Below are 72,089 nucleotides of genomic sequence, written 5' to 3'. Positions count from 1 at the left end.
TTCTGGTCACCTCACTATAAGAAGGATGTGGAAGCATTGGAGAGAGTGCAGAGGAGATTTACCGGGATGCTGCCTGGTTTGGAGGGTAGGTCTTATGAGGAAAGGTTGAGGGAGCTAGGGCTGTTCTCTCTGGAGCGGAGGAGGCTGAGGGGAGACTTAATAGAGGTTTATAAAATGATGAAGGAGATAGATAGAGTGAACGTTCAAAGACTATTTCCTCGGGTGGATGGAGCTATTACAAGGGGGCATAACTATAGGGTTCATGGTGGGAGATATAGGAAGGATATCAGAGGCAGGTTCTTTACGCAGAGAGTGGTTGGGGTGTGGAATGGACTGCCTGCAGTGATAGTGGAGTCAGACACTTTAGGAACATTTAAGCGGTTATTGGATAGGCACATGGGGCACACCGGGATGATAGGGAGTGGGATAGCTTGATCTTGGTTTCAGATAAAGCTCGGCACAACATCGTGGGCTGAAGGGCCTGTTCTGTGCTGTACTGTTCTATGTTCTATGCCTATGAGGCATACCACGATGGGCGGGAGGACACGGTCTCTATCCGGGACCTGGCGCCTCCTGGTGCCCCGGAGCCTACTATGACCCCCCACCCCACATCCCTAAACCCCTCTGTTCAGGTAGCACCAGGTCCGCTTACATCTTTGCCTATTGTATGCAGCTCGCCTGAGCCCCTGGAGTCACCACGCAGGACCAGACCAGAAGGGACGACGGCGGATTCGAGCGGCTCCACCCTGCCACCGGCAGCAACCCCCCAAGCGGTACTGCGGCGGTCACAACAACTGGTCAAGCCGCCCGACAGGCTGAACCTGTGAACATAGAACATAGAACATTACAGCGCAGAACAGGCCCTTCGGCCCACGATGTTGCACCGACCAGTTAAAAAAAAACTGTGACCCTCCAACCTAAACCAATTTCTTTTCGTCCATGAACCTATCTACGGATCTCTTAAACGCCCCCAAACTAGGCGCATTTACAACTGATGCTGGCAGGGCATTCCAATCCCTCACCACCCTCTGGGTAAAGAACCTACCCCTGACATCGGTTCTATAACTACCCCCCCTCAATTTAAAGCCATGCCCCCTCGTGCTGGATTTCTCCATCAGAGGAAAAAGGCTATCACTATCCACCCTATCTAAACCTCTAATCATCTTATATGTTTCAATAAGATCCCCTCTTAGCCGCCGCCTTTCCAGCGAAAACAATCCCAAATCCCTCAGCCTCTCCTCATAGGATCTCCCCTCCATACCAGGCAACATCCTGGTAAACCTCCTCTGCACCCTCTCCAAAGCCTCCACATCCTTCCTGTAATGTGGGGACCAGAACTGCACACAGTACTCCAAGTGCGGCCGCACCAGAGTTGTGTACAGTTGCAACATAACGCTACGACTCCTAAATTCAATCCCCCTACCAATAAACGCCAAGACACCATATGCCTTCTTAACAACCTTATCTACTTGATTCCCAACTTTCAGGGATCTATGCACACATACACCTAGATCCCTCCGCTCCTCCACACTATTCAAAGTCCTCCCGTTAGCCCTATACTCAACACATCTGTTATTCCTACCAAAGTGAATTACCTCACACTTCTCCGCATTAAACTCCATCCGCCACCTCTCGGCCCAACTTTGCAACCTGTCTAAGTCTTCCTGCAAACTACGACACCCTTCCTCACTGTCTACCACACCACCGACTTTGGTGTCATCAGCAAATTTGCTAATCCACCCAACTATACCCTCATCCAGATCATTAATAAATATTACAAACAGCAGTGGCCCCAAAACAGATCCCTGAGGTACACCACTTGTAACCGCACTCCATGATGAATATTTACTATCAACCACCACCCTCTGTTTCCTATCCGCTAGCCAATTCCTGATCCAATTTCCTAGATCACCCCCAATCCCATACATCTGCATTTTCTGCAGAAGCCTACCATGGTGAACCTTATCAAACGCCTTACTAAAATCCATATATACCACGTCCACTGCCTTGCCCCCATCCACCTCCTTGGTCACTTTCTCAAAAAACTCAATAAGGTTAGTAAGGCACGACCTACCTGCCACAAAACCATGCTGACTATCACCTATCAATTCATTACTCTCCAAATAACTATAAATCCTATCCCTTATAATTTTTTCCAACATCTTGCCGACAACAGAAGTGAGACTCACCGGTCTATAATTCCCGGGGAAGTCTCTGTTCCCCTTCTTAAACAATGGGACACCATTCGCTAACCTCCAATCTTCTGGTACTATACCAGAGGCCAACGACGACCTGAAGATCAGAGCCAGAGGCTCTGCAATCACTTCTCTTGCCTCCCAGAGAATCCTTGGATAAATCCCATCCGGACCAGGGGATTTATCTATTTTCAGACCCTCCAGAATATCCTGCACATCCTCCTTATCAACTGTAATACTGTCTATTCTACTCCCCTGCAACCCAGTGTCCTCCTCAGCTATATTCATGTCCCCTTGCGTGAACACCGAAGAGAAATATTGGTTCAATGCTTCACCAATCTCCTCCGGTTCCACACATAACTTCCCTCTGCCATCTATAACTGGCCCTAAACTTGCCCTAACCAACCTTCTGTTCTTGACATACCTATAGAACGCCTTAGGATTCTCTTTAACCCTATCCGCCAAAGTCTTCTCATGTCCCCTTTTAGCCCTTCTAAGCTCGCTCTTCAACTCCCTCTTAGCCAATCTAAAGCTTTCTAGTGCACTACCCGAGTGCTCACGTCTCATCCGAACATAAGCCTCCTTTTTCTTTTTAACCAACAAAGAAACTTTTTTGGTGCACCACGGTTCCCTAGCCCTACCAATTCCTCCTTGCCTGACAGGGACATACCTATCACAGACTCGCAGTAGCTGCTCCTTGAAAAAACTCCACATGTCGGACGTTCCCAGTCCCTGTAATCTCCTAGTCCAACCTATGTTTCCTAATTCTCTCCTAATAGCCTCATAATTACCCTTCCCCCAGCTAAAACCACTGGCCCGAGGTTCATGCCTATCCCTTTCCATCACTAAGGTGAACGTAACCGAATTGTGGTCACTATCACCAAAATGCACACCAACTTCCAAGTCTAGCACCTGGTCTGGCTCATTTCCCAGCACCAGATCCAATATAGCCTCACCTCTAGTTGGCCTGTCTACATACTGAGTCAAAAAACCTTCCTGCACGCTTTGAACAAAAACTGACCCCTCTAACGAGCTAGAGCTATAACAATTCCAGTCAATATTAGTCAAGTTAAAATCCCCATAACAATTGCCCTATTACTTTCACTCCTAAGAAGGGACGACACCTCACCTCAGCTTGTGATTTTTCTATGTATATATAATCCTGTACATATGGTTCCACCCAGCCCGCCGGACTCTTTTTTTAAAGGAGGGGTGAATGTGGTGAACCACTGTTACTACATGTATGTGCCTGGACACACTTGGCCCGAGACTCCTCCCTTTCCACCTGAGACCCCTCCCTTTCCACCCAGAGTGGGGTATAAAGGTGATGGTCTCTCCTCCTTGCCTCAGTCCAGACCAGGTCAGCTACAAGGGTGTGCTCCTGTTCTATGTGAATAAAAGCCTATTAGTTTTCCCTCACTCTCAGAAGTCTTCGTATCATAATTAATAGTGCATCAGCTTGTTACAGGTTCCAGTACTCAGTGCTCGGGCCTGTACAGGTTCCAGTACTCAGTGCTCAGACCTGTTACAATGTCCAGTACTCAGTGCTCAGGCCTGTTACAGGTTCCAGTACTCAGTGCTCAGGCCTGTTACAGGTTCCAGTACTCAGTGCTCAGGCCTGTTACAATGTCCAGTGCTCAGTGCTCAGGCCTGTTACAGGTTCCAGTGCTCAGTGCTCGGGCCTGTACAGGTTCCAGTAATCAGTACTCAGGCCTGTTACAGGTTCCAGTGCTTGGGCCTGTACAGGTTCCAGTACTCAGTACTCAGGTTTGTACAGGTTCCAGTACTCAGTGCTCAGGCCTGTACAGGTTCCTGTACTCAGTGCTCAGGCCTGTTACAGGTTCCAGTGCTTGGGCCTGTACAGGTTCCAGTACTCAGTGCTCAGGCCTGTACAGGTTCCAATACTCAGTGCTCAGGCCTGTTACAGGTTCCAGTACTCAGTGCTCGGGCCTGTTACAGGTTCCAGTGCTCGGGCCTGTACAGGTTCCAGTACTCAGTGCTCAGGCCTGTTACAGGTTCCAGTGCTCAGGCCTGTTACAGGTTCCAGTGCTCAGTGCTCGGGCCTGTTACAGGTTCCAGTACTCAGTGCTCGGGCCTGTACAGGTTCCAGTACTCAGTGCTCAGGCCTGTTACAGGTTCCAGTGCTCAGGCCTGTTACAGGTTCCAGTGCTCAGTGCTCGGGCCTGTACAGGTTCCAGTAATCAGTACTCAGGCCTGTTACACGTTCCAGTGCTTGGGCCTGTACAGGTTCCAGTACTCAGTACTCAGGTTTGTACAGGTTCCAGTACTCAGTGCTCAGGCCTGTACAGGTTCCTGTACTCAGGCTTGTTACAGGTTCCAGTACTCAGTGCTCAGGCTTGTTACAGGTTCCAGTACTCAGTGCTCAGGCCTGTTACAGCTTCCAGTACTCAGTGCTCAGGCCTGTTACAGCTTCCAGTACTCAGTGCTCAGGCCTGTTACAGCTTCCAGTACTCAGTGCTCAGGCTTGTTACAGGTTCCAGTACTCAGTGCTCAGGCTTGTTACAGGTTCCAGTACTCAGTGCTCAGGCCTGTTACAGGTTCCAGTACTCAGGCCTGTTACAGCTTCCAGTACTCAGGCCTGTTACAGCTTCCAGTACTCAGGCCTGTTACAGCTTCCAGTACTCAGTGCTCAGGCTTGTTACAGGTTCCAGTACTCAGTGCTCAGGCTTGTTACAGGTTCCAGTACTCAGTGCTCAGGCCTGTTACAGGTTCCAGTACTCAGGCCTGTTACAGCTTCCAGTACTCAGTGCTCAGGCTTGTTACAGGTTCCAGTACTCCGTGCTCAGGCCTGTTACAGGATCCAGTACTCAGTGCTCAGGCTTGTAAAGGTTCCAGTACTCCGTCAGACTTTAATGTTTTTCCGTTGTCTGAGCCAATGTTCCAGTTTTGCTGCAAGCTCTAGCAGTTTACCTATTTTACAGAATTTCCAGTCTGCACTGAACTATTTATCACTGCTTAGCCTTGTCCCCAGCCAGCCTGACTGTGAATTATGATGGGAATTGGATGTGGGCCATACTGACTGGATTTGACATCTCAGCAAACTGCTTATCCTGTTCAAACATGTGACCAGAGTTGATATTCTTCAGCTGCCACCATTTAACTATTTCCTTTGTTTTGAGGTGGGGTGAATCTTGTTCCTTTTTTCAATGATCTCTCTTTCTTCCTCAGTGTTTTCCTCCTGGGCCTTACTGCAGTCAGCTTCACACACTGTTCTGCTTCTGCAGTGGAGAGTGTGCAATATATTGAGGACTGCGTTTAGCTGCCAAGATCCAAAACTCCGGAACCTTCTCCATGAAACATTCAAGTTCCTTAAATTCCTTGAGACTTTCGCTGAAAAATTCCTTCTTAACCAAGTTTCAGTCAACTTCCCAAATATTTGCTTGGTGTCTTGATGTTACATTCTGTCAGATAAAGTTTATGTGAAGCACCTTGGGATGGTTTTGTACTTTAAAGGTGCTATATAAATGCAGGTTGTTGCTGCAGTCCAGGGGTTTATCATTGATTTGTCTGTGGAGATTGAAGTAGTATTATGAAGGGGGTACGACAGGAACTTCTGGCCAATATCAAGCCCTGTACTAGCAGCACAGTGAGATCCAGTGAACCCTTGCACCTCATTCCATTGCCTAAGTTTCCAGCATTTTAACTGAGGCTGCATTGATCTCATTAATCACCAGCTCCGTCAATGATGCCGGCTGTACTAACCCGTGGTGTAACGTTGTTGGATTGGATAGAAATGGTGACAAGGGATTAACGGTTTACTGAGGAGTTCCTCAGCAACTGGAACACACTGAGCGTGTGGCCATCCCATACTACCGCCATGTCACTTCCTGTATCCAGCTCATCTCACTGCACACGTGTACACACAGTCTACATCTTCCCACATGTATATGACAACGCTGGATGGTGGCAACAGGACATCCACTATTTACAGTGCACAGACCACAAAACCTGTTGCACAGCCCAACCTGTCTATCCCTATTTAAATGGCCCATACATATACACAAAAAGTCAATACCTAGTCCTTGAGCTTGGCGTTTGGTCTGCTTAGTCACCCCAAGTTTGTAATGACAACAGCTGGAATGAACCTGGATTATTATCCACATGTTGAATGGTATCAGGCATATTTGGGGTGTGTACAGTGGCTGCAGGGCTCGCTGCATTGGTAGCAGGAAGGCTCTCCATCTCCACTGGTACAGGAGACGAAGGTTGTCAATCTCTGTCGCAGCTGATGGCACGGGTTTGGGTACCTGTAACAGATGACACCAGTTACTGACACACAGGCCACCATCTGAGGCCAACAGGTAACTGTCTGGTTGGGGGTCATGGCTATAGACCACGTCCAGTTTGTTATAGCCGTGTGTGGGGTTTGCATTCTGACTGGCCCTGCTCCAGAGGGGAGTGTTGGGGAGCACTTCAGCGGTCACGGGCATTCAGCCTCTGATCTCCGGGTAAGCGTTCTCCAAGGCGGCCTTCACCACACATGACAGCACAGAGTCGCTGAGCAGAGACTGATAGCCAGGTTCCGCACACATGAGGATGGCCTCAACCGGGATCTTGGGTTCATGTCACACTATCTGTAACCCCCACGACTTGCTTGGATGTGCAAAATCTCACTAGCTATCCTGTCTGGAGACAATACACATCTCTTCAACCTGTGCTTAATGCTCCCTCCACTCACATTGTCTGTACCTTTAAGACTTGATTAGCTGTAAAGACTCCCATTCCAATCATTATTCATGTAAATTAATTTTGTGTCTTTGTGCCCTGTTTGTGATCAGAACTCCCACCCACCTGATGAAGGAACAGCCTGTTCCGAAAGCTAGTGGCTTTTGCTCCCAAATAAACCTGTTGGACTTTAACCTGGTGTTGTTAGACTTCTTACTGTGTTTACCCCAGTCCAACGCCGGCATCTCCACATCATGCCTGCTCCAGAGCACACAGACTGCAGGCGGATTGGTCATAGTACCTTTTCCGTCTTTGTCGCCATTTTGTGAGGGTTTCCCTATGTTCATTTCCACTTTGGGTTGCAAGAGGATCTTGGGGATAAGGCTTGTGGTTCGGGTGCATCTGTCTGTGGAAAGGGCAGACATTCTCTTGGCAGGTTACTTAGATTACGTAGCGCGACGTACAAATCTGTATTCTCACGGAGGAATTTTGCAAAGAAATACTTTGCTCAATGTATTGCTCGCTCCACCAAGCCATTTGATTGTGGCTATAGGGGGCTGCTTGTAATATGTTCAAAGCCCCATGTGTGTGTAAAGTCCATGAACTCTCTGGAGACAACTGCTGGGCATTTTCCGCCATGATATTCTGGGAAATGACATGGGTAGCAAAGCGTCTCTTCAGCTTTCCAATTACTGTGATGCTCTTCTGGTCGGACAAGTAATCAGATTTATAACCCCCGAGAATGAATCAACAAGGATTAGATATTGTCTCCCTTTCAACTCAAATATATCTGCTCTGAGAACCCTTGACCTCATTGAGGTGCAGTGCTTCTGATGAGTTTGATGAGGCTTCAGAGCATGTTGCCTGATGCACATCTGGATACTTCCCTCTCCATATCACCATACATTGAGGGTCAGTACATAGTTTCTTTTGCCCTGTTCTTGGTTGCTTCCATTCCCAAGTATACTTGGTGGAGTTGCTGGGTGAAGTACTTCTGCAGAGAGCTGGGGATGGTGAACCTCTGGCCATGCAGCATCACAACACCTTGCACAGTTAACTCCTCTCTCATGGTATAAAAAATGCGGCAGTTATGAGGAAATTCTTTTGATGTCACGGGCCATCCTTTCATGATGATATCATGGAGCTGCCTGCATGTGTGATCGCTTGTAGGACAGCTTTGAGTTCCTCAATTCTTTGGGATAACATTGTCATAATATCAATGTCCTCCTCAAAATCTGCATGCTCAGCGGTGGGTAAGTAACCCGAGAGAGGGCATGGTGAGGGATAGCTCCTTACCACACTTAAGAACATAAGAACATAAGAAATCAGAGCAGGAGTAGGCCATCTAGCCCCTCGAGCCTGCCCCGCCATTCAATAAGATCATGGCTGATCTTATAGTGGTTTAGTTCCACTTACCCACCTGCTCCCCATAACCCTTAATTCCCTTATTGATCAGAAATCTATCTACCTGTGACTTAAACATATTTAACGAAGTAGTCTCCACTGCTTCAATGGGCAGAGAATTCCAGAGATTCACTACCCTCTGAGAGAAGAAGTTCCTCCTCAACTCTGTCCTAAACTGACTCCCCCTTATTTTGAGGCTGTGTCACACTATGTGTTGATCACACTAAGGTTGTGAAGTTAAAGTTTATTTATTAGTCACAAGTAAGGCTTACATTAACACTGCAATTAAGTTACTGTGAAATTCCCCTGGTACCGTTGGAGCTTGAGCATCATTTGCTGTAGGCATGGTGATGCAGTATGGAAGGGCTTTTTAAGGATGGTGATGGTGACGTTGGCAGGGCAGATATAGATGAAATCATGGAATTCCTGAAATGTGAAGACTAGAGCAAGGAGTTTGGTGGCACAGTGGTTAGCACTGCTGCCTCACAGTGCCAGGGTCCCGGGTTCGATTCCCAGCCTGGGTCACTGTCTGTGTGGAGTTTGCACATTCTCCCCGTGTCTGCGTGGGTTTCCTCCGGGTGCGCTGGTTTTCTTCCACAGTCCAAAGATGCGTGGTTTAGGTTGATTGGCCATGATAAATTGACCCTTAGTGTCGGGGGATTAGTGGGGTAAGTAAATGGGGTTATGGGGATAGGGCCTGGGAGGGACTGTGAACAGTGTTGACTGGGGAAGCCAAATGGTCTCCTTCTGCATTGTAAGGATTCTGAGTTCCTTCTCGATCTGGGCGTAATGAAATTGGACACAGAGCCCTTGATGTGATAGCCACTGGTCTGCCATTCAGGATGCACAATGCTCCAAGGCCGTGATGAGAAACATCTACTGGTAAGGGTTCAGGTGTTCGAATGTCGAAGTATTGGGGCTGACTGCAGATTCCTTGAATTTATTGAATGTAGCATTGTAGAGCTCCTGACAACAGCAATCTACATCCTGGTGGGGAAGTTGACAGGGGCAGAGTGGGGAGTTACCTCAATGTAACAGTGAACAATCATTGATAGATAATTCATCATGCTGGGGAAACACAGCAGGGCATGCTTGTCCTCAGGAGTGGACATTTATGTACAACACAAAGATTGCTGGAGTTGCGGATAGTGATGAACATTGTCAGAGAATACAGCAGGATATAGATAGGCTGGAACATTGGGCGGAGAAATGGCAGATGGAATTTAATCCAGATATATGCGAAGTGATGCATTTTGGTAGATCTCATGCAGGGGGGAGCTATACACTAAATGGCAGAGCCATCAGGAGTATAGACACACAGAGGGATCTGGGTGTGCAAGTCCACAGATCCTTAAAGGTGGCAGCACAGGTGGAAAAGGTGGTGAAGAAGGCAGATGGCATGCTTGCCTTTATTGGATGGGGCATAGAGTATAAAAGTTGGCATATGATGTTGCAATTATATAGAACATTGGTTAGGCCACATCTGGAATATTGCGTCCAGTTCTGGTCGCCATACTACCAGAAGGACGTGGAGGCTTTGGAGAGAGTGCAGAAAAGGTTGTTGTCCCTGGAAAGACGGAGGTTGAGGGGTGACCGAATAGAAGTTTATAAAATTATGAAGGGCATAGATAGGGTGAACAGTTGGAAGCTTTTTCCTAGGTCAGAAATGACAAACACAAGGGGTCACAAGTTCAAGGTAAGGGGGGCAAGGTTCAATACGGATATGCGGGGACGTATTTTGCACAGGGGGTGGTGGGGGCCTGGAATGCACTACCAAGCAAGGTGGTTGAGGCAGACACGCTAGGATCATTTAAGACTTATCTAGATAACCACATGAACAGACTGGGAATAGAGGGATACAAATGGATGGTCTAGTTAGGAACACATGATCGGTGCAGGCTTGGAGGGCCGAAGGGTTTGTTCCTGTGCTGTATTGTTCTTTGTTCTTTGTAAAGCTGTTGTTTTACGTGAGTCTGGCTTTATAAGTATAATGGTGCTTAATGAATATTTTCCCTCGGTTTTCACAGAGGAGAAGGACCTGGGTGGATGTACTGCGGGCTTTCGGTGGACTGAAAAGCTTGAGTATGTGGACTTTAAGAGGTTGTGCTGGAATCTTTGAATGGTATCAAGATAGATAAGTCACCGGGTCCGGATGTGATGTACCCCAGGTTACTGTGGGAGGCGAGGGAAGAGATTGCAGAGCCTCTGGCGATGATCTTTGTGTCGTCGATGGAGACGGGAGAGGTGCCGGAGGATTGGAGGATTGCGGATGTGGTTCCTATTTTCAAGAAGGGGAAGAAGGATAGCCCAGGAAATTACTGACCGGTGAGTCTAACCTCAGTGACTGGTAAGCTGATGGAGAAGATCCTGAGGGACAAGATTTATGAGCATTTAGAGAGGTTTAGTATGCTCAAGAATACTCAGCATGGTTTTGTCAAAGGCAGATCATGCCTTACGAGCTTGGTGGAGTTCTTCGAAAATGTGACTAAACACATTGCCGAAGGGAAAGCGGTAGATGTGGTTTATATGGATTTTAGCAAGACGTTCGATAAGGTCCCCCATGCAAGGCTTCTAGAAAAAGGGAGAGGGCATGGGATCCAAGGGGCTGCTGCCCTGTGGACCCAGAACTGGCTTGCCCAAAGCAGGCAGAGGGTGTGTACAGATGGGTCTTTTTCTAAATGGAGGTCGGTCACCAGTGGTGTGCCCCAGGGATCTGTTCTGGGACCCTTGCTGTTTGTCATTTTCATAAATGACCTGGATGAGGAAGTGGAGGGATGGGTTGGTAAGTTTGCCGACGACACGAAGGTTGGTGGGGTTGTGGATAGTCTGGAGGGATGTCAGAAGTTACAGAGGGACATAGATAGGATGCAAGACTGGGCGGAGAAGTGGCAGATGGACTTCAACCCAGATAAATGCATAGTGGTCCATTTTGACAGGTCAAATGGGATGAAGGAGTACAATATTAAGGGAAAGACTCTTAGTACTGTAGAGGATCAGAAGGACCTTGAGGTCCGGATCCATAGGACTCTAAAATCGGTCCCGCAGGTGGAGGAGGTGATTAAGAAGGCGTACGGTGTGCTGGCCTTTATCAATCAAGGGATTGAGTTTACGAGTCCGGGGATTATGATGCAGCTATATAAGACCCTCGTCAGACCCCATTTGGAGTACTGTGCTCAGTTCTGGTCGCCTCATTACAGGAAGGATGTGGAAAAGATTGAAAGGGTGCAGAGGAGATTTACAAGGATGTTGCCTGGATTGAGTGGCATGCCTTATGAGGATAGGCTGAGGGAGCTTGATCTTTTCTCCTTGGAGAGACGTAGGATGAGAGGAGACCTAATAGAGGTATCTAAGATGTTGAGAGGCATAGATCGGGTGGACTCCCAGAGGCTTTTTCCCAGGGTGGAAATGGCTGCTACGAGAGGACACAGGTTTAAGGTGCTGGGGGGTAGGTACAGGGGAAATGTTAGGGGTAAGTTTTTCACACAGAGGGTGGTGGGCGAGTGGAATCGGCTGCCGTCAGTGGTGGTGGAGGCAAACTCAATAGGGTCTTTAAAGAGATTCCTGGATGAGTACATGGGACTTAATAGGATGGAGGGTTATAGGTAGGCCGAGAAGGTAGGGATATGTTTGTACTCGTTGGAATTTAGAAGGCTGAGGGGGATCTTATAGAGACCTATAAGATAATGAAGGGGCTGGATAGGGTAGAGGTGGAGAGATTCTTTCCACTTAGAAAGGAAGCTAGAACTAGAGGGCACAGCCTCAAAATAAAGGGGGGTCAGTTTAGGACAGAGTTGAGGAGGAACTTCTTCTCTTGGAGGGTGGTGAATCTCTGGAATTCTCTGCCCACTGAAGTGGTGGAGGCTACCTCGTTGAATATGTTTAAATCACGGATAGATGGATTCCTGATCGGTAAGGGAATTAGAGGTTATAGGGATCAGGCGGGTAAGTGGAACTGATCCACTTCAGATCAGCCATGATCTTATTGAATGGCGGGGCAGGCTCGAGGGGCCAGATGGCCTACTCCTGCTCCTATTTCTTATGTTCTTATGTTCGGCACAACTTGTGGGGCCGAAAGGCCTGTTTTGTGCTGTAGTTTTTCTATGTTTCTTATACCATCAGAGGTGAGCAGGTGGCCCACGCAGGGGAGCTGGCTGATGCTGAATCTGCATTTCGCAGGGTTGAGCTTCAACTCTACGGTACTGAATTTGCTGAGGGGCAAACACAGACATGCATCATGTTCTTGTATTTCGCCCAACTAGGACGGTGATTTCATAAGGTTATCCTGCAAAGAGCTGATCCATAGACCAATGGAGGACCTCACTATTGGTGGAAATACCATAGAGCATGTGGATGAACCTGTATCTGCCCAGAATGCTAGTATACATGCCATTCCTTTCAAGAACATAAGAACTAGGAGCAGGAGTAGGCCATCTGGCCCCTCGAGCCTGCTCCGCCATTCAATAAGATCATGGCAGATCTTTTCATGGACTCAGCTCCACTTACCCACCTGCTCACCATAATCCTTAATTCCTTTACTGTTCAAAAATGTATCAATCCTTGCTTTAAAAACATTCAATGAGGTAGCCTCAACTGCTTCACTGGGCAGGGAATTCTACAGATTCACAACCCTTTATGTGAATAAGTTCCTGCTCAACCCAGTCCTAAATCTGCTTCCCCTTATTTTGAGGCTATGCCCCCTAGTTTTAGTTTTATCCTCCAGTGGAAACAACTTCCCTGCTTCTATCTTATCTATTCCCTTCACAATCTTATATGCTTCTATAAGATCTCCCCTCATTCTTCTGAATTCCAATGAGTATAGCCCCAGTCTACTCAGTCTCTCCTCATAAGCCAACCCTCTCAACTCCGGAATCAACCGAATGAATCTCCTCTGCACCCCTTCCAGTGCCAGTATATCCTTTCTCAAGTAAGGAGACCAAAACTGTACACAGTACTCCAGGTGTGGCCTCATCAGCACCTTATACAGCTGCAACATAATCTCGCTGTTTTTAAACTCCATCCTTCTAGCAATAAAGGACAAAATTCCATTTGCCTTCTTAATTACCTGCTGCACCTGCAAACCAACGCCTTGAGATTCCTGCACAAGGACACCCAGGTCCCTCTGCACAGCAGCATGCTGCAATTTTTTACCATTTAAATAATAGTCCATTTTGCTGTTATTCCTACCAAAATGGATGATCTCACATTTACCAACATTGTACTCCATCTGCCAGACCCTTGCCCACTCACTTAGATTATCTATATCCCTTTGCAGACTTTCAGCATCCTCTGCACACTTTGCTCTGCCACTCATAGAATCCCTACAGTGCAGAAGGAGGCCATTCGGCCCATCGAGTCTGCACCGACCACAATCCCACCCAGGCCCTACCCCCACATCTTAGTGTCACCTGCAAATTTTGACACACTGCACTTGGTCCCCAACTCCAAATCATCTATGTATTTTGTAAACAATTGCGGTCCCAACACTGATCCCTGAGGCACACCACTAGTCACTGAAAGCCAACTAGAAAAACACCCGTTTACCCCCACTCTTTGCTTTCTGTTCGTTATCCAATCCTCTATCCTGTAATACCGTGCACCTTTATCTTATTTGGCGGTTTTTGATGCGGCACCTTGTCAAATTTTCCAATTGTCAGCAATGTTCTCATTGAAGATGAGTCAATGCACCTAAACCCTTGACTATGGAAGGCATTGTCACCCAGTCTAATGCTGCTCCTGCATGACATTGCCACACACAGTTTCAGGGGTCGCGGCTTATAATCTGGAGTAGAAAGGCTGACAATAGCAACGGCAATTTCATAACTCAGCTCGGCGCAGGATGGAGGTACTGGTGCAACTACAATAATCTCTCCCTCAATGTCAGCAAAAGGAAGGAGATTGTCATCGACTTCAGGAACGTAGTGGAGGACATGCCCCTGTCTACATCAATGAGGATGAAGTAGAAATGGTCGAGAGCTTCAAGTTTTTAGGTGTCCAGAACACCAACAACCTGTCCTGGTCCCCCCATGCCGACACTATAGTTAAGAAAGCCCACCAACGCCTCTACTTTCTCAGAAGATAAGGAAATTTGGCACGTCAGTTGTGACTCTCACCAACTTTTACAGATGCACCATAGAAAGCATTCTTTCTGGTTGTATCACAGCTTGGTATGGCTCCTGCTCTGCCCTAGAAACTACAAAGGGTCGTGAACGAAGCCCAGTCCATCATGCAAACCAACCTCCCATCCATTGACTCTGTCAACACTTTCCGCTGCCTTGGAAAAGCAGCCAGCATAATTAAGGACCCCACGCGCCCCGGATATTCTTCCATCAGGAAAAAGATACAAAAGTCTGAGGTCACGTACCAACCGACTCAAGAACAGCTTCTTCCCTGCTGCTGTCAGACTTCTGAATGGACCTACCTCGCATTAAGTTGATCTTTCTCTACACCCTAGCTATGACTGTAGCACTACATTCTGCACTCTCTTGTTTCCTTCTCTACGAATGGTATGCTTTGTCTGTATAGCACGCAAGAAACAATACTTTTCACTGTCCGCTAATACGTGTGACAATAATAAATCAAATCAAAGTCTACACATGAGATAGAAAATGATAAGGCAAAAAGATCAATTGGACATGAATACTGGACAAGGCCTATTTACCTGGCCAATACAGTGCCACAATTTTAAAATCCTTTTTGTTTTCAAATCTCTCATGGCCTTTCTTCTCACTATCTCTGTCCTCCCCTTCAGCCCTGAGATCTGTGTGCTTCTCTCCATTCTGGACTCGCAGTTTGAATTACTCCATCATCGGCCCGGCCTTCACTTCTCACAGGGCCTAACCTCTGGAATTCCCTCCTGAAACATCTGTGTTTCTCTCCTTTGTCCTCCTTTAAGATGTTCCTCTGGGCTCTCTCTTTGTGGTTTGGGTCAAATTCTAATTGCTTACATTCTGGGAAGTGAGTTACTAGATTCAAGGTGCTATATAAATGCCCATGTGTAACATCCATGAGGCCATTAGCACGAGAGCAAGGACAGTCTGTCTGAAGTGTGTGTAGTGGAGGCAGATCACACTGTCCATCAGTATACGATTCTGATCTAATGCCAGCGCTATTATTGGTGATCAATGTTCTAGAAAACATTGTCTTAACTTTCACATATGTTCAGCAGGAGGGTTTACCAGCCCATCCCCCACATCATTAACCAACGACAGGTTCATTGCTGATTCACTCTTGCTGAATTCAGCGGGACATGTATGGCATGTGCTGTGGGACTATTCTGCACAAGTCACTTTCTCCCAGATATGGCTGTAGTAGAAAGTACATCCCTTGCACTACAGCAGCCTGGGAGAATGAGAAGAGGTGACAGAGAGCAGGACAAGCTGCTGGAGGTGGAGGAGGGGAGAGTGGCTCTCAGCAGGAGGTGGAGAAGGAGAAAAGGAGGAAGGAGCCAGCAACAGTCCCTTTCTGCCTGGGCTGAGAGTCCGGAACCCCAAGGGAGAAGGAACATAGAACATAGCGCAGTACAGGCCCTTCGGCCCTCGATGTTGCACCGACCAGTGAAACCAATCTAAAGCCCATCTAACCTACATTATTCCAATATCATCCATATATTTATCCAATGACCATTTAAATGCCCATAATGTTGGCGAGTCCATTATTGTTGCAGGCAGGGCATTCCACGCCCTTACTACTCTCTGAGTAAAGAACCTACCTCTGACATCTGTCCTATATCTATCACCCCTCAATTTAAAGCTATGTCCCCTCGTGCTCGCTATCACCATCCGAGGAAAAAGGCTCTCACTATCCACCCTATCTAAACATCTGATCATCTTGTATGCTTCTATTAAGTCACCTCTTAACCTTCTTCTCTCTAACGAGAACAACCTCAAGTCCCTCAGTCTTTCCCCATAAGACCTTCCCACCATACTAGGCAACATCCTAGTAAATCTCCTCTGCACCCTTTCCAATGCATCGACGCCCTTCATATAATGCGGTGACCAGAACTGTACGCAATACTCCAAGTGCGGCCACAACAGAGTTTTGTACAGCTGCAACATGACCTCCTGGCTCCGAAACTCAATCCCTCTACCAATAAAAGCTAACACTCCGTACGCCTTCTTAACAACTGTATCAACCTGGGTGCCAACTTTTAGGGATCTATGCACATGGACACCGAGATCTCTCTGTTCATCCACACTACCAAGTATCTTACCATTAGCCCAGTACTCTGTAATCCTGTTACTCCTTCCAAAGTGAATCACCTCACACTTTTCCACATTGAACTCCATTTGCCATCTCTCAGCCCAGCACTGCAGCTTATCTATGTCCCTCTGTAACCTGCAACAACCTTCCGCACTGTCTACAACTCCACCGACCTTAGTGTCGTCCGCAAATTTACTAACCCATCCTTCTACGCCCTCATCCAGGTCATTTATAAAAATGACAAACAGCAGTGGCCCCAAAACAGATCCTTGCAGTACACCACTAGTAACTGAACTCCAGGATGAACATTTCCCATCAACCATCACCCTCTGTCTTCTTATAGCTAGCCAACTCCTGATCCAAACCGCTAAATCACCCTCAATCCCATGCCTCTGTATCTTCTGCAATAGCTTACCGTGGGGAACCTTATCAAATGCTTTACTGAAATCCATATAAACCACATCAACTGCTTTACCCTCATCCACCTCTTTGGTCACCTTCTCAAATAACTCAATAAGGTTTGTGAGGCACGACCTACCCTTCACAAAACCGTGTTGACTATCCCTACTCAAATTATTCCTTTCTAGGTGATTATAAATCCTATCTCTTATAATCCTTTCCAAAACTTTGGCCACAACAGAAGTAAGGCTCACTGGTCTATACTTACCAGGGTTGTCTCTACTTCCCTTCTTGAACAAAGGGACAACATTTGCTATCCTCCAGTCTTCTGGCACTATTCCTGTAGACAATGATGACCTAAAGATCAAAACCAAAGGCTCTGCAATCTCCTCCCTAGCCTCCCAGAGAATCCTAGGATAAATCCCATCTGGCCCAGAGGACTTATCTATTTTCACACTTTCCAGAATTGCTAACACCTCCTCCTTATTAACCTCAATCCCGTCTAGTCCAATAGCCTGTATCTCAGTATTCTCCTCGACAACATTGTCTTTTTCCTGCGTGAATACTGACGAAAAATATTCATTTAGCGCCTCTCCTATCTCTTCAGGCTCCATGCACAACTTCCCACTACTGTCCTTGACAGGCCCTAATCTTACCCGAGTCGTTCTTTTATTCCTGACATACCTATAGAAAGCTTTAGGGTTTTCCTTGATCCTTCCTGCCAAAGACTTCTCATGTCCCCTCCTGGCTCTTCTTAACTCTCTCTTTAGGTCCTTCCTGGCTAACTTGTAACTCTCAAGCGCCCAAACTGAGCTTTCACATCTCATCTTTACATAAGTCTCCTTTCTCCTCTTCACAAGAGATTCAACTTCTTTAGTAAACCACGGTTCCCTCACTTGACCATTTCCTCCCTGCCTGACAGGTACATACTTATCAAAGACATCCAGTAGCTGTTCCTTGAACAAGCTCCACATTTCAATTGTGTCCATCCCCTGCAGTTTCCTTCCCCAACCTATGCATCCTAAATCTCTCCTAATCGCATCATAATTTCCTTTCCCCCAGCTTTAACTCTTGCCCTTCGGTATGTACCGATTCCTTTCCATCGCTAAAATAAACGTAACCAAATTGTGGTCGCTATCACCAAAGTGCTCCCCTATCTCCAAATCTAACATCTGGTCTGGTTCATTACCCAGTACTCAATCCAATGTGGCCTCGCCTCTTGTTGGCCTCTCTACATACTGTGTCAGGAAACCCTCCTGCACACATTGGACAAAAACTGACACATCTAAAGTACTCAAACTATAGCTTTTCCAGTCAATATTTGCAAAGTTAAAGTCCCCCATAACAACTACCCTGTTACTTTCGCTCCTATCGAGAATCATCTTTGCAATCCTTTCCTCTACATCTCTGGAACTTTTCGGAGACCTATAGAAAACTCCCAACAGGGTGGCCTCTCCTTTCCTGTTTCTAACCTCAGCCCAAACTACCTCAGTAGACGAGTCCTCATCAAATGTCCTTTCTGCCACTGTAATACTGTCCTTGACTAACAATGCCACACCTCCCCCTCTTTTACCACCTTCCCTGCACTTACTGAAACATCTAAACCCTGGAACCTGCAACAACCATTCCTGTCCCTGCTCTATCCATGTCTCCGAGATGGCCACAACATCGAAATCCCAGGTACCCCAACCCATGCTGCAGGTTCACCCACCTGATTCCGGATGCTCCTGGCATTGAAGTATACACACTTCAAACCACCTTCCTGCCTGCCAGTACACTCCTGCGACGCTGAAACGTTATCCATGACCTCACTACTCTCAACCTCCTGTACACTGGACCTACAATTCAGGTTCCCATCCTCCTGCTGAATTAGTTTAAACCCTCCCGAAGAGCATTAGCAAATTTCCCCCCCAGGATATTGGTACCCCTCTGGTTCAGGTGCAGACCATCCCATTTGTAGAGGTCCCACCTACCCCAGAATGAGCCCCAATTGTCCAGGTATCTGAATCCCTCCCTCCTGCACCATCTCTGTAACCACGTGTTCAATTGCTCTCTCTCCCTATTCCTCTCCTCGCTAGCACGTGGCACGGGTAACAAACCAGAGATAACAACTTTGTTTGTTCTAGCCCTAAGCTTCCACCCTAACTCCCTGAATTTCTGCCTTACATCCCTTTTCCTACCTATGTCTTGGGTGCCTATGTGAACCATGACTTGGGGTTGGTCCCCCTCCTCCTTAAGGATCCCGAAAACACGATCCGTGACATCATGGACTCTGGCACCTGGGAGGCAACACACCAGCCGCGGGTCCCTCTCGTTCCCACAGAATCTCCTATCTATCCCCCTAACTATGGAGTCCCCAATGACTAATGCTCTACTCCTCTCCCCCCTTCCCTTCTGAGCAACAAGGACAGACTCTGTCCCAGAGACCTGTACCCCATGGCTTACCCCTGTTAAGTCCCCCCCACCCCCGCAACAGTATCTAAAACGGAATACTTGTTATACAGAGGAACAGGGGATCACCGCTCTGACTGCTTCTTACCCCTTCTAGCCGTCACCCACGTATCATCATTTCTAGGAGTAGCTACCTCCCTGTAGCTTCTATCAATAGCTGCCTCTGCCTCCCGAATGATCCTGAGTTGATCCAGTGGCGGCTCCAGATCCCTAACACGGTCTTCAAGGAGCTGGAATTGGCTGCACTTCCTGCAGGTGTACTCAGCCGGGACAGTGGTGTCCCTCACCTCAAACATCCCACAGGAGGAACATTGCACTGCCTGCACTGACATCCCTGCTAACATCCCGAACTAAGAAATGAAAGAGAGAGAAAAAAAGCTTACCTGCTCTCACTCCGAGTCTTTTTTTTTACGTTAGAGGAGGGGGGAGGGTGGGAGACTCTACCCGTGTAGAGTCTCGGGTTACCTCCCCGTTCAAATTTATTGGGCAAAAAAAAACCTTCCCAGGCCTCCCCGCGCCAGTTCCGGTTTCCTGTTTAACTGAAAATAAAACCTCTGCTAAAAAGTAAGGTAAAAAAAAAATCACTCTTACCCTCAGCCACTACTGACACGAATCGCTCCCTCTCTACTTTGCTTCGGTGGAACAATGAGTTAGCACGGGTGAAGGACTGCGCTAGTTAGAAAGATATTTAAGCACCTTAATGTTTTCTGTTCACAAGTTTTTATGTTAGAATGTCCTATTTAAACGCCTTTATTGCAATTAAATGCTTTCACCACCGACCTGTGACTGATTTGTCCCGAATAGGAATCCTCTTCCATTGATGATCATCAGTGGGATGCTTCATGTTGATGTCAGTTTGGGAGACCCCTCAATGCTGTGTCATTGAGAAAAGAGAGGCATTGGTTCCCCAGACCCCGTGAGCGATCCTCACCCAGCGCATTGTATAGGGGTTTCAGGTCCCTTACCCACTACACAGACGTGGGCCCAGATGCCAGCCTGCATGCGGGGCTCAGGTAGGATTCAGACTAGTTTGCACCAGGGCATCATCATATTGGTGCTTAGCGAGTTGTCATCACCCTCCTGCCTGCCAAAAAACTCATTAACACAGAGTACCCAGGCCCACCACTCTGGTGTGACAATGTTGCAGGACATAGAAGGAATTTTGGGAGGGTTGGTGGATGGAACCCACAGACACAAACCCCTAGCGAGTGAACCGCCTGGTGCTCAGGGCCTCCCTTGCCGCCCTCGCATGCCTCATTTGGGCTGCCAACCCTCCAGCCTGATTGGTGGTGTTCCTCGGCATGCTCTGCCTCTTCTTCCTCCTCCTCCTCTTCCTCCTCCTCCTGCTGGTCATCCTCCTCAGCGACATCTGACTGGTCAGCCTCCACGCCCTCCTCCTCCTCCAAGAGATCGCCTCTTTGTCGAGCCAGGTTGTGTAAGGCACAGCGTACAATCACTACACGGGAAGAGATCACTGGGCTGTATTGGAGGGCCCCGGGTCCAGGCACAGGAATCGCATTTTAAGGAGCCCAATGCACCTCTCCACTCGTGTGCGGGTGGCTACATGGGCCTCATCATAGTGGGTCTCCGCCTCAGACACAGGCCTCTGCACAGGCATCATCAGTCATGTCCAAAGCGGGTAACCCATATCACCCAGGAGCCACCCCCGCAGTCTGGGTTCCTCCTCAAATGCCTCCAGGATGTCAGAGTGCCTGACAATGAAGCTGTCGTGCACACTACCTGGATGTCTTGCGCAGACATGCATAATGGTCATGTTATAGTCACACACGAGTTGAACATTCAGGGAGTCAAAACCCTTTCTGTTGATGAGTCTCCGTGGATTCTGTAGGGGGGCCTTGAGGGCGACGCATGTGCAGTCGATGGTCTCCTGAAAGTTAGGTATCCCCACAATGGCTGCGAATCCTGCAGCCCGGGCTTCCTGATGGGCCTGGTCCAGGTTAAATTTGATGTACTGCCCAGCCCGGGCATACAGGGCTTCGATGACCTGCTTGACACAGGTGTGCACGGCTGATTGGGAGATGCCACAGATATCTCTGCTAGGGGTCTGGAAGGAGCCAGTAGCATAAAAGTTCAGAGCGGCCGTCAATTTGACAGCCACCGAGAGTGGGTGCCCCCCTCACCCCCCTCACACCCCCCGCCTCTTGGTGCCATGTCCAGCAACAGGTCGCACAGGTGTTGCACTGTCTCCTTTCAGAGGTGGAGATGTCAGCAGCACACGGTGTCCGATATCTGTTCAAATGATACTCGTGCATGGAACTGCCGGGGTCTCTGCTTCCTCCTTCTCCTGCAACCTCCCTCTGGGTAAATGGAGGCCACCTCCTGCCTCTGGTGGCGTCTCCCTCTATTCCTGGAAGTGGTAAGGTCCAGGCCTCCTGTGCCCGCAATTCTTCCTCCAGCTCCTCCTTCTCAGGTCTAGCAGCGACCAGAAAAACAGCAAGATCGATTGGTTTCTTTGCAAAAGCCATCTCGTCACTCTGAGATGGAGAGGAACACGTGCAGAGGTTAAGGAATGCTGCTTGCCCCTAGGACATCAACAGTCACAGCCCCCCCAAATTCCCCCAGCCTCATGCTCCCCACCAATTCCCCCAGCCACATGCTCCCCACAATCACAGCCCCCTCAATTCCCCCAGCCACATGCTACCACAATCACAGCTCCCCCAATTCCCCCAGCCTCATGCTCCCCACCAATTCCCCCAGCCACATGCTCCCCACAATCACATTTCCCCAGCCACATGCTCCCCACAATCACAGGTCCTTGCAAAGCTGGGAGGCTGCAGCAGTGCAATTTGCAGGAGCTTTGTGCACATCCTTCAGCTGGAAGTGAGCTGAGTGCACTAGGACCCAGCAGCAACACAAGATCTGAGGTCAGTGCTGAGACCCGGGTCCGTGCTGCAAGTTGGACATCGGAGACCCTGCTGAGCAACAGCCCCCCATCCCCCCACAGAGTCGCCACTGACCTGAGACAGAAAATGGCCACAACAAAAGGACACCCATGAGCAGCAGAGAGCCGTCAGACACTATACACTTACCTCCTCACTAACCCTCACTGATGGAGTGCCCGAATCAGACTTTTATGGAGCATGTCTGTTTCGCGCTGATTCCAGATTGGCGAATGCGGTGGTAAAGGGGGAAGTGACGGTAAAGTTGGGTTGAATGGCCCATGTCACCAATATCCATTTTCCATTGCAGGTATCAGAGCAGCTTTCTCGAAGGTCAACCCACAGAAAGCGACTGGCCTGGATGGGGTACCCAGACAAGCATTCAGATCCTGCACAGATCAGCTGGTGGCGGTATTTGCAGACACCTTCAACCTTTTTACAACAATCTGAGGTCCCTATCTGATTCAAGAAGACGACCATTATCCCAGTACCGAAGAAAAGTCAAGCAGCGTGCCTTAATGACTATCGGCCGGTGGCTCTGACATCCATCATTATGAAGTGATTAGAAGGTTAGTCATGGCACAAATCAATCCCAGCCTCCTGGATTACCTGGATCCACTACAGTTCGCCTACCGCTGCAACAGGTTCACAGCAGACACCATTTCCCTGGCCCTGCACTCAATTCTGGAATACCTAGATAACAAGGACAGCTATGTCAGAGTTACAAGTCAGGTCGGATACTTCAAGGAGTTCTATGACGCTTGCCTGACCTGTAACATTTTACGTTGGATTTGGCTAGGATGAGCATGAGAGATGTGATTCAACTGACCCACGACGAGCTTTTATCAAATACAAAGTTTAATTAATATTGTTGACATGTATAGTAAGACAATTAGCAAGAACTTTTAACAATTACAAACAAACACAACAACCACGATAATGTATAACTCTTAGAGGGAAATTTGGCGATAATGTATGAATACACATTGATTGTAGACATAACAATTGTTTGGTGTAGGCATGTGAGATGTTTAGTTTAAAGGATTTAATAAGATAAATGTCTCTGTCGTGTAGTGGTTATCACGTTCGCCTAACGTGAAAGGTTCCCGGTTCAAAACGGGGCGAGGCATTCATTATATGTATTCAAGAGGCGGCTCGGTAAAGCACTTGGGGTGAATGGGATCAAAGGTTATTGGGGGGGGGAAAGCAGGATGTGGCTATTGAGTTGGATGATCCGCCATGATCGTAATGAATGGGGGAGCAGGCTCGAAGGGCCGAATGGCCTCCTCCTGCTCCTATCTTCGATGTTTCTAAATGTTTCTTGAGGAATATCTCTAATGTGTTCCAACCAAAGCCAACATCCAATACACAAAACCCTCCAAATAAGCACAATACAGCATAGGTTAATGCCCACTTGTTACAGGAATCCAGCCTCCTGGGTTGAATGCTGAAAATCCCTTAAAAGAAACTCAAAAGAGGTTGTAGTCAAATCTGTTTCCCAAAACACAGCTTATTTAGGGCATATGGCAATAACCCTCTTCTTCAGCGAACTGATAATAGTTTCAGAACCAAACAAAAAGAACAGGGAAAAAGAGAGACTGCTTCTTAGCTTGCTGGTAAACTGCTTCCAACAATCCCCAAAATGAAACTGAAAGCCCAAAGAAAAAACCCCTATCACCTGACTGCCCCATCTTAGCTCCACCCCCCAATGACAACGCTGAAGCGGTAAGCTGCATGATTTTAAAAAAACTTTCTTAAAGGTACACTCATGACTGTCAGACTCCTATTTATTGACTACAGCTCAGCCTTCAACACCATTATTCTTGCAAAACTCATCTATAAACTCCATGGCCTGGGGCTCAGCTCCTCCCTCCATGACTGGATCCTGAACCACACACCACAATCAGTAAAGATAGGCAACAACATCTCCTCCATGATCATCCTCAACACCAGTGCCCCACAAGGCTGTATCCTTAGCCCCCACTATACTCCTTATACACCTATAATTGTGTGGCCAAATTTCCCTCTAACTCGATTTTCAAGTTTGCTGGTGACACGACCATTGTGGGTCAGATCCAAACAATTACAAGACAGAACATAGACATAGAACAGTACAGCACAGAACAGGCCCTTCGGCCCACAATGTTGTGCCGAGCTTTATCTGAAACCAAGATCAAGCTATCCCACTCCCTATCATCCTGGTGTGCTCCATGTGCCTATCCAATAACCGCTTAAATGTTCCTAAAGTGTCTGATTCCACTATCACTGCAGGCAGTCCATTCCACACCCCAACCACGCTGCGTAAAGAACCTACCTCTGATATCCTTCCTATATCTCCCACCATGAACCCTATAGTTATGCCCCCTTGTAATAGCTCCATCCACCCAAGGAAATAGTCTTTGAACATTCACTCTATCTATCCCCGTCATCATTTTATAAACCTCTATTAAGTCTCCCCTCAGCCTCCTCCGCTCCAGAGAGAACAGCCCTTGCTTCCTCAACCTTTCCTCATAAGACTTACCCTCCAAACCAGGCAGCATCCTGGTAAATCTCCTCTGCACTCTTTCCAGCGCTTCCACATCCTTCTTATAGTGAGGTGACCAGAACTGCACACAACATTCCAAATGTGGTCTCACCAAGGTCCTGTACAGTTGCAGCATAATCCCACAGCTCTTAAACTCCAACCCCCTGTTAATAAAAGCTAACACACTATAGGCCTTCTTCACAGCTCTATCCACTTGAGTGGCAACCTTTAGAGATCTGTGGATATGGACCCCAAGATCTCTCTGTTCCTCCACAGTCCTCAGAACCCTACCTTTGACCCTGTAATCCACATTTAAATTAGTCCTACCAAAATGAATCACCTCACATTTATCAGGGTTAAACTCCATTTGCCATTTTTCAGCCCAGCTTTGAATCCTATCTATGTCTCTTTGCAGTCTACAACAGCCCTCCACCTCATCCGCTACTCCACCAATCTTGGTATCATCAGCAAATTTACTGATCCACCCTTCAGCCCCCTTCACTAAGTCATTAATAAAAATCACAAAGAGCAGAGGACCAGGCACTGATCCCCGTGGCACTCCGCTAGCAACCTGCCTCCAGTATTTTCCATCCACCACCACCCTCTGTCTTCGATCAGATACAGTAAGAAGTCTCACAACACCAGGTTAAAGTCCAACAGGTTTATTTGGTAGCAAATACCTTAAGCTTTCGGAGCACTGCTCCTTCGTCAGATGGAGTGGAAATCAGATAGCCAGTTACCTATCCAATCGGCCAACTTTCCCTCTATCCCACACCTCCTTACTTTCATCATAAGCCGACCATGGGGGACCTTATCAAACGCCTTACTAAAATCCACGTATATGACATCAACTGCCCTACCTTCATCAACATACTTAGTTACCTCCTCAAAAAATTCAATCAAATTTGTGAGGCACGACTTGCCCTTCACGAATCCGTGCTGACTATCCCGGATTAATCTGCATCTTTCTAAATGGTCGTAAATCCCATCCCTAAGGACCTTTTCCATCAATTTACCAACCATCGAAGTAAGACTAACCGGTCTATAATATAGAGTACAGGAATGAGATGGAGAATCTGGTGAACTGGTGCGGCGACAATAATTTCTCCCTCAATGTCAACAAAACGAAGGAGATTATCATAGACTTCAGGAAGCGTAGTGGAAAACATGCCCCTGTCTACATCAACGAAGACAAAATAGAAATGGTCAAGAGCTTCAAGTTTTCAGGTGTCCAGATCACCAACAACCTGTCCTGGTCCCCCCATGCTGACACTATAGTTACGAAAACCCACCAACGCCTCTACTTTCTCGGAAGACTTTGACTTCTCAGAAGTAAATTTGGCATGTCAGCAACGACTCTCACCAACTTTTACAGATGCACCATAGAAAGCATTCTTTCTGGTTGTATCACAGCTTGGTATGGCTCCTGCTCTGCTCAAGTTCGCAAGGAACTACAAAGGGTAGGACATACTTTATTCCACCTTCTTCCGTCGGGAAAAGATACAAAAGTCTGAGGTCACGTACCACCCGACTCAAGAACAGCTTCTTTCCTGCTGCCATCAGACTTTTGAATGGACCTACCTCGCATTAAGTTGATTTTTCTCTACACCCTAGCTATAACTAACACATTCTGCACTCTCTCCTTTCCTTCTCTATGAACGGTGTGCTTTGTCTGTATAGCTTGCAAGGAACAATACTTTTCACTGTATAATAATACATGAGAATAATAAATCAAATCACCTTCCTCTCTCTCTCACTTTTAACAAAGGTTCATGGTGTTAATTAGGAGCTTCCTAAGTAGCTCTCACTCTGTACTACAGCATTCCACTTGTCCAAGCTGCTGCCACGAGGTGTTTAGGATTGATGCTGCTAACTATGCAGTTGTATGTCAGATGCCGAGAACCGCAGGGGTCTGGTCCTTGCCAGAACCTCGCCTCCAATTCCATTTTCAGTTCCTTGCTGCCAAAGGGTGTGTGATTTCAGTGCGTAGGAATGTGTCAGTGTGTGTGGACACTGAAGAGGAAGGCTGAAGGATCAGAGTGCTGGGACAGTGACAGGTTTCAGTCCAGTGTCAATGCCGATGATGTGGATGGCAGTGAGAGTGGCTTGGTGCCTGTTGACATGCCTCTCATTCAGTGTGACTCCGTGCACGGCACACAGGCTGAGGAATGGTGAAGGTGAGTACGCTGATACTCAGCTCTGAGTTTTATCCGGTTACTGTTCACTCCTTTTGTCACCTTTCCTTCTCTTTTCAATGTTATTCCCTTGAAAAGGGCTCTCCTGTCACCTCTTATGTTCCTCCTCACTTGGTTTCTCTTCTGTTTTAGTGGGATGACTGCCAGTCTCCTGGGCTCAGGAAATTCCTGACTCTGCACTCCAGCTGGTGCCTGGAAGTAGATGTGAAGTGGTTCAGGATGGTGCTCAAACACTGCCAGATTGCAGTTCAGAGAGAGAGTCCCCCACATACATGGCAAATACTGCCAAGCTTTAATGATAGAACTTACCATTGAATTGGGATGTGGGAGCTGTGTTTGCAGGGTGGGTTTGGATGAGGGAGCTGTGTTTGCAGGGTGAATTGGGATGTGGGAGCTGTGTTTGCAGGGTGTATTGGGATGTGAGAGCTGTGTTTGCAGGGTGGGTTTGGATGAGGGAGCTGTGTTTGCAGGGTGTATTGGGATGTGGGAGCTGTGTTTGCAGGGTGTATTGGGATGTGGGAGCTGTGTTTGCAGGGTGTATTGGGATGTGGGAGCTGTGTTTGCAGGGTGTATTGGGATGTGGGAGCTGTGTTTGCAGGGTGGGTTTGGATGAGGGAGCTGTGTTTGCAGGGTGTGTTGGGATGAGGGAGCTGTGTTTGCAGGGTGTATTGGGATGTGGGAGCTGTGTTTGCAGGGTGAATTGGGATGTGAGAGCTGTTTGCAGGGTGTATTGGATGTGGGAGCTGTGTTTGCAGGGTGGGTTTGGATGAGGGAGCTGTTTGCAGGGTGTATTGGGATGTGGGAGCTGTGTTTGCAGGGTGTAGTGTAGCCTCCACTGACTTGTGGAGCTGTACTTTACATATTGCACAGGGTCTTCACACAGCCCCACACTGTATCAATAAACAGATATCGGAGCTAACAACCACACATGCACACTCCCATTGGATGGAGGCAGATTCCAGTGTCTGTGCCAAGGGAAAGTCCCAGAAAATAGCTTCAGGTCAGGAACTTGACATCATCTCGCCCTCCTCCAGCTTTTCACTGAAAAGATTCCGAGCGCTGAAGGAAATACCTTAGATTTGGTTCAAAACAACGCAAGTGATTAAGAAGCAAAGACGAGTCTTTTTAATCATGGTTTCCTTCTTTCCCATTATCACATGTCTTTCAGGCTGTGTCTGCACCCACTCAACTCACTGAAGTGAGTGCTCACCAAGGAAGCTGGCAAGAACTGGCGTGACTTTGCTCAGTTTGACTGAGGAGCTGCAGCCATGGCCAGGGGTGAGGCAGCTGTTCAAAGCACTTCTCTCAGACAGCAGCTGTCACTGCTTGCAAATTGATTGCCAACTTGACAATCTTCACCATAGCATGACAGAGGCTTCCAGCTCCACCTTCAACCTCTGCTGAGGTTCAAGGGCAAAGGCCACCAGCACCAGCTGCCTTCCCCTCAGCCGCCTGCCTCTCCACAGGGTCATTGACATCCAACTGGATGAAGGAGAGGTCCCCCGCCCCCTCCCCCATCATAGGGACTACATTCAGAGAGAGGATCCGCTCTCACCACCTGTCTGGGCACCAATGGCTCAGGAGCTCGCTGCTGGCATCTGCAATTTCCTGCAACAAGTGGAGCAGGTGGGCACACATTGTCAATGGCCAACACCGTGCCCGTCACTGGAAGGCCAGTTGTATGCAATCACGCTTCTTCCCCCCCTGCTCCCACGCCATGGGCCTGTGAATATGATCAAATAATGTTCTCACGTTCTCACATTTCCTGCAAAGAGAGTATATCGACAGGTGCGGCAGCGGGTAGTGGCTGGTATGGAGGAATGGGCAACATCTGTGGAGAGTGAAGGGGTAAGAAGGTGAAGGTTGGCTGCTCAGATGGAGGTGTGAGGTGGAGAGAGAGGATTGAGGGCCGTTGTGAGGTGTGTTGTTCTGAGGGAGTGATAGGAAAATGCATCTGTTAACATTATGTCACTGGCCTTTCCTATCTTTGAGGTTGTTCTGGTTCACTCTCTCTTGGTGGCAGGTGTACACTTCCTCAGTCATTCCCATCCATGTCCATTTGCTCAGACAGTTTATCTTCTTCCTCGCTGCAATTCCTCAGGTTATTCCCAGGCAGAGTCAGTGATCCCGAGGCAACTTCAGGCTGGTGTTTTAGTGATGATGTGGAGATGCTGGCGTTGGACTGGGGTAAACACAGTAAGAAGTCTCACAACACCAGGTTAAAGTCCAACAGGTTTATTTGGTAGCAAAAGCCACTAGCTTTCGGAGCGCTGCTCCTTCATCAGGTAAGTGGGAGTTCTGTTCACAAACAGGGCATATAAAGACACAGCTCAATTTACAAAATAATGGTTGGAATGCGAGTCTTTACAGGTAATCAAGTCTTAAAGGTACAGACAATGTGAGTGGAGAGAGGGTTAAGCACAGGTTAAAGAGATGTGTATTGTCTCCAGCCGGGACAGTTAGTGAGATTTTGCAAGCTCAGGCAAGTCGTGGGGGTTACAGATAGTGTGACATGAGCCCAAGATCCCGGTTGAGGCTGTCCTCGTGTGTGCGGAACTTGGCTATCAGTCTCTGCTCAGCGACTCTGCGTTGTCATGTGTCATGAAGGCCGCCTTGGAGAACGCTTACCCAAAGATCAGAGGCTGAATGCCCGTGACTGCTGAAGTGTTCCCCAACAGGAAGAGAACACTCCTGCCTGGTGATTGTTGAGCGGTGTTCATTCATCCGTTGTCGTAGCGTCTGCATGGTTTCCCCAATGTACCATGTCTCAGGACATCCTTTCCTGCAGCGTATCAGGTAGACAACATTGGCCGAGTTGCAAGAGTATATACTGTGTACCTGGTGGATGGTGTTCTCACGTGAGATGATGGCATCCGTGTCGATGATCTGGCACGTCTTGCAGAGGTTGCTGTGGCAGGACTATGTGGTGTCGTGGTCATGGTTCTCCTGAAGGCTGGGTAGTTTGCTGCGGACAATGGTCTGTTTGAGGTTGTGCGGTTGTTTGAAGGCAAGGAGTGGGGGTGTGGGGATGGCCTTGGCGAGATGTTCGTCTTCATCAATGACATGCTGAAGGCTCCGGAGAAGTGTCGTAGCTTCTCCGCTCCCGGGAAGTACTGGACGACGAAGGGTACTCTGTCCACCGTGTCCCGTATTTGTCTTCTGAGGAGGTCGGTGCGGTTTTTTGCTGTGGCGCGTCGGAACTGTCGATCGATGAGTCGAGTGCCATATCCTGTTCTGATGAGGGCATCTTTCAGCGTCTGGAGGTGTCTGTTGCGATCCTTCTCATCTGAGCAGATCCTGTGTATACGGAGGGCTTGTCTGTAGGGGATGGCTTCTTTAACGTGTTTAAGGTGGAAGCTGGAGAAGTGGAGCATCGTGAAGTTATCCGTGGGCTTGCGGTACAGTGAAGTGCTGAGGTGACCGTCCTTGATGGAGATGCGTGTGTCCAAGAATGCAACCGATTCTGGAGAGTAGTCCGTGGTGAGTCTGATGGTGGGATGGAACTTGTTGATGTCATTATATAGTTGTTTCAGTGATTGTTCACCATGAGTCCAAAGGAAGAAAATGTCATCAATATATCTAGTGCATAGCATCGGTTGAAGGTCCTGTGCGGCGAAGAGGTCTTGTTCGAACCTGAAGATGTTGGCATATTGAGGTGCGAATTTGGTCCCCATGGTTGTTCCGTGGAGACTGGCAGTTGTCGGCCTTGAGTACTGGGGCAGTTGCAGCAATGCCATCGTCATGGGGATGCTGATGTAGAGTGCTGAGACATCCATTGTGACGAGGTTCAACTGCTGCATGTGTGCTGAGTTTCTGTCGGAAGTCCGTAGTGTCGCGACAAAAGCTGGGGGTTCTTTGTACAATGGGTTTCAGGATGCCCTCGACGTAGCCGGAGAGGTTCTCGCACAGGGTCCCATTGCCCAATACGATTGGACGGCTGGGTGTGTTTGCCTTGTGTATCTTTGGGAGGCAGTAGAGATCTCCAACGTGGGGAGTACGTGGGATGAGAGCACGGAGAGTGCTCTGAAGGTCTGGATCAAAAGTCTTGATCAGTCTGTTGAGATGATGGGTGTGTTCTTTGGTTGGATCTGCGGGTAACTGTCTGTAGTGTTCCTTATTGTTCAGTTGTCGGTACACTTCTTTGCAGTAATCCGTTCTGTTCAGTATGCACTCCTCGTCACAATGGATGTCTCGGCACTCTACACCAGCATCCCCCATGACGATGGCATTGCTGCAACTGCCTCAGTACTCAACACCGACAACTGCCAGTCTCCAGATGCAATTTTACAACTCATCCGCTTCATCCTGGACACAAAGTCTTCACCTTCAACATCCAGTTCTTCATCTAGACACACGGAACAGCCATGGGGACCAAATTCGCACCTCAATCTGCCAACATCTTCATGCACAGGTTCGAACAAGATCTATTCACCCCACAGGACCTTCAACCGATGCTATACATTAGATACATCGATGACATCCACCAGGTACACGGTACATACACTTGCAACGTTGTCTACCTGATACGCTGCAGGAAAGGATGTCCCGAGGCATGGTACATTGGAGAGACTATGCAGATGCTACGACAGCGGATGAATGAACACCGCTCAACAATCACCAGGCAAGAGCGTTCTCTTCCTGTTGGGGCACACATCAGTGGTCACAGGCATTCGGCCTCTGATCTTTGGGTAAGTGTTCTCCAAGGCGGCCTTCACGACACACGACCACGCAAAGTCGCTGAGCAGAGACTGATAGCCAAGTTCCGCACACATGAGGACGGCCTTAATCGGGATCTTGGGTTCATGTCACACTATCTGTAACCCCCACGACTTGCCTGGGCTTGCAAAATCTCACTAACTGTCCTGGCTGGAGACAATACACATCTCTTTAACCTGTGCTCAACCCTCTCTCCACTCAGATTGTCTGTACCTTTAAGACTTGATTACCTGTAAAGACTCGCATTCCAACCATTATTTTGTAAATTGAGTTTGTGTCTTTATATGCCCTGTTTGTGAACACAACTCCCACTTACCTGACGAAGGAGCAGTGCTCCGAAAGCTTGTGGCTTTTGCTACCAAATAAACCTATTGGACTTTAACCTGGTGTTGTGAGACTTCTTACTGGTGTTTTCACCCAGCTCTTGCTGCAGGGATGATGATGGAGCGTGGCTCCAGAAGCTGGAACCTCTGGTGGGCCGAACGCTGAGACATGTTGGAGAAAGTGGCAATGAAAGCTGCCTCTGGGAGCCCTATCCAATTAAAACTGCAATGGGCAGTCCTGTGAGCTGGGAGAGCCAATCCTAGTGCCCGAGGGGCTGGCAGCCTCACCAGGAGAGCTGGGCACTGCCAATGTAGGTGTGAGAACAGGAGGGCACCTGGAGGTGGAGCCAACCTCCAAGTACAGTCGGTAGTTTCTACATAACAAGAGGCCCTGGGCATTGTGGAGCTTACCCCAAAACACCCTGGGGGCTGCAGCCATCACCCTCTGCCAACCATGGCTGTGGGGTCCGGGGTATAATGAGGTACTTATTGGCTGCCTCTGGGACACCTCCTCTATCCATAGAGTGGGCTGCAGCCTCAGTGAAGGATGGTGAGGATTTATTTATCAGCGAGGGCACTGGCATCAGGAATAGTCCAGTATCTATTAACTCCCACTTTCATTGATCTAACTGGCAAGCCGCCTCTGTCACCAGCTACCCTCCCTCCCCTCTAAACAACCTCCAAGACAATATACCAGAGCACAAACAAGCCAGCAGGAAAGCACAGAATTGCTTGCACACTCCTACTCTCATCCCAATGGCACGGTGGTTAGCACTGCTGCCTCACAACATACAGGGACTTGGGTTCAATTCCCGGCTTGGGTCATTGTCTGTGTGGAGTTTGCACATTCTCATTGTGTCTGTGTGAGTTTCCTCCGGGTGCTCCGGTTTCTTCCTACAGTCAAAAGATGTGCAGTTTGGGTGAATTGGCCATGCTAAACCCTCCCTCAGTGTAACCAAACAGGCGCCCCCAGAGTCTGGCGACTCGGGGATTTTCACAATAACTTCATTGCAGTGTGAATGTAGCCTACTTGCAACTAATAAATAAACTTCCAATGAAAATTCCCACCGAAATGATCAGCCCACGTCAACCATGTCAGAATTTCTCCAATTAGAAGTCGAACGGACACGAACTGGTGGGAGAGCCCAGAGACAGGGTCTATGTCTGTGTGTGTGAGCAAGGTCTGTGTGTGTGGGCAAGGTGTATGTGTGTGTGTGTGTGTGTGTGTGTGTGCAAGGTGTATGTGTGTGTGTATGTGTGTGTGGGCAAGGTGGGTGGGTGGTGGGCATCTAGGGTATGTGTGTGTATGGTGAGGGTCTAGGGTATGTGTGTGGGGTGTTGTGGGGGTCTAGGATATGTGTTTGGGGTGTTATGAGGGTCTAGGGTATTTGTAGGGGGTGTTGTGAGGGTCTTGGGTGTGCGTGTGTGGGTTGTTGTGAGGGTCTAGGGTATTTGTTGGGGGTGTTGTGAGGGTCTAGGGTGTGTGTGTGGGGTGTTGTGAGGGTCTAGGGAGTGTGTGTGGGGTGTTGTGAGGGTCTAGGGTGTGTGTGTGGGGTGTTGTAAGGGTCTAGGGTATGTGTGTGGGGTGTTGTGTGGGTCTAGGGTGTGTGTGTGGGGTGTTGTAAGGGTCTAGGGTGTGTGTGTGGGGTGTTGTGCGGGTCTAGGGTGTGTGTGTGGGGTGTTGTAAGGGTCTAGAGTTTGTGTGTGGGGTGTTGTGAGGGTCTAGGGTTTGTGTGTGGGGTGTTGTGAGGGTCTAGGGTGTGTGTGTGGGGTGTTGTGAGGGTCTAGGGTGTGTGTGTGGGGTGTTGTGAGGGTCTAGGGTTTGTGTGTGGGGTGTTGTGAGGGTCTAGGGTGTGTGTTTGGGGTGTTGTGAGGGTCTAGGGTGTATGTGTGGGGTGTTGTGAGGGTCTAGGGTGTGTGTGTGGGGTGTTGTGAGGGTCTAGGATATGTGTGTGGGGTGTTGTGAGGGTCTTGGGTATTTGTGGGGGGTGTTGTGAGGGTCTAGGGCATGTGTGTGGGGTGTTGTGAGGGTCTAGGATATGTGTGTGGGGTGTTGTGAGGGTCTTGGGTATTTGTGGGGGGTGTTGTGAGGGTCTAGGGTTTGTGTGTGGGGTGTTGTGAGGGTCTTGGGTATTTGTGGGGGGTGTTGTGAGGGTCTAGGATTTGTGTGTGGGGTGTTGTGAGGGTCTAGGGTTTGTGTGTGGGGGGTGTTGTGAGGGTCTAGGGCATGTGTGTGGGGTGTTGTGAGGGTCTAGGGTTTGTGTGTGGGGGGTGTTGTGAGGGTCTAGGGTTTGTGTGTGGGGGGTGTTGTGAGGGTCTAGGGTGTGTGTGTGGGGTGTTGTAAGGGTCTAGGGTATTTGTGTGGGGTGTTGTGAGGGTCTAGGGTGTGTGTGTGGGGTGTTGTGAGGGTCTAGGGTGTGTGTGTGGGGTGTTGTGAGGGTCTAGGGTTTGTGTGTGGGGTGTTGTGAGGGTCTAGGGTGTGTGTTTGGGGTGTTGTGAGGGTCTAGGGTGTATGTGTGGGGTGTTGTGAGGGTCTAGGGTGTGTGTGTGGGGTGTTGTGAGGGTCTAGGATATGTGTGTGGGGTGTTGTGAGGGTCTTGGGTATTTGTGGGGGGTGTTGTGAGGGTCTAGGGTGTGTGTGTGGGGTGTTGTGAGGGTCTAGGGTTTGTGTGTGGGGGGTGTTGTGAGGGTCTAGGGCATGTGTGTGGGGTGTTGTGAGGGTCTAGGGTGTGTGTGGGGGGTGTTGTGAGGGTCTAGGGTGTGTGTGGGGTGTTGTGAGGGTCTAGGGTGTGTGTGTGGGGTGTTGTGAGGGTCTAGGGTATTTGTGTGGGGTGTTGTGAGGGTCTAGGGTATTTGTGGGGGCTGTTGTGAGGGTCCAGGGTTTGTGTGTGGGGTGTTGTGAGGGTCTAGGGTATTTGTGTGGGGTGTTGTGAGGGTCTAGGGTATTTGTGTGGGGTGTTGTGAGGGTCTAGGGTGTGTGTGTGGGGTGTTGTGAGGGTCTCGGGTATTTGTGGGGGGTGTTGTGAGGGTCTAGGGTATTTGTGGGGGGTGTTGTGAGGGTCTAGGGTGTGTGTGTGGGGTGTTGTGAGGGTCTAGGGTATTTGTGGGGGGTGTTGTGAGGGTCTAGGGTATTTGTGGGGGGTGTTGTGAGGGTCTAGGGTGTGTGTGTGGGGTGTTGTGGGGGTCTAGGGTATTTGTGGGGGGTGTTGTGAGGGTCTAGGGTATTTGTGGGGGGTGTTGTGAGGGTCTAGGGTGTGTGTGTGGGGTGTTGTGGGGGTCTAGGGTATTTGTGGGGGGTGTTGTGAGGGTCTAGGTTATTTGTGGGGGGTGTTGTGAGGGTCTAGGTTATTTGTGGGGGGTGTTGTGAGGGTCTAGGTTATTTGTGGGGGGTGTTGTGAGGGTCTAGGTTATTTGTGGGGGCTGTTGTGAGGGTCCAGGGTTTGTGTGTGGGGTGTTGTGAGGGTCTAGGGTATTTGTGTGGGGTGTTGTGAGGGTCCAGGGTTTGTGTGTGGGGTGTTGTGAGGGTCTAGGGTATTTGTGGGGGGTGTTGTGAGGGTCTAGGGTATTTGTGGGGGCTGTTGTGAGGGTCCAGGGTTTGTGTGTGGGGTGTTGTGAGGGTCTAGGGTATGTGTGGGGGGTGTTGTGAGGGTCTAGGGTGTGTGTGTAGGGTGTTGTGAGGGTCTAGGGTATTTGTGGGGGGTGTTGTGAGGGTCTAGGGTTTTTGTGGGGGCTGTTGTGAGGGTCCAGGGTTTGTGTGTGGGGTGTTGTGAGGGTCTTGGGTATTTGTGGGGGGTGTTGTGAGGGTCTAGGGTGTGTGTGTGTGGGGTGTTGTGAGGGTCTAGGGTATTTGTGGGGGGTGTTGTGAGGGTCTAGGGTATTTGTGTGGGGTGTTGTGAGGGTCTAGGGTATTTGTGGGGGGTGTTGTGAGGGTCTAGGGTATTTGTGGGGGGTGTTGTGAGGGTCTAGGGTGTGTGTGTGGGGTGTTGTGGGGGTCTAGGGCATTTGTGGGGGGTGTGTTGCGGGGTTTGAGTCGAATATTATGCTAACGAGTTGTTATTTGCTTGTAGATCTGTCCTGGGGAGATCAGTCTGAGCAACCAATTGTGTTCCATCATGATATCAGCGACACCTTCCTGATGTATGAGGTAATACTGCTCGAAGCAGCATCACATGTTCAAACAGGCTTACACATGTAGACAGGACCCTGGGAGGGGGCGGTGCACATACACACTGCTTTAGGGTCAATATCCAAAGCAGCCTATCAGGCATGGAGACCATCCCGATTGACAGGCCTTTCAACCAATGATTGTTGATGCTCTGAACAGCTGCAACCATTGGTCACACACACACACACACACACAGTCTGGCCTGGATGTGACTCTAGACCCACAGCAATGTGATTGACAATGAAATGGCTGAGCAAGCCACTGTGTTGTATCAAACTTCTAGAACACCAATAAAAAGGAATTAAACTGGATGGACTACCTGGAAACGATAATGATAAACCCTGCCCTGTCGACCCTGCAAAGTCCTCCTCACTAACACATTGGGGTTTGTGCTGAAATCGGGAGAGCTGTCTCACACTAGTCACACTCATGGAATCATACCTTATAGATAATGTCCAGGCATCACCGGCAGGACAAACCCAGCAGAAGTGGGGGCACAGTGGTATAGAGTCAGGAGGGAGTTGCCCTGGGAGTCCTCAACATCGACTCTGGACCCCATAAAGTCTCATGGCACCAGGTCAAACACAGGCAAGGAAACCACGTCATCAACAGCACTATCAAGCGGCACTTAGCCAGCAATAATCTGCTCAGTGACGCTCAGTTTGAGTTCCACCAGGGTCACTCAGCTGCTGACCTCATTACAGCCTTGGTCCAAGCATGGACCAAAGAGTGGAATACCAGAGGTGTGGTGAGAGTGACAGCCCTTGACACCAAGGCAGCATTTGACCAAGTGTAGCATCAAGGAACGCTAGCGAAACTGAAATCAATGGGAATCAGGGGAAAACTCTCCAATGGCTGCAGTCATACCTGGCATAGAGGAAGATGGTTGTGGTGGTTGGAGGTCAATCATCTCAGCTCCAGGACATCTCTGCAGGAGTTCCTCAGGGTAGTGCCCTCAGCCAGACCATCTTCAGCTGCTTCATCAATGACCTTCCTTCCATCATAAGGTCAGAAGTGGGGATGTTCGTTGATGATTGCACAATGTTCAGCACCATTCGCGACTCCTCAGATACTGAAGCAGTTCATGTACAAATATAGCAAGACCTGGACAATATCCAGGCTTGGGCTGACAGCTGGCAAGTAACATTTGTGCCACACAAATGCCAGACAATGACCATCTCCAACAAGAGAGGATCTAACAATCTAACAAACATTTAATGGCATGGCCATCATTTAATCCCCCACTTTCACCAGTTTGGGGGTTACCACTGACCAGAAACTGAACTGGACTAGCTATATAAATACTGTGGCTATCAGAGCAGGTCAAAGACTAGGAATCCTGTGGTGAGTAACTCACCTCCTGACTCTTTAAAACTTGTTCACCATCTACAAGGCACAAGTCAGGAGTGTGATCGAATATTCTCCACTTGCCTGGATGAGTGCAACTCCAACAACACTGGAGAATCTCAATACCATCCAGGACAAAGCAGCCTGCTTGATTGGCATCCCTTCCACAAACATTCAATCCCTCCACCGCTGATGAGCAATGGCGCCGTGGGTACCATCTACTAGATGCACTGCAGGAACTTACTAAAGCTCCTAGGCAGCATCTTCCAAACCCATGACCGTTACCATCTAGAATGACAAGAGCAGCAAATATCTGGGAACATCACTGCCTGGAGACCCCCCTCTAAGTCACTCACCATCCTGACTTGGAAATATATCATCATTACTTCACTGTCACTAGGTCAAAATCCTGGAACTCCCTCCTTAACATCTCCGTACACTACATGGACAACTGTGGTTCAATAAGGCAGCTCACCTTCTTCATCTCAAGGGCAATTAGGGATGGGCAATAAATGTTGGCCTAGCCAGCGATACCAACATCCATAAATGAATAAAAAGCACACACATACACACACATGGACACATATACGGGTAGACAGGCAGATGCACTCCCACAGCCAACCCCCTGGCCCAATGAGAAAGGAGATAAGAGGTAATGATGATTCTGGGGATGTGCATGTACCAAATGTCATTTGGACAACATTTAGCAAACAGAAATCATTGAATCATACGGTTTTGATGAGTTATGGAAAAATGCTAGCAGCAACCTGGAGTCAACATACATAACTGAAGGAGGGCCAATCTCAGTGAGTTATGAATGGAGCATGCTAAAGATAATTGGAATTAAAGAATGGTCAGCAAAACAGGGTGAACTGACAGGTTGCCTGGAAGGAGGAGATGCTGATGTCAAATCAAAGTATGTTTCAAAGGGGAAAGATAAGATAAATAAAAACAGAGCTTGCTCAATGGGGAATGAGATAGAAAGAAGCAGAAACACGGTGAATATAAGAACATAAGAACATAAGAAATAGGAGCAGGAGTAGGCCATCTGGCCCTTCGAGCCTGCCCTGCCATTCAACAAGATCATGGCTGATCTGAAGCGAATCAGTTCCACTTACCCGCCTGCTCCCCATATCCCCTAATTCCCTTATCGATCAGAATTCTATCTACCCGTGATTTAAACATATTCAACGAGGTAGCCTCCACCACTTCAATGGGCAGAGAATTCCAGAGATTCACTACCCTCTGAGAGAAGAAGTTCCCCCTCAACTCTGTTCTGAACCGGCCCCCCCTTATTTTGAGGCTGTGCCCTCTAGTTCTGGTTTCCCTTCTAAGTGGAAAGAATCTCTCCACCTCTACCCTATCCAGCCCCTTCATTATCTTATATGTCTCTATAAGATCACCCCTCATCCTTCTAAACTCCAACGAGTACAGACCCAATCTGTTTAATCTCTCCTCATAAGCTACACGCCTCATCTCCGGTATCAACCTGGTGAACCTTCTCTGCACTCCCTCCAAGGCCAATATATCCTTTCGCAAATAAGGGGACCAAAACTACACACAGTACTCCAGTTGCGGCCTCAGCAGTGCCTTGTACAGTTGCAGCAAGACCTCCCTGCTTTTATATTCTATCCCCCTCGCGATAAAGGCCAACATTCCATTCGCCTTCTTGATCACCTGCTGCACCTGCAGACTGAGTTTTTGCGATTCGTGCACAAGGACCCCCAGGTCCCTCTGCACAGTCGCACGATGTAATTTTTCTCCATTTAAATAATATTCCAATTTACTATTATTTCTTCCAAAGTGGATAACCTCACATTTGCTAACGTTATATTCCATCTGCCAGATCCTCGCCCACTCGCTCAGCCTATCCAAATCTCTCTGCAGACTTTCCGCGTCCTCCACGCAATTTGCTTTCCCACTCACCTTCGTGTCATCAGCAAACTTGAATACCCTAGATTCAGTTCCCTCCTCCAGATCATCTATGTAAATGGTAAACAATTGAGGCCCCAGCACCGATCCCTGCGGCACGCCACTAGTCACCAACTGCCAACCAGAAAAGCACCCATTTATCTCAACTCTCTGCTTCCTGTTAGATAGCCAATCCCCAATCCACGCCAACACCTTACCCCTAACTCCGTGTACCCCAATCTTCTGCAGCAACCTTTTGTGAAGCACCTTATCGAACGTCTTCTGGAAATCTAAAAACACCACATCCACCGGTTCCCCTCTGTCAACCGCACTAGTGACATCTTCATAAAAGTCCAGTAGATTCGTCAAACACGACTTTCCCTTCATGAATCCATGCTGCGTCTGCTTGATCAAACCATTCTTATTCAGGTGCTATGTTATTTCCTCTTTAATAATGGACTCTAGCATCTTCCCAACTACGGACGTTAAGCTAACCGGCCTGTAGTTATGACAGAGTTCAGTTAATGATTCGCGTGAAAAGCAGGTTGAATATAAAAAGTTCTGAGGGAGGAGAAAAGGATAGTAAGAGGGTCAAAAAGAGAATATGAGAAGAGACGGACAGCTCAGATAAACAGAAATCCAAATGTCTTCTGCATTGTAATCCCGAACACTAATTGATGCATTTATGGGCTCACCCAGACACACACCCCTCTCGCCCACCCCCTTGCTGACACAGAAATGCACACACCCGCACACAAACACCCCTGCCACACACCCCTGCCACACACACTCCCCCTCACCCACACGGATATGGGCACACACCCTCGCCTGCTCACACATCCTCACCCACACCTACACACAGTCACATTTGCACCCTCACAGGCATACACAGAGACAAAGATGTTCTATAAGTATATCAGTGGGACGAGGATAACCAGGGAAAGAGTTGGAACAAAGAGAGAAAACTGTGGGTGAAGGCAGAGGACAGTGGGACAGTGTTGAATGAATACTTCACATCCATCTTCACTCAAGAGAATAAGAATGAAGATATGGAATTCAGGGAAAGAGACTGCAGGATTCTTGAGCAAACTGACATAGGGAAGGACAAGATATTGGAGGTGTTGACAGGCTTAAAAGTGGACAAGTCTCCAGGTCCAGATGAATTGCCTCCCAGGCTGCTGTGGGAGGCAAGGATAGAGATCATAGATCATAGAAACCCTACAGTGCAGAAGGAGGCCATTCGGCCCATCGAGTCTGCCCCGACCACAATCCCACCCAGGCCCTACCCCATATCCCTACATATTTTACTCGCTAATCCCTCTAATCTACGCATCCCAGGACACTAAGGGGCAATTTTAGCATGGCCAATCAACCTAACCCGCACATCTTTGGACTGTGGGAGGAAACTGGAGCACCCGGAGGAAACCCACGCAGACACAAGGAGAATGTGCAAACTCCACACAGACAGTGACCCAAGCTGGGAATCGAACCCAGGCCCCTGGAGCTGTGAAGCAGCAGTGCTAATCACTGTGCCACCATGCCGCCCAGAGATTGCAGGGACTCTGACCCAAATTTCTAATTCCACTCAGTGAACTGGAGAATAGGTAATATGGTTCTGCTATTTAAGAAAGGTTGTAGAGAGAAGGCAGGGAACTATAGACCAGTGAGCCTGACATCAATGGTAAGGAAACTATTGGAGAAAATTCTGAAGGAGAGCATCTATCTCCATTTGGAGAGGCAAGGTTTGATCAGAGATAGTCAGCATGGCTTTTCAGAGTGAGGTTATGCCTAATAAATTTGATTAAATTTTTTGAGAAGGTGACCATGTGTGTAGATAAGGGTAGTGCAGTTGATGTAATTTATATAGATTTCAACAAAGCCTTTGACAAGGCCCCACTTAGGAGACCTCTGTAGAAGGGGAATGCAAATGGGATACAGGGTAATTTGATAAAGTGAATTCAAAATTGGCTCAGTTGTAGGATGATGTGGAGATGTCGGCGTTGGACTGGGGTAAACACAGTAAGAAGTCTCACAACACCAGGTTAAAGTCCAACAGGTTTATTTGGTACCACAAGCCACTAGCCTTTGGAGTGCTGCCCCTTCATCAGGTGAGTGGGAGTTCTGTTCACAAACAGGGCATATAAAGACACAAACTCAATTTACAAAATAATGTTGGAATGCGAGTCTTTACAGGTAATCAAGTCTTAAAGGTACAGACAACGTGAGTGGAGAGAGGGTTAAGCACAGGTTAAAGAGATGTGTATTGTCTCCAGCCAGGACAGTTAGTGAGATTTTGCAAGCCCAGGCAAGTCGTGGGGGTTACAGATAGTGTGACATGAACCCAAGATCCCGGTTGAGGCTGTCCTCATGTGTGCGGAACTTGGCTATCAGTCTCTGCTCAGCGACTCTGTGTTGTAGTGTGTCGTGAAGGCCGCCTTGGAGAACGCTTACCTGAAGATCAGAGGCCGAATGCCCGTGACCGCTGAAGTGTTCCCCAATAGGAAGAGAACACTCTTGCCTGGTGATTGTCGAGCGGTGTTCATTCATCCGTTGCCGTAGCATCTGCATGGTCTCCCCAATGTACCATGTCTCGGGACATCCTTTCCTGCAGCGTATCAGGTAGACAACATTGGCCGAGTTGCAAGAGTATGTACCGTGTACCTGGTGGATGGTTTCTCATGTGAGATGATGGCATCCGTGTCGATGATCCGGCATGTCTTGCAAAGGTTGCTGTGGCAGTCGTGGTCACTGTTCTCCTGAAGGCTGGGTAGTTTGCTGTGGACAATGGTCTGTTTGAGGTTGTGCAGTTGTTTGAAGGCAAGAAGTGGGGATGTTGGTGAGAGGCCTTGGTGAGATGTTCGTCTTCATCAATGACATGTTGAAGGCTCCGGAGAAGATGTCGTAGCTTCTCCGCTCCGAGGAAGTACTGGACGACGAAGGGTACTCTGTCCTCCGTGTCATGTGTTTGTCTTCTGAGGAGGTTGGTGCGGTTTTTCACTGTGGGGCATCGGAACTGTCGAGCGCCATATCCTGTTCTTATGAGGGCATCTTTCAGCATCTGGACGTGTCTGTTGCGATCCTCCTCATCCGAGCAGATCCTGTGTATACGGAGGGCTTGTCCGTAGGGGATGGCTTCTTTTACGTGTTTAGGGTGGAAGCTGGAGAAGTGGAGCATCGTGAGGTTATCCATGGGCTTGCGGTACAGTGAAGAGCTGAGGTGACCGTCCTTGATAGTGATGCGTGTGTCCAAGAATGCAACCGATTCTGGAGAGTAGTCCATGGTGAGTCTGACGGTGGGATGGAACTTGTTGATGTCGTCATATAGTTGTTTCAGTGATTGTTCACCATGACTCCAAAGGAAGAAAATGTCATCGATGTATCTAGTGTATAGCATCGGTGCGGTGAAGAGGTCTTGTTCGAACCTGTGCATGAAGATGTTGGCATATTGAGGTGCGAATTTGGTCCCCATGGCTGTTCCATGTGTCTGGATGAAGAACTGGTTGCTGAAGGTGAAGACATTGTGGTCCAGGATGAAGCGGATGAGTTGTAAAATTGCATCTGAAGATTGGCAGTTGTCGGCATTGAGTACTGAGGCAGTTGCAGCAATGCCATCGCCGTGGGGGATGCTGGTGTAGAGTGCCGAGACATCCATTGTGACGAGGAGTGCTCCTGGTTCAACTGCTCCATGTGTGCTGAGTTTCTGTAGGAAGTCTGTAGTGTCGCGACAAAAGCTGGGGGTTCTTTGTACAATGGGTTTCAGGTTGCCCCTCGACGTAGCCGGAGAGGTTCTCGCACAGGGTCCTATTGCCCAATACGATGGGACGGCCGGGTGTGTTTGCCTTGTGTATCTTCAGGAGGCAGTAGAGATCTCCAACACGGGGAGTACGTGGGATGAGAGCATGGAGGGTGCTCTGAAGTCCGGATCAAAGGTCTTGATCAGTCTGTTGAGTTGACGGATGTGTTCTTTGGTTGGATCTGCGGGTAACTGTCTGTAGTGTTCCTTATTGTTCAGTTGTCGGTACACTTCTTTGCAGTAATCCGTTCTGTTCAGTATGACGATGGCCCCTCCTTTGTCTTCTGGTTTGATGACAATGTTGCAGTTGGTCTTGAGAGCGTGGATGGCGTTGCATTGTGCTTGCGTGATGTTCGGGGCTATCTTGTGAGTGCGGCTGATGAATTTGGTGTTGATGCACCTCCTGATGGCTTGGGCATACATGTCAAGTCGAGGGCAGCGGCCTTCCGGAGGAGTCCAATTCGACTCTTTCCTCTTCGGTTGCTGCACCGCGGATCTCTCTTTCGGCTGTTCCGGTTCATTGGCTGTCTCATTGTGTTCGCTGTTGGCCTCCTGGGGTTTGTGGAAGAATTCCAAGTGGAGAGGATCTCCAAGAAGATCGTGCATATCGACACAGACATCAAGTTTCTACGAAGATGCAAGAAAGCAGACAAGATACCGAAAGGACCACAGATCACGAACCCACTCAGGTTAACCTACAACACAGACTACGCTGAGAGACTTTGCCGTCGCAACTCTCTCACACTTGTCAACCACCTCATACACCAACTCTACAGCAAACGCCGCAACCTGGAAACCAAGATAGAGTCTCAACTTACGCTCAGGACGCAGACCAGCTGCGAAACTCTGCCAAGCAGATGAGACAAAGGAACTACGCCATCTACATACACACCAAGAACAGGAAGCTTGAGAAACTTGGCATCACCACCAGCAGCAACCAAGCTCCCCCGGTACCAGAGTAGAAAACAGTACCACTGCAGGGAAGTCCATTGTCAACTTGTCGGACTACACACTTCAAGCAGATGAAATCGAAGTTCTCAGCTGAGGGCTCAATTTCTGCCCCACCACCAAAATAGACCCCATCAGTCTCGCAGCGGACACAAGAGGAATTCATCAGGCGAATGAGGCTGCGGGGGTTCTTCCACAAACCCCAAGAGGCCAACAGCGAACACAATGAGACAGCCAATGAACCGGAACAGCAGACAGAGAGATCCGCAGTGCATCCGAAGAGGAAAGAGTCGAATTGGACTCATACTGGAAGGCCGCTGCCCTCGACTTGACATATATGCCCAAGCCGTCAGGAGGTGCGTCAACACCAGATTCATCAGCCGCACTCACAAGACAGCACCGAACATCATCCAAGCACAACGTAACGCCATCCACGCTCTCAAGACCAACTGCAACATTGTCATCAAACCAGCAGACAAAGGAGGGGCCATTGTCATACTGAACAGAACGGATTACTGCAAAGAAGTGTACCGACAACTGAACAACGAGGAACACTACAGACAGTTACCCACAGATCCGACCAAAGAACACACCCGTCAACTCAACAGACTGATCAAGACCTTTGATCCGGACCTTCAGAGCACCCTCCGTGCTCTCATCCCACGTACTCCCCGCATTGGAGATCTCTACTGCCTCCCGAAGATAAACAAGGCAAACACCGCCGGCCGTCCCATCGTATCGGGCAATGGGACCCTGTGTGAGAACCTCTCCGGCTATGTCGAGGGCATCCTGAAACCCATTGTACAAACAACCCCCAGCTTTTGTCGTGACGCTACGGACTTCCTACAGAAACTCAACACACATGGAGCAGTTGAACCAGGAGCACTCCTCGTCACAATGGATGTCTCGGCACTCTACACCAGCATCCCCAACGACGATGGCATTGCTGCAACCGCCTCAGTACTCAATGCCAACAGCTGCCAGATCTCCAGATGCAATTTTACAACTCATCTGCTTCATCCTGGACCACAATGTCTTCACCTTCAATCAACCAGTTCTTCGTCCAGACACACGGAACAGCCATGGGGACCAGATTCGCACCTCAATATGCCAACATCTTCATGCACAGGTTCAAACAAGACCTCTTCACCGCACAGGACCTTCAACCGATGCTCTACACTATATTAATGACATTTTCTTCCTTTGGACTCATGGTGAACAATCACTGAAACAACTATATGATGACATCAACAAGTTCCATCCCACCACCAGACTCACCATGGACTACTCTCCGGAATCGGTTGCATTCTTGGACACACGCATCTCCATTAAGGACGGTCACCTCAGCACCTCACTGTACCGCAAGCCCACGGATATTCTCACGATGCTCCACCTCTCCAGCTTCCACATGGAACACGTTAAAGAAGCCATCCCCTACGGACAAGCCCTCCGAATACACAGGATCTGCTCAGATGAGGAGGATCGCAACAGACACCTCCAGATGCTGAAAGATGCCCTCATAAGGACAGGATATAACGCTCGACACATCGATCGACAGTTCCGACGTGCCACAGCAAAAAACCGCACTGACCTCCTCAAAAGACAAACACAGGACACGGCGGACAGAGTACCCTTCGTCGTCCAGTACTTCCCCGGAGCGGAGAAGCTACGACATCTTCTCCAGAGCCTTCAACATGTCATTGATGAAGACGAACATCTCGCCAAGGCCATCCCCACACCCCCACTTCTTGCCTTCAAACAACCGCACAACCTCAAACAGACCATTGTCCGCAGCAAACTACCCAGCCTTCAGGGGAACAGTGACCACGACACCACACAACCCTGCCACAGCAACCTCTGCAAGACGTGCCGGATCATCGACACGGATGCCATCATCTCACATGAGAACACCATCCACCAGGTGCACAGTACATCGACTTGCAACTCGGCCAACCTGATACGCTGCAGGAAAGGATGTCCTGAGGCATGGTACATTGGGGAGGCCACGCAGACGCTACGCCAACGGATGAATGAACACCGCTCGACAATCACCAGGCAAGAGTGTTCTCTTTCTATTGGGGAACACTTCAGCGGTCACGGGCATTCAGCCTCTGATCTTCGGGTAAGCATTCTCCAAGGCGGCCTTCACAACACACGACAGCGCAGAGTCGCTGAGCAGAAACTGATAGCCAAGTTCCGCACACATGAGGACGGCCTCAACCGGGATCTTGAGTTCATGTCACACTATCTGTAACCCCCACGACTTGCCTAGGCTTGCAAAATCTCACTAACTGTCCTGGCTGGAGACAATACACATCTCTTTAACCTGTGCTTAACCCTCTCGCCACTCACATTGTCTGCACCTGTAAAGACTTGATTACATGTTCAGACTCGCATTCCAACCATTATCTTGTAATTGAGTTTGTGTCAATATATGCCCTGTTTGTCAACACAACTCCTCACTCACCTGAAGAAGGAGTAACACCCCGAAAGCATGTGCTACCAAATAAACCTGTTGGACTTTAACCTGGTGTTGTGAGACTTCTTACTTTGTCAATCGAGACATAGATTACAAAAGCAGACAAGTCATGTTAGTGCTATATAGAACTTTGGTGAGGCCACAGCTGGAATATTTGTAGACCCATGACCCCATGTATTTATCCTAGCTAGACCCCCTGACACTAAGGGGCAATATGGCATTGCCAATCCACCTAACCCGCACACATCTTTGGACTATGGGAGGAAACACACGCAGACACGGAGAGAACATACAGCCTCTGCACAGACAGTGACCCAAGCCAGGAATCAAACCTGGGTCCCTGGCGCTTTGAGGCAGCAGTGCTAACCACTGTGTAGTTCTGGTCAGCACATTATAGGAAGGGTGTGAACGCACTGGAGGGAGTGCAGAGGAGATTCACAGGATGCAACCTGGGATGAAACATTTAAATTAAGAGTGAGCGGCATGGTGGCACAGTGGTTAGCATTGCTGCCTCACAGCACCAGGTACCCAGGTTCGATTCCCGGCTTGGGTCACTGTCTGTGTGGAGTCTGCACATTCTCCTCGCAGAGGGACCTGGGTGTCCTTGTGCAGGAATCTCAAGGAGTTGGTTTGCAGGTGCAGCAGGTAATTAAGAAGGCAAATGGAATTTTGTCCTTCATTACTAGAGGGATGGAGTTTAAAAACAGCGAGGTTATGTTGCAGCTGTATAAGGTGCTGGTGAGGCCACACCTGGAGTACTGTGTACAGTTTTGGTCTCCTTACTTGAGAAAGGATATACTGGCACTGGAGGGGGTGCAGAGGAGATTCACTCGGTTGATTCCAGAATTGAGAGGGTTGGCTTATGAGGAGAGTCTGAGTAGACTGGGGCTATACTCATTGGAATTCAGAAGAATGAGGGGAGATCTTATAGAAACATATAAGATTATGAAGGGAATAAATAAGATAGAAGCAGGGAAGTTGTTTCCACTGGAGGGTGAAACTAGAACTAGGGGGCATAGCCTCAAAATAAGGGGAAGCAGATTTAGGACTGAGTTGAGGAGGAACTTCTTCACACAAAGGGTTGTGAATCTGTGGAATTTCCTGCCCAGTGAAGCAGTTGAGGCTACCTCATTGAATGTTTTTAAGGCAAGGATAGATACATTTTTGAACAGTAAAGGAACTAAGGGTGATGGTGAGCGGGCGGGTAAGTGGAGCTGAGTCCACGAAAAACTCAGCCATGATCTTATTGAATGACGGAGCAGGCTCGAGGGGCCAGATGACCTACTCCTGCTCCTAGTTCTTATGTTCTTATGTTCTTGTGTTCTTATGTTCTTATGTCTGTGTGCATTTCCTCCAGATGCTCCGGTTTCCTCCCATGATCCAAAGATGTGCGGGTTAGACGGATTGGCAATGCCATATTGCCCCTTAGTGTCAGGGGTTTAGCTAGGGTAAATACATTAAAAGTTATTGTGAAAATTATGGGGATAGGGCCTGGTGGGATTGTGGTCGGTGCAGATTCAATGGGCCAAATGGCCTCCTTCTGCTCTGTATGATTCTGTAATTCTATGATTCTATGAACACACACACACTCAAAAATACACACACATTCACATGCAATCACACAGAGATACTAGAAACACACGCACACAGAGACACACACACACTCACACAGAGACACACACACACTCACACAGAGACACTAGGCACCACATGTACGTGCATGCACACCCACACATCTACTTTCCGGTTATTAAAGGACAGAAATCTGTCTCCAGTGCAATGATGATTTTGTGTTGGTCTGTGTATCTGTGTGTTTTTTGCTAAGCTGTTTCCTTGGTTCCTTCTCTATTTCTATTTTCAGCCCCACGTTCTGTTTATTGAATGGAAAAATTCAATCCTGTTTGTCAGCAGCTTCCAGATGGCTCTTTCAGTTTCTCAAAGTCAGGCCAGATCTTGGGGTCATGCTGTTTTCTTGTACATGAGGCTGTACAAACATCTGTCAAAGCCTGTTGATGTTTGCATGGCAGGGTGAGTTAGTGTGCTCCGTGTACACTCTGTGTATGAGACTCACGATGTGGAGATGGGATATGTGGGTGTGGATATGAGACTCACAGCAGCTGCCGTCTCACAATTTGCCCAGATAGCTGGCAGTGGTGTGGGTGAATGCCCTGGTAATGGGAGAGTGTGCCACTCTCAGCTCTGATCAATGGCAAAGGGAGCTGTGGAGAATTTGGAACTAATATTGCTGGCCTTCCTGTTGATGTTCAGTATTCCTGTAACTGTCTAGCCAGCAATAAAAACAGCTGTCATGCTGGACCCAATCTGCAAGTTTGGCTGATTACTGAGAGCAGTTCCTGTGCCATTGCCTTTGACACCAGCATTATGTTGTTGGACAAAGCAAAGGAACTCAGTGTAAAACCAACAGAGATAAAGCAGCTCCCAGCAAGTTCCCAGCCGACTCGATGAGAGCAGCTCACGCATCTAACCACAGATTGAGCAAATGTATGTGCTTGTCAGAGAGAATACTCAAGACAAAAGCTATTATGAGGAAGAGAGAATTGTGAGGAGGCAACATAGCAAATTAAATCTGGATTCAGACTCGGGGCTGAGTTAGTGACAGGGCCTGATTTTACCAAAACTAAATCGCGGTAAAGTTGGGTGTCGGGCCTATACCGCGATCTGCACCCGATTCCGAGCAGATCGCAGCTTTACCGACACCCGATTCGGGCGCAGGTCCGGCGCGCGCCCGAATCGGGCGGCCCGACGATTTAAATGCATCTGCATGCATTTAAATCGACTTAATGAACCGCGCTCCCAACTCTACCGCCAAATCCCACTTTACCGTCTTCTGGCCCGATCCGCGTCCGTGCTGCTACCGACCTGCCGAATAAAAGTCTGAAGTCGCCGCTGCAGCCTCCGAAGAGCGGGGTCAGAGACTGCAACAGCTCTCTGACCCAGGTCATCCTCTGGTCGGGGCGGGAGGGGGCTGGGAGGAGGAGAGGGTGTGACGTCTCATCCCCTGGGGGGGGGCTTGTGACGTATCATCCCCTGGGGGGGCGGGGGGAGAGGAGAGGGGGTGTGACCGATCATCCCCTGGGTGGGAGGAGAGGGGGTGTGACGTCTCATCCTCTGGTCGGGGGGGGTTCCGCTGCGTGTCTGCGGCCGATCCCTCCTGGCACCATCACTGGGACACTACCAGTCACAGATTACTCTTCCCTGTAGGTGTGAGAGAGTGGGAGAGATGGCTGTGGCTGGTAGTGTACCAGTGATGGTGCCAGGAGGGATCGGCCACAGACAGGCAGCGAAACCCCCCCCCGACCAGAGGATGAGAGGTCACACCCCCTCTCCACCCCCCCCCCCCCCCCCCACAAGGGGATGATCGCTCACACCCCCCCCCCCCTACACCCCCGACCAGAAGATGACCGTCAGAGAGCCGCTCTCTCTGCTTTCTGCTTTTTTTTTCGCGCCCGGGTGCGCTGTCAGATTTTTTTCGAACAGCACATGCGCAGTTCAGAGCTCCGATCGGTCCACCAGCGCTAAGCTCCGCAGACAGCGCAGATCGGGCCAGAGCCAGCAAAACGCGTATGTGCGCACTGGAAAGAGGATTCCAGACACGGATCTATTTGACGCCCAGATCTGGCACCTTGACTCAAAATGGTAAAATTCCCCCCACAGTGTTAGGGCCTGGGGCTGAGTTACTGACAGTGTTCAGGCACGCGGGTGAGTTAGTGACAGTGTTCAGGCCCGGGGCTGAGTTAGTGACAGTGTTCAGGCCCGGGGCTGAGTTAGTGACAGTGTTCAGGCCCGGGGCTGAGTTAGTCACAGTGTTCAGGCCCGGGGCTGAGTTAGTCACAGTGTTCAGGCCCGGGGCTGAGTTAGTCACAGTGTTCAGGCCCGGGGCTGAGTTAGTCACAGTGTTCAGGCCCGGGGCTGAGTTAGTGACAGTGTTCAGGCCCGGGGCTGAGTTAGTGACAGTATTCAGGCCCGGGGCTGAGTTAGTGACAGCGTTCGGGCCCGGGGCTGAGTTAGTCACAGTATTCGGGCCCGGGGCTGAGTTAGTCACAGTGTTCAGGCCCGGGGCTGAGTTAGTCACAGTGTTCAGGCCTGGGGCTGAGCTAGTCACAGTGTTCAGGCCCGGGGCTGAGCTAGTCACAGTGTTCAGGCCCGGGGCTGAGTTAGTCACAGTGTTCAGGCCCGGGGCTGAGTTAGTGACAGTGTTCAGGCCCGGGGCTGAGTTAGTCACAGTGTTCAGGCCCGGGGCTGAGCTAGTCACAGTGTTCAGGCCCGGGGCTGAGTTAGTCACAGTGTTCAGGCCCGGGGCTGAGTTAGTCACAGTGTTCAGACCCGGGGCTGAGCTAGTGACAGTGTTCAGGCCCATGGCTGAGTTACTGACACTCTTCAGACTCGGGGCTGTGTTAATGACAGTGTTCAGGCCCGGGGCTGAGTTAGTCACAGTGTTCGGGCCCGGGGCTGAGTTAGTGACAGTGTTCGGGCCCGGGGCTGAGTTAGTGACAGTGTTCAGGCCCGGGGCTGAGTTAGTGACAGTGTTCGGGCCCGGGGCTGAGTTAGTCACAGTGTTCAGGCCCGGGGCTGAGTTAGTCACAGTGTTCGGGCCCATGGCTGAGTTACTGACAGGGTTCGGGCCTGGGGCTGAGTTAGTGACAGTGTTCGGACCCGGGGCTGAGTTAGTGACAGGGTTCGCGCCTGGGGCTGAGTTAGTGACAGTGTTCGGGCCCGGGGCTGAGTTAGTGACAGTGTTCGGGCCTGGGGCCGAGTTAATGGCAGTTTTCTGGCCCGGGGCTGAACACTGTCAGTAACGCAGCCCCGGTGCTGGGTCACTGAGGGTCGAGAGCTTTAGTTTTTAGGTGTCCAGATCACCTAACAACCTGTCTTGGTCCCCCCCATGCCGGCACTATAGTTAAGAAAGCTCACCAATGCCTCTACTTTCTCAGACAACTAAGGAAATTTGGCATGTCAACTATGACCCTCACCTACAGATGCACCATAGAAAGCATTCTTTCTAGTTGTATCACAGCTTGGTGTGGCTCCTGCTCTGCCCAAGACCGCAAGAAAGTACAAAAGGTCGTGAATGTAGCCCAATCCATCACGCAAACCAGCCTCAGCAAAGCAGCCAGCATAATTAAGGACCCCACACACCCTGGACATTCTCTCTTCCACCTTCTTCCTTCGAGAAAATGATACAAAAGTCTGAGGTCACGTACCAACCGCCTCAACAACAGCTTCTTCCCTGCTGCTGTCAGACTTTTGAATGGACCTACCTTACATTAAGTTGATCTGTCTCTACACCCTAGCTATAACTGTAACACTACATTCTGCACTCTCTCCTTTCCTTCTCTATGAATAGTATGCTTTGTCTGTATAGTGCGCAAGAAACAATACTTTTCACTGTATGTTAATACATGTGACAATAACAAATCAAATTACTGACAATGTTCAGGTCCAGGGCTGAATTATTCCCAATATACAGGCTGTATTGATTGGAGTCAAGATGTGATGGGGTGGGGACGCTCATCTTGCCACCTTCTGGAACAATCTATATAATTGACGTATCTGAAGCGAAAGCAGAGGACACATTATTCAATCCATTGAGTGGTGGTGTCATTAATAGTCCTGTTTTTTTTTTCAGTTCTTGGCAGGAGGCTTGACAATTGATGAGAAGAACATTGTAACTCTGAATGATGAGGAATTATCATCAATGCGTTCAGCTAAAGTTTTCCACAGCATTATGAACACTCGCATCCCAAAGACCCCAGATAGCATTCAGAAAAGGCTCAATGATCTGCCAAGCTCCGGAGAGACCTTTGAAATGGATACCTTTGAACAACTGCTGCTGGCCTCAGTCTATACAGCACATCGGGCCTGGCAGAGTGATCTGACTGAGAGACAGGCATGGGGAAACCTGTTCTGCCAGTTGCTGGCTGCTGTAACCCACGATTTGTCCGGGAAGGTGGTTACGTGTTAAACTCTCACACAATATTGCACCAAGCCGGTGACTTCCTCTCTCTAATCATTCAGATTCAAAACCACTTCAAAAAGGACATGAATCACTGAAACTTTGCTCTCTAGTATGATGGGATTTCCCAATCCAAGCCCAGCCTTTCCAGATTCTCAAATCCTGATGGTTGACTGCTGTTTCTTTCAGAACAAGTTGACACAAAGCATTGTTCCACACAGCAGAGACTGAGGGCATTTCTGTCTCCATATGAGGATTTGTTATGTTTTCCCAATACAACTACATGTCACCAATCCTTTGGCCTAGACTCACAATTATTTATTTACTCTAGCAAAGATAAACATTTCGCTCATTCAAACAGCATTTCGGGCACGGTCTCTGAGTGAGGAAACAAAGAACAAAGAACAATACAGCACAGGAACAGGCCCTTCGGCCCTCCAAGCCCGCGCCGCTCCCCGGTCCAGGATTGAATCCTGAATCCAGGATCCCCGCCCAATTTTCCAGCCTATCTACATACCAATATCCTATCCACCGAGCTGTCCCCCACAGCTACGATGCTTTGTTCATTACAACCTATTAACTCACCCCCACCCCCCCCTTTTAGACCATGTGATCTCCAGGGAGAGGCGAAAACCCAGAGTGAAAAACCCCAGGGCCAATATGGGGAAAAAAAAATCTGGGAAATTCCTCTCCGACCCCCTGAGGCGATCGAAACGAGTCCAGGAGATCACAATGGCCCTGATCGGAAAATGCTTCCCAACCCTAGTCATTTCCACTTCCACGAGAAACAAGGAACAATTAGCCCGCGCCGCTCCCTGGTCCAAACTAGACCACTCTTTTGTATCCCTCCATTCCCACTCCGTTCATATAGCTGTCTAGATAAGTCTTAAACGTTCCCAGTGTGTCCGCCTCCACCACCTTGCCCGGCAACACATTCCAGGCCCCCACGACCCTCTGTGTGAAATATGTCCTTCTGATATCTGTGTTAAACCTCCCCCCCTTCACCTTGAACCTATGACCCCTCGTGAACGTCACCACCGACCCGGGGAAAAGCTTCCCACCGTTCACCCTATCTATGCCTTTCATAATTTTATACACCTCTATTAAGTCTCCCCTCATCCTCCGTCTTTCCAAGGAGAACAACCCCAGTTTCCCCAATCTCTCCTCATAACCAAGCCCCTCCATACCAGGCAACATCCTGGTAAACCTCCTCTGTACTCTCTCCAAAGCCTCCACGTCCTTCTGGTAGTGTGGCGACCAGAACTGGACGCAGTATTCCAAATGCGGCCGAACCAACGTTCTATACATCTGCAACATCAGACCCCAACTTTTATACTCTATGCCCCGTCCTATAAAGGCAAGCATGCCATATGCCTTCTTCACCACCTTCTCCACCTGTGACGTCACCTTCAAAGATCTGTGGACTTGCACACCCAGGTCCCTCTGCGTCTCTACACCCTTTATGGTTCTTCCATTTATCGTGTAGCTCCTCCTTACATTATTCCCACCAAAATGCATCACTTCGCATTTATCAGGATTGAACTCCATCTGCCATTTCCTTGCCCAAATTTCCAGCCTATCTATATCCTTCTGTAGCCCCTGACAATGTTCCTCACTATCTGCAAGTCCTGCCAGTTTTGTGTCGTCCGCAAACTTACTGATCACCCCAGTTACTCCTCAGTGAGGGACAGAGTATCCGAGTGAGGAAACATTTTGTACCATTGGTAGGAAAAGTAAAATCACTTGGGATTCGGGGTGGGCTGGCTGGATATAGAACTGGCTTGGTTATAGAAGACAGAGAGTAGCAGTGGAAGGGTATTTTTCAGAATGGAGATCTGTAGCTAGTGATGTTCCACAGAGATCAGTGCTGGGACCGCTGTTGTTTGTAGTTGTATATCAATGATCTGGAGGAAAATGGGGGTGGTCTGATTAGCAAGTTTGCGGATGATACAAAGATTGCCGGAGATTGTCAGAGGATCCATTAAGATATAGATAGATTGGAGACTTGGGCACAGAAATGGCAGATGGAGTTTAATCCGACAAATGCGAGGTGATGCATTTTGGAAGGACAAATTTAGGTCTGAATTATACTGTAAATGGCAGAATCCTTAGGAACATTAACATCCAGAGGGATCTGGGAGTGCAGGCCTTTATCTGCCGGGGCATTGAGTACAAGAGTTGGGAAATCATGTTGCAGCTACATAAAACCTTGGTTAGGTCGCATTTGGGGTATTGCGTACAGTTCTGGTCACTACACTATCAGAAGGATGTGGAAGCTTTGGAGAGGATACAAAGAAGGTTCACCAGGATGTTGCCTGGTCTCAAGGATACTGGCTATGAGGAGAGGTTGAATAAATAGGATTTTTTTCACTGGAAAGATGGAGGCTGAGGGAGAGACCTGGTTGAGGTCTACAAAATTATGAGAGGCATAGACAGGGTGGATAGTCAGAGGCTTTTTCCCAGGATGGAATTGTCAGTTACAAGGGTTTCAGGTTCAAGGTGAGGGGTGAAAGTTTAAGGGAAGATTTTCATGCAGAGTGGGGTGGATGCCTGGAATGCACTGCCAGAGGAGGTGGTGGAATCAGGCACATTAGCAACATTTAAGAGACATCTGGATGGATACATGAATATGGGGGAAATAGAGGCATACGGACTGAGTAAGGGCAGAAGGTTTTTTTTTGTAGATTAGATAGGGCATCATGATTGGCATGGGCTTGAAGGGCCAAAGGGCCTGTTCCTGTGCTGTACTTTACTTTGTATGGCCTCCTCAGTGAATGGGTGACAGTGTCTATGGAGTTCTCCTTTGCTCTGGATTCTTAATCCGGAAATAGGATTCCTGTTGGGAAGAGGGATTGCCATTGAAATAGAGGATTCCGGCTGGGAAGGGGGATTCATGCTGGGACTGATGATTCCTCCTTGGAGATGGGATTCTTGCTGGGAAGGAGGATTTGCTGCTGGAATAGGAGATTCCTGATGGAGGCGGGATTCCTGAACAATGCTCAGTTTGGCAGTGTACCCTGCTCACCAGCTTCTTACCCTTGTTGAAGCCCTGCTGCCTCTTGCTGCTCTGGCCCTTGCGCCAACCAGTGATGGGCCCTCCTCCTCTCCTGGATCAGGGTTTGCCTGCGGTCTGCACCATCTAGGCCTCAGCGGATGTGTGAAGTGAAACAATGTCAGCCTAGCCTTTATAGCTTTCCCTCTATCTCAGGAAATAGGTGCAGGAGTAGGCCATTCGGCCCTTCGAGCCTGCACCACTATTCAATATGATCATGGTTGATCATGCACTTTCAGTATCCCACTCCCACTTTCTGTCCATACCCCTTGAACCTTTTAGCCACAAGCACCACGTCCAGCTTCCTCTTGAACATGTCCAATGAGCTGGCCCCAACAGCTTTCTGTGGTAGAGAATTCCACACCTTCACAACTCTGAATGAAGAAGTTCCTCCTCATCTCAGTCCTGAATGGCTTACCCTTTTACCCCTTATTATTAGACAGTGACCCCTAATTCTGCACTTCCCCTATGGAACATTCTTCCCATATCTAGCCTGTCCAGTCCCATCAGGATTTTATGTTTCTGTGAGATCCCCCCTCATTTTTCTAAACTCCAGTGAGTACAAGCCCAGTCGATCCAGTCTCTCTTCATAGGTCAGTCCTGCCATTCCAGGAATCAGCCTGATGAACCTTTGCTGGACTCCCTCAATAGCAAGAATGTCCTCCCTCAGACTAGGAGACCAAAACTACACACAATACCCAAGGTGTGGCCTCACCAAGGCCCTGTATAACCACAGCAAGACATCCTTACTCCTCTACTCGAATCCTCTTGCTAATAAGACCAGCATGCCATTAGCTTTCCTCACTGCCTACTGTACCTACATGCCAACCTTCAGCGACTGTTCCACCATGACACCCAAGTTACATTGCACTTCCTCTTTTCCTAAACTGTCACCATTCAGATAATAATCTGCCTTCCTGCTTTTGCCACCAAAGTGGATAATCTCACATTTATCCACATATTGTATTTGCCAAGTATTTGCCCACTCAGCCAGTCTGTCCAAGTCACCCTGTAGCCTCTTAGCATCCTATCACAGCACACACTGCCACCCAACTTAGTGTCATCTGTAAATTTGGGGCTATTGCATTCAATTCCTTCATCTAAATCATTAATGTATATTGTGAATAATGGTTCCCAGCACTGAACCGTGCAGTACCCGACTAGTCACTGCCTACCAATCTGAAAAGGATCAGTTTATTTCCACTCTCTGCTTCCTGTCTGCCAACCAGTTCTCTATCCACATCAATACGTTACCCTTAATACCATGAGCTTTAATTTTGCTCACTAATCTCTTGTGTGGGACCTTGTCAAAAGCCTTTGGAAAGTACACAACATCCACTGGTTCACCCTTGTCCACTCTACAGGTCACATAGAAATCATAGAAAATTCTCAAATAATTCCACAAGATTTGTCAAGCATGATTTCCCTTTGGTGAATCCATGCTGACTTAGACCAATCCTGTCACTGCTTTCCAAATCCTCAGCTATTACATCTTATTAATTGACTCCAGCATTTTTCCCCACCACCGATGTCAGGCTAACGATCTATAATTACCCATTTTCTCTCTCCCTCCTTTTTTAAAAGGTGGGGTTACATTAGCTAATCTCCAACCTACTGCAATTCTTCCAAAGTCTATAGAATGCTAGAAAATGATCACCAATGTGTCCACCATTTCTAGGGCCACTTCCTTGAGTACTCTGGGATGCAGAGCATCAGGTCCTGGGGACCTATTGGGTTTAATCCCAGCAATTTCCCCAATACAATTTCCCAACTAATAAGGATTTCCTTCAATTCCTCCTTCATGCTAGACCCTCTATCCCCTAGTGTTTCTGGAAAGTTATTTTTTGTCCTCCTTAGTGAAGATAGATCCAATGTATCTTCACACAGTGCAGCAAGACCAAGTAAGAAAAAAGCTCTGTGTGATTTTGAGAGGATTTTTTCCCCCATGAGAGAAAGGTATGATTCCAGGCACTATCTGGAATATTCAAAAGGGGATGCTGTGCTGTGTGCTGAGGCCATTTTAAAAAATATATAAATTCAGTCTCCAGGGGGAGTACTAGGAGGACTGTAAAATAAAAATACTGAACAGTCTCAAGTCACTAGTGTCTGCGAACGAAATGACAGGTCCATTTAGGATCTATGCGGCCTTTCAATGAAGAACGTTCATCATGTGCAGAGTTTTTTCAGTGCTCTGTAAAACTGAATAAAATTGCAAACAAGTTGCCCGTACCAGCTTTCCTCAGTACAATAGAAAATAAAATCTTCAATTTGCTCCAGAGCTTGGTTCATTCAGTAAAGCCAGGAATCAAAATTTACAATGACTTAAGAGAAATCTCTGAAGAGCATTAATCTCCAAAGCCAATGATTATCACGAATGGTTCAGATTCCATAATCAACTCAAATGGAAGGTGACAGCATTGCTCAGTTTGTAACAACTTTAAAAGGACTGCCACAACATTGTGAGTGTGGCAAATCATTGGAAGATGCTCTTCCAGATAATCTAATTTGTGGTTTCCAAAATGATGCTAACCAAAGAAGGTTGCTTACTGAACCTGCTTTGACTTTAAAGACAGCAGTAGAAATCGCAGTGTCGATGGAACTGCCTGCTAAAGAAGCTTCACAATTTGCTGTAGGAATGAAGATCAACAAGTTGGGACCTGACCATAAGAAGTCAAAACAGCAACAAGCATGTTACAGATGTGCCAAAATGGACCATTCAGTAAGTGAATCCAAGAACAAAGATAGTCAATGATATAGTTGTGGCAAAATGGGTCACATTGCCACAGCTTGTTGGGCTAGACCTGCAACCCTTGGGGAGAGTATTCAGAAGAAAGATCTGGATACCTTCAAGAAGAAGAACAAGTTGCATTCTACAAAATGAAATGAAATAAAAAAATTGCGACTGTGAAGAAGAGAATGTCCAGATATACGATGAAGAGCTCCAATTGACTGTCTAATCCATATAGGATGAATACACAGATTCTGGGTGATTCTGAAGTTAAATGGACAACGTATTAAGTTGGAGATTGATAATGGTGCTGCTGTATCTTTAATTCCTGAGACTACATATCAACAAAAGCTAAAGCACCTTCCTTTAAAACCAGCTGATGTGATTTTAAGGACATGCATGGAAGAAGTCATGCCACTAAAAAGGTTACATCATGGTCAATGTAGAGTTGAGTGGACAAACAGTGGAGTTGCCTCTATTTGGGAGATATTGTACTATTGTACTGAGGAAAGCTGGTACAGGCAACTTGTTTGCAATTTTATTCAGTTTTCCGGCTCTAGTTGGGATATCATGGCTGGAGAAGATAAAGCTTAACTGAAGTGCTGTCAACAGATTTGTCAATGCCAAAACAGACCTACAATATAATACAAGAGTGTACTCAAGGAGACAATTGGCTCAATGAAGGGAGTTCAAGTGAATTTCAAGATAAAGCCTAATAGTCAACCAAAAATTCTCAAAGCAAGAGCCATATGCAATTCATCCCAAGGTTGAAGAAGAATGAGTACAACCTGTTAATACTGGTGTGTTACAATGAGTGACTGGGCTACTCCCATCGTACCTGTTATGAAACCAAATGGTTCAGTTTGCATTCATGGTGATTTGAAAACAACTATAAATCCAGTGTTGTGTGCTGATCAATATCTGCTTCCTTTAATTGAAGATTTGTTTATTGGGTTATCAGGTGGGCAGAAGCTCAGCAAGATTGAACTTTAAGAAACATATTACAGATGAATGTAGCGGCTAAATTGTAACCATTGTCACTCATAAAGGTCTTTTTCATTATAGAAGAATGCCTTTTGGAATAACATTCGCACCAGCCCAACTCCAAAGATCGATGAATCAATTTTTAATTTGTCTCTCTGGTGTACAATGTTACCTGGATAATATTCTAATTACAGTGAACAAGCGCGCTTGAATAATGTAGAAGCAACATTGCAGTGTCTTCAAGCACATTGTCTGTGCATCAAGAAAGAAAAGTGTGACTTTTGCCACACACCAGTCTAATATTTGGGTCATGGTATTAATAGTAAAGGCCTACCTGCATAAATCACCAAAAAAAATGAAGGTTATTTTAGATGCACACTGTCTGATGAATGTGACACAACTGAGGTCCTCATAGAAATCATAGAAATCATAGAAACCCTACAGTACAGAAAGAGGCCATTCGGCCCATCGAGTCTGCACCGACCACAATCCCACCCAGGCCCTACCCCCATTTCCCTACATATTTTACCTGCTAATCCCTCTAATCTACGCATCCCAGGACACTAAGGGGCAATTTTAGCATGGCCAATCAACCTAACCTGCACATCTTTGAACTGTGGGAGGAAACCGGAGCACCCGGAGGAAACCCACGCAGACACGAGGAGAATGTGCAAACTCCACACAGACAGTGACCCGAGCCGGGATTCGAACCCAGGTCCCTGGAGCTGTGAAGCAGCAGTGCTAACCACTGTGCTACCGTGCCGCCCCACTGTGCTACCGTGCCGCCCTATCTAGGATTAGTAAATTAGTATGGCAAATTTGTCTTTAACTTAGCTACATTATTGAAGTCATTGCATAATTTACTTTGTAAAGAACAATAATGAGACTGGACAACAGAATGAGAAAAAGCATACAAGAATGTCAAAGATACTTTGCAGAAATCAGAAGCATCATTTCACATTATTGACTGATCATCAACATTTAGCTACTATTTTTGGACTGTATAAAGACTTACCTTCGTTAACTGCGAGCCGATTGCATTGATTTAATCTACACATTCCTACGATATAAAGTATCAACAATCAGAGTGCCATGCTAATGTTGACACATTATCGCGCTTACCTTTACCTATTAAGCAGATGCCATAAACTAGTTTAGCCAATATTCTTTATTTTTCACTAGTAGGTAATTTGCCTCTGACAGTTTCTCAATGTCAGAGGCATACCAGAAATAATCCTGTGATGGGGAAGATGATGGATATGTCATTTAAAGGAACAATAGCTGAAATGCATCATACACATCCTGATTCAAAATCATGTGTCAAGAAAATGTGAGTTGACCATCCAAGCTGGGTGTCTATTGTGGTGAATTCAGGTGATCATTCCTCCTGGTTTGCATGGAAGAGTTCTCAAATGGAAATCCTGATATAGTCCAGATGAAGGAATTAGCACGTAGTTCTTTTTGGTGGCCGGGTCTGGATGCTCAGATTGAAGAAAAAGTGTGCACACATAAGAAATACACCACCGTTGTCTCCTTTATACTTTTGGGAGTGGCCTAAAATGCCATGTCAATGATTGCATATAGATATTACTGGTCTATTTGTGGGTTACCTGTTCTTGGTCATAATTGATCCACACTCAAAGTGGCCAAAGTTATTATCAGGAGATCTACTACAATTGAACAAACCATTGAAAAAGTTGACAATATTTTTGTAAAATTTGGTAAACAGAACAGATTGCAATCGATAACGGTTCACAGTTTACTTCAGAAGAGTTTGAGGATTATCTCAAAGTAAATGGTATTCAGCATCTAAAATCTGTGCCTTATTATCCATCAGGTAATGGATTAGCTGAAAGATTTGTACAATCCTTTAAGAAAACTTTAAGAACTTCAGGAGGACAAAATTCATTATCACAACATGTGAATAGCATCTTACAGAAACACTACTCATGCAACTACCCAAAGTTCACCTTAAAGAGAAAGTTGAGAACTATGTTTGATTTGTTATTACCTCCAGCACCTTCAGAGATAGTAGAGCATCAACAACAATCTCAAGTTGCTAGATTAGGAGTGAGTGCAAAACAACACATTTCACCAAGGAGATTGAATGTTAGCACGTTATTATGCTACAAGTGAGAAATGTGTTCCAGCCATAGTTTTAGCAAAAACAGGTCCAATTTCTTCCATGGTTCAAACCAAAGATGAACTAGTTTGGCAACGCCATGCTGACCAATTGTCATCTCAAAATAATTTCTCAGAATCATCTCCAGGAGTACCAGTTTGTGCTGTGAATGCCACTACGGAAAACTTAGTTGAATCTGAGTTGCCTGAATGTCATATACAACCAAAGCAGAATAAAGGTCCTCCTGACTGACTTTCTTATTGACTGTGCACAATGATTAATGATGCATAATGCTGTGTATTGAGTATTATTGGTCCTATGTATAGTATAACCTCTTAGCAATTTATTATCATGACCACAGCAGTAAAAGGGGATGGATGTTATATATTTAAATGGTTGCAGATTGCTTTAAAAGGTGATCACATGGTTTGATGGTGATGTCACAGGCTGCTGTTTTACTTTCAGTTTGTTCTCTGTGCAGCTAAGAGCTCCTGGAATAAACCTGTTGTGTGTTATTTTGAATCTACGTGTGCAAACCACATCTTTTCTTTGTATAAAACACATGCTTTAACATAGTTAGGACATTACAATTTCATTGGGTTAGTGATCACAAACCTCTACTGGGCTTATTTGAGGAAGTCAAGGCCAATCCTCCCATGCCTTCAGTTGGGTTCTATTGCTCTATTTCTTATTTGTGCACACTTTTTCTTCAATCTGAGCATCCAGACCTGGCCACCAAAAAGAACTACGTGCTACAAGCATACTTTTCGATGTAGACTGGGCACACACATTTCAAATACAGATGCTTTAAGCCATCTTCCCCACCGGAAGGCATGCCGCCCCCCTCACCAGTAAGACATTGTTCTTGCCCTACACCTTCTTGATACATCTCTCATATTGGCAGAACAGGTCAGTTTTGGGCCCAGAAAGCCCCCATATTATCTCAAGTTAAGCTTATAGTTCTCTCCAGCTGGCATTATGATAACAGGTCTGAACAATTAAGGCCTTTTCAGATAAGACCATTTAAGTTGTGAGGACAGTGAGAGAATTATTGTTACAAGAGTTATTTGTGCCTATCCTGGGATGATAGAAGTGAAGATGCTCACATGCAGTTATGTGTGATGGCCTGGGATAAATACCAACATTGAGAATCTGGTCAAACAATGTGACCAAAGTCAGATGCAGTAAAAATTGGCATCTGTGGCCCTAATGCACATTGGGAGTGGCCAGGTCAACCACGAGTGTGACGACACATCAATTTTGTGGACATATTCATGGGCACCAAGTTCTTGCTCATAATAAATGCACACACCAAATGGTTGGCCATACATGAACTGAAGTCCATGACCCCGTCAACAACAGCCGAGAATTTGCGGCAGACATTCACCATCCACAAGTTCCCTGAGGCGCGAGTATCCAATAATGTGACTGCTTTCACTAGTGAAGGGTTCCAACTTATCATGAAAACCAGAGGCATTTAAACTGCACCCCACCACCCGGCTTTAAATGGACTGGATGAGAGAGTCGTCCAAACATTCAAAGCCAACACGAAGAAACAGTCATCAGCCTCTACAAACCAAACTATCCCGTTTCCAGATGTCCTATAAAACAACACCTCATACATCTGCCAAATCATTAATGGGCAGACGTATTAGAACAAGGTTGGATTTCATGATAACGAATTTGGCGGGGAGGATGAAGACAAAACAAAATGCACAAGAAAGTATTACGGCTTGACAAAAATGGAGAGGGTATCTAAGGTGAATGACTTGGTATATGTAAAGAATTATGCTGCTGGTCCAAATTGAATCCCTGGAACATTTATGGCCAGAACAATGTCATATGAAATAGTTGTCCAAAGGAAAAGTATAAAGAAACACCTGGACCATTTGAGAAGGAGAGAATTGTACACAGAACTAGTGGGCCAGTCCGCCTCATGTATACCTGTCAGTTGTATTGCTCTGGATGAAAGTAAAGCAACAGCAAGTTACCCCAAGGAAGAGCCAAGTAATGTTCCTGTTGTATAATATAGGAAATAGTTCTATTATTATTGAAATGTGTTAATTGGGAACTTAAACGGGGAGGGGTGTGGTAGTGTGCCCCTTTAAGGGGCAAGCTCTCAGAGGATCATGTGACCCTCTTGGCCAATCTTGACATGAATCTGAGCTGAGTGTGGGTCTTCCTTGCCAGTTAAGTCTCTGGAGCTGTGGAGTATGGTGGCCTTTATATCACTCTCTGTACATAGTTACTTCTCTTAATAAACCGTTTATTCATCAACCCACTTGGTGGTGTCCCATCTTTGAAAGATACTACATGCCCCATTCCATGTGAAGCACATCCTGGTGTCATCGACACGGATGCCACCATCTCACGTAAGAACACCATCCACCAGCTACACGGTACATACACTTGCAACTCGACCAACGTTGTCTATCTGATACGCTGCAGGAAAGGATGTCCCGAGGCATGGTACATTGGGGAGACCATGCAGACGCTACGACAACGAATGAATGAACACCACTCGACAATCACCAGGCAGGAGTGTTCCCTTCCAATCGGGGAACACTTCAGCAGTCACGGGCATTCAGCCTCTGATCTTCGGGTAAGCGTTCTCCAAGGCAGCCTTCACGACACACAACAGCGCAGAATCGCTGAGCAGAAACTGATAGCCAAGTTCCACACACATGACGACGGCTTCAACCAGGATCTTGGGTTCATGTCACACTATCTGTAACCCACACAACTTGCCTGGGCTTGCAAAATCTCACTAACTGTCCTTTAACCTGTGCTTAACCCTCTCTCCACTCACATTGTCTGTACCTTTAAGACTTGATTACCTGTAAAGAGTCGCATTCCACCCATTATCTTGTAAATTGAGCTTGTGTCTTTACATGCCCTGTTTGTGAACACGAGTCCTCACTCACCTGAAGAAGGGGCTTGGGGCTCCGAAAGCTTGTGCTGCCAAATAAACCTGTTGGACTTTAACCTGGTGTTGTGAGACTTCTTACTGTGCTTACCCCAGTCCAACACCGGCATCTCCACATCATGATGACTTCAGCCAGGCTAATGAGGTTGGCTTGCTAGAGTATGAAATACCTGATGAGTCTTCCCTAAGTTAATTTGAGTTATTTTATTTGGTTCGTATCAAAAGACATACCTGATGAGTCTTAAATGGTGGTTAAATCAGGGAACCTCATGCTCCTTATTTAAAGCAGGTGTGTCAGACTCCCAGCCTGTATTCAGCAGGGAGCAACTGGAGAGCTGGCTGTGTACAGATGTATGGTGTAAATAAAGTAACTTGGTGACGGGACGTTCGCCTCTGTGGAGTTATTACACCGGGGGGGGGGGGGGGGGGGGGGTTTGGAGAGGTATACTCTTCCCATTTGCAAATGGCGATGAAAACAGTGCTCTGTGATGATGGTGATGCAGGTGCAAGAAACCTCCTTCAGAGTTTTTCTATTTTCCCAATTCCCCACATCCTCGCCCTACACTTTCTCTGCACCCTCTCCCCCATTTCCCCCACACCCTCACCCTACACTTTCTCTGCACCCTCTCCCCCATTTCCCCCACACCCTCACCCTACACTTTCTCTGCACCTCTTCCCTATTTCCCTCACACCCTCTCCCCCCACTTTCTCTGCACCCTCTCCCCCATTTCCCCCACACTCTCTCTCCCCACTTTCTCTACACCCTCTCCCCCACTTCCCCCACATTCTCTCCCCCCACTTTCTCTGCACCCTCTCCCCTATTTCCCCCACACCCTCTCCCCATACTTTCTCTACACCCTCTCCCCCACTTCCCCCACACTCTCTCTCCCCACTTTCTCTACACCCTCTCCTCCATTTCCCCCACACCCTCTCCCCTTTTCCCATTGCTGCTGTCCACTGTTACAGTCCATTTCTGCCACCTACTGGTAAAGACTGGAAGTACCAGATAAAATTCCTCTTCTGAATATTCAAAGAAGATGAGAATAAACAAAATCGGGGAATATTTGGAATCTTTCTTCAGGTCGACATAGGAGAGAGAGGACCTCAAAAATCAAGGTGAAAGTAACATTGTTACCATCTGATTAATATCTTTTACCAATATGTCCCAAGGCCCAGGCTCCTGTAACCTGAGGCCCAGGTTCCCTGTCGCTCCTTCCTTGAGATGTGGAAAGTGTTGAAGAGAGTGAATGCCTCACCCTGTGAGGTGAGATACTCTCTGTCTGGAAAGGCTGAGTCATCATCCTGGTGCCCAGCATGTGACCCAATGGGATTCAGGTGATCCCTTTTCCTCTCTCTCTCTCTCTCTCCCCTCTGTCTCAGCACAAATAAGCATTGTTCAACACGAACCCCCCCCTGCATCAACAGGCACAAACCTTCCAATATCTCAAAGAATACTGTCCATCTTCCACATCCTCCTGTAATGACACCTCCAAAAGATAGGCTGCTCCAGCTGGAAAAGGCAGGCTAGTCCAGCCCTGTTACAACACAAGCTGCAGTCAAGTCTGCACAGTAAGAGGTTTAACAACACCAGGTTAAAGTCCAACAGGTTTATTTGGTAGCAAAAGCCACACAAGCTTTCGGAGCTCCAAGCCCCTTCTTCAGGTGAGTGGGAATTCTGTTCACAAACAGAGCTTATAAAGACACAGACTCAATTTACATGAATAATGGTTGGAATGCGAATACTTACAACTAATCAAGTCTTTAAGAAACAAAACAATGGGAGTGGAGAGAGCATCAAGACAGGCTAAAAAGATGTGTATTGTCTCCAGACAAGACAGCCAGTGAAACTCTGCAGGTCCACACAACTGTGGGAGTTACAAGTCTGCAGACAGGCTGTCCAGCTGAGAACAGTCTCTCTCTCTCCCCCTTGCCAGCTCTGTTGTTTCCTCTGTCCAACAATATACAGATAAATTCTTATTGTGCAAAGTTCACAAACAGTGTCCTCAGCTCCCACAGCCTAGGGAAAGGCCCTTCAGCAAAGGCAGTTCCAAATCCACAAACAGCAACAGCTACTCCCAATACAAAATACAATCCACTACCATGGTATATATGCACACTAGTCCCTGCCTGGGACCACAGTTCAGCAGGCCCAGTCCTGGGCCTGCCTTATAAAAGGCTCAGGTAATGAATTCCAGCTGGGCAGACCACTGCCTGTTACCAACTTTGGTGAGTTTAATTTATTATTCACAAGTAAGCTTACATTCACACTGTAATCCCCGAGTCCCAACATTCTGGCGCCTGTTCAGTTACACTGAGGAAGAATTTAGCATGGCTAATTCACCTAACCCGCACATCTTTGGACTGTGGGAGGAAACCGGAGCACCTGCAGGAAACCCACGCAGTCAAGGAGAGAACGTGCAAACTCAGTGATGCGTGATTAAATCACTCGGGAGGCTGGATCGTACCCGGGAAATAAAGGCTTTTATTAGTACCAAGAATGGAGCATACTGCTTAACAATACAATCCCAGACTAAAGGGTCACCAGGCAGTGCAGTGACCTTTATACTCCTACAGGTAGGCGGAGCCAACCGGAGTGTACCACAGAACAATACCAACAGGTAGAACACCCCAACCCTAACCCCAACAGTGACAACAGTAACATATATACAAATACCCATAGTGCTAACCATCTATGGTTCAGTACCCATAGTGGTAACCATCTATGGTTCACCACATTCACCCCTCCTTTAAAACAAAGGCCGGTGGGGCAAAAAAAACAGTACGAACTGTCTATATATTCACAAGTTCAGTCGTATCGGAGGGCCGCACCATCTCTGCGACCTCCTCAACACTGGCGGTAGCGCCGGTTCTGGTGACCGTGATGACCCTCTCTCCAAGGCGGTGTCCAGTGACTCCTCCAGTTCCTCACGGACGGGTGGACCACGAGGTGGCGACAATCTCCTGGACTCAGGAACGCCCCGAGGTGGCGACAATCTCCTGGACTCAGGCAAGCTGTACACGGGAGTAAGAGGATTAAGTGGTGGTCCCGATACTGCCCGCGCCGTGTCAGGAGGGGAGATAAAGGGCAAGGGGTCCCTAACCAGGGGTGCGGGAGCGACGGGGGTTTCCAGGTCCCCTGCAGGCGCCAGATCTCAAATAGAGACCGTGTCCTCTCGCCTGTCAAGATATGCTACATAGGCATATTGAGGGTTGGCGTGGAGGAGATGGACCTGTTCAACCAAAGGGTCAGACTTGCGGGTCCTAACATGCCGCCGCAGGAGGACAGGTCCTGAGTACGTCAACCAAGACGGCAGTGAGGTCCCAGAGGAAGACTTCCTAGGGAAGGTAAACATCCACTCATGTGGGGTAGCGTTGGTCGCCATACACAGAAGGGACCGGATTGAATGGAGCGCATCAGAAAGTACCTCTTGCCAATGGGAGACTGGAAGACCCTTAGACCTCAACGCCAGTAAGACAGCCTTCCAGACTGTAGCGTTTTCTCTTTTGACCTGCCCGTTACCCCTGGGGTTGTAACTCGTAGTCCTACTTGAGGCAATCCCTTTTGAGAGCAGGTATTGCCTCAAGTCGTCACTCATAAACGACGAACCCCTATCACTGTGGATATAACTGGGGTAACCAAACAGGGTGAAAAGATCCCTCAATGCTTTGATAACCGTGGCAGCGGTCATGTCTGAACAGGGAATGGCAAAAGGGAATCGGGAGTACTCGTCAACCACGTTGAGGAAGTACACATTCCGATCTGTCGAAGGAAGGGGGCCCTTGAAATCAACACTCAGTCTTTCAAAAGGGCGAGTGGCTTTAATGAGGTGTGCCCTGTCAGGTCGGTAGAAGTGCGGCTTGCATTCAGCACATACCTGGCAGCTTCGAGTTATCGACCTGACATCCTCTACGGAGTAGGGTAGATTCCGGGCCTTTACAAAATGGAAGAGCCGAGTGATCCCCGTATGGCAGAGATCATTGTGGAGGGCCTGTAGCCGGTCCTCCTGCACACTGGCACATGTTCCACACGACAGGGCATCTGAGGGCTCATTGAGCTTCCCCGGACGGTACATGATATCATAGTTGTAGGTGGAGAGTTCGATTCTCCACCTCAAGATTTTATCATTTTTGATCTTACCCCTTAACGTGTTGTTGAACATGAACGCCACGGACCGCTGGTCCGTGAGCAGGGTGAATCATTTTCCAGCCAAGTAATGGCGCCAATGGCGGACGGCCTCCACAATGGCCTGAGCCTCTTTTCCACAGCGGAGTGCCGAATTTCAGGGCCTTGGAGGGTGCGAGAGAAAAAGGCGACGGGCCTGCCCGTCTGGTTAAGTGTGGCGGCCAGGGCGAAATCAGATGCATCACTCTCCACCTGAAAGGGGATGGACTCATCGACAGCGTGCATCGTGGCTTTCGCGATGTCAGCTTTTATCCCTTGAAAGGCTAAGCGAGCCTCTGCTGCCAGGGGAAAAGAGGTAGACTTTATGAGCGGACGGGCTTTGTCCGCATAATTGGGAACCCACTGTGCGTAATACGAAAAGAATCCTAAGCATCTTCTCAGTGCTTTGATGCTAGTGGGTAGGGGAAGTTCAAGGAGGGGACGCATACGGTCTGGATCAGGGCCAAGGACCCCATTTTCCACCACGTATCCGAGAATTGCTAGGCGGCGCTTGCTGAATACACACTTCTCCCTGTTATAGGTCAGATTCAGGCGAGACGCAGTGCGTAAAAACTTTAGGAGGTTGGCATCGTGGTCCTGCTGGTCATGGCCGCAGATAGTGACGTTGTCCAGGTACGGGAAGGTAGCCCGTAGCCCGTTTTGGTCCACCATTCGGTCCATTGCACGCTGGAAGACCGTGACCCCATTCGTGACGCCAAAGGGGACCCTTAAGAAGTGGTAGAGACGACCATCCGCCTCAAAGGCCGTATATTTTCGGTCCTCTGGGCGAATGGGGAGCTGGTGGTAGGCTGATTTCAAGTCGATGGTGGAGAACACCCGGTACTGCGCAATCTGGTTGACCATGTCAGATATGCGCGGGAGAGGGTACGCTTCCAGCTGCGTGTACCTATTAATGGTCTGACTATAGTCTATGACCATCCGGGGCTTGTCTCCAGTTTTAACCACCACGACTTGTACTCTCCATGGGCTAGTGCTAGGCTGAATGATCCCTTCCCTGAGGAGCCGCTGAACCTCAGATCGAATAAAGATCCGATCCTCAGCGCTGTAACGCCTGCTCTTAGTTGCGATGGGCTTGCAGCCTGGCACGAGATTCTCAAATAAAGATGGCGGGGTGATTTTGAGTGTCGAGAGACTGCACGTGGAGCGCGCTGGGCAATTTGGAGGCTGCTGTTCTCCCACTGAAAGTGGAGGGAGTGGCCCATCGTACTGCAGGGTCACACTCCTCAAGTGGACCATAAAGTCTAGTCCCAGGAGTATCGGAGCGCAAAGGTGCGGTAACACGAGGAACCTGAAGTTCTCATAAACTGTGCCCCGCACCGTTAGGTTTACCACGCAGCTCCCAAGAACGGTAACAGATTGGGACCTCAACGCCATAGAAATTGTCTGTCTGACAGTCTGTACTCGGAGACTGCACCGTTTCACGGTGTCAGGATGAACAAAACTCTCCGTGCTCCCGCTGTCAAACAGACAATGTATCAGGCGTCCGTTTACCTCTATGTCCATCATGGACTTGTCGAGTCTGTGAGGCTTGGCTTGGTCCAGGATGATTGACGCCACCGTTGAATCTTGAGTGCAACTGCAGGCAGCTGAGATGGTTGATGATGATGACCCCTGCTGGTCGTCTGCGGTCGGTGTCGACCAAAATGGCTGCGCCCATGGATCGCAAGTGGTCGATGGCGTTGAAAGTGGCGGCACTCGCAGGTCGCACGTGTCTTGCGTCGTCGTCCTCAGGAATGGCGGCGCTCGTGAATCGCACGTGGTGGAAGACCTTGACGAAGCCGGAGACAAGGAGACAGATTCTGGAGAGTCACACGCCGCGCTGTTAGGCTTCGAAGGTGGTTTAGCTCGACACACTTTAGCATAGTGCCCTTTCTTCCCACACGTGGAGCAAAATACCGTTCTGGCTGGACATCGCTGACGAGGGTGTTTTGCCAATCCACAGAAATAGCACCGCGGGCCTCCTGGAGCCGCCGCCGCCATCAGGTCTGAGGTTGAAAGCACGATCGCGCAGTTTTTCGGAGCCGCTGGGTAGAGTTGAGTCGGTGGCTGTACTTGCCACGATGTTCCCACGTGGTCGGTGGGGTAAGTTTCAAGATTTCTGGAGGCCGTTTCCATCACAACAGCCAATTCCACCGTCTTAGCGAGGTCTAAGTTACCCTGCTCTAGCAGCCGCAGGCGAATATAGGATGAGCCGATTCCCGCCACGAACGCATCTCGGATCAAATCGTTAGTATACTGGGTCGCCGACACTGACTTGCAATTGCAGGCTCTGGCTAGCTGCTGAAGTTCGCGCAGGTACTGTCCTGTCGTTTCTTCGGGCTGCCGCCGTCGAGTGGCTAGAAGGTGTCGAGCATGAATCTCGTTTGGCGGTTTGTTGTAGAGTTTCTTAAGTAGTTCGATGGCCCCTTTGTAGTCTTGAGCATCGCGGATTGATGAATACACAGTGTCGCTTACCCTTGCGTGGAGGACCCGCAGTCTATCGGCGTCGTTTTGAATGGCTGTTGAGGCGTCGATATAATCTTGGAAACACTTCAACCAATGGTCGAAAGTGTTCGACGCTCCAGCTGCACGTGGATCTAAGGTAAGCCGATCGGGTTTTAACATTTGCTCCATGGTTTTTTTTTCAACCAAAATTTGCTACTAATAAAGTTGATGCACGATTAAATCACTCGGAAGGCTGGATCGTACCCGGGAAATAAAGGCTTTTATTAGTAACAAGAATGGAGCATACTGTATAACAATATAATCCCAGTCTAAAGGGTCACCAGGCAGTGCAGTGACCTTTATACTCCTACAGGTAGGCGGAGCCAACCGGAGTGTACCACAGAACAATACCAACAGGTAGAACACCCCAACCCTAACCCCAACAGTGACAACAGTAACATATGTACAAGTACCCACAGTGCTAACCATCTATGGTTCAGTACTCATAGTGGTAACCATCTATGGTTCAGTACCCACAGTGCTAACCATCTATGGTTCAGTACCCATAGTGGTAACCATCTATGGTTCACCACACTCCGCACAGACAGTGACCCAAACTGGGAATCGAACCCAGGTCCCTGGCACTGTGAGGTAACAGTGCTAACCATTGTGCCACTGTGCCACCAGATGCCTGTTACCAGGGGAACTCGTACTCAATGAGCTCCACAGGGAGTTCAATCAGTGATAGGACCTCATGGGGATTACCACACCTCGCTCTCCGCACCCTCCCTCTCTCCTTCCTCCCTCCCTCTCTCTCCTCCCCTCTCCCTCCCTCTCTCCTTCCCCTTCCTCCCTCTCTCTACCCCCATCCCTCCCTCCCTCTCTCCACCCCCTCCCTCACTCTCTGTGTGATCTATAAAGTTGCAGACACGTGAGGATGTCCCTGTTGTTTGGGACTGACGAGGATGCAGGAAGCTGCTGGTGAAGGATATTTCGCACTGTGAGTACTGTGCTGTGAGTTTGATGCTATCACCTAAAGAGATACTCAGACTGAATGGTGT

General features: G+C 48.3%; 1 protein-coding gene across 2 annotated transcripts; it reads left to right on the top strand.

The window, feature by feature from the left end:
- Positions 1 to 26,739: 26,739 nt before the first annotated feature.
- On the top strand, positions 26,740 to 53,007 carry LOC144498752 (protein FAM180A). Of its 2 annotated transcripts, XM_078220376.1 has the most exons (4): positions 26,743 to 26,935; positions 36,060 to 36,136; positions 48,497 to 48,663; positions 52,283 to 53,007. In XM_078220376.1, the coding sequence occupies exons 1-4, from the start codon at positions 26,833 to 26,835 to the stop codon at positions 52,299 to 52,301; spliced, it is 366 nt and encodes a 121-aa protein (XP_078076502.1). In that variant the 5' UTR covers positions 26,743 to 26,832; the 3' UTR covers positions 52,302 to 53,007. The 2 variants fall into 2 exon arrangements, with proteins under 2 accessions (XP_078076501.1, XP_078076502.1); XM_078220375.1 differs by lacking the exon at positions 48,497 to 48,663 and having other exon boundaries at positions 26,740 to 26,935.
- The last annotated feature ends 19,082 nt before the right edge of the window (positions 53,008 to 72,089 follow it).

This window comes from Mustelus asterias, chromosome 9 (assembly GCF_964213995.1).
Source record: "Mustelus asterias chromosome 9, sMusAst1.hap1.1, whole genome shotgun sequence".
In the NCBI taxonomy this organism is placed as follows: Eukaryota; Metazoa; Chordata; class Chondrichthyes; order Carcharhiniformes; family Triakidae; genus Mustelus; species Mustelus asterias.
Note: the sequence above shows the minus strand (reverse complement) of the source record. Positions and strands in the feature narration are given on the sequence as shown.

What these genes read in the sequence shown, in the direction of transcription:
- LOC144498752 (XM_078220375.1), top strand. Translation starts at nt 26,833, where the DNA reads ATGCCGATGATGTGGATGGCAGTGAGAGTGGCTTGGTGCCTGTTGACA. An exon ending in CAGGCTGAGGAATGGTGAAG is followed by an intron (nt 26,936 to 36,059) that starts GTGAGTACGCTG and finishes ATTTGCTTGTAG; the next exon opens with ATCTGTCCTGGGGAGATCAG. An exon ending in ACACCTTCCTGATGTATGAG is followed by an intron (nt 36,137 to 52,282) that starts GTAATACTGCTC and finishes TTTTTTTTTCAG; the next exon opens with TTCTTGGCAGGAGGCTTGAC.